At 32.4% G+C, this 72,089-nt stretch overlaps 3 protein-coding genes across 6 annotated transcripts; 1 reads left to right on the forward strand and 2 right to left on the reverse strand.

The window, feature by feature from the left end:
* Window positions 1-1,420: 1,420 nt before the first annotated feature.
* Window positions 1,421-2,807, reverse strand: LOC148303575 (uncharacterized). Its single transcript, XM_088269718.1, has one exon. It carries the CDS (start codon window positions 2,707-2,709, stop codon window positions 1,606-1,608), a length of 1,104 nt encoding a protein of 367 aa, XP_088125844.1. The 5' UTR covers window positions 2,710-2,807; the 3' UTR covers window positions 1,421-1,605.
* A 3,440-nt stretch (window positions 2,808-6,247) lies between these two features.
* HisRS (histidine--tRNA ligase) lies at window positions 6,248-27,874 on the reverse strand. 3 transcript variants are annotated; one of them, XM_088269706.1, is made up of 9 exons: window positions 27,718-27,874; window positions 26,852-27,018; window positions 24,636-24,848; window positions 21,708-21,929; window positions 18,965-19,171; window positions 17,277-17,571; window positions 10,528-10,628; window positions 8,710-8,892; window positions 6,248-8,097 (listed from the first exon to the last, which is right to left on the reverse strand). In XM_088269706.1, the coding sequence occupies exons 2-9, from the start codon at window positions 26,966-26,968 to the stop codon at window positions 7,858-7,860; spliced, it is 1,578 nt and encodes a 525-aa protein (XP_088125832.1). In that variant the 5' UTR covers window positions 26,969-27,018; window positions 27,718-27,874; the 3' UTR covers window positions 6,248-7,857. The 3 variants fall into 3 exon arrangements, with proteins under 3 accessions (XP_088125832.1, XP_088125831.1, XP_088125833.1); XM_088269705.1 differs by lacking the exon at window positions 26,852-27,018 and adding an exon at window positions 27,102-27,380; XM_088269707.1 differs by lacking the exon at window positions 26,852-27,018.
* A 1,054-nt stretch (window positions 27,875-28,928) lies between these two features.
* Window positions 28,929-42,918, forward strand: CysRS (cysteine--tRNA ligase, cytoplasmic). 2 transcript variants are annotated; one of them, XR_015838465.1, is made up of 13 exons: window positions 28,929-29,071; window positions 29,453-29,637; window positions 30,417-30,683; window positions 33,049-33,265; window positions 34,852-35,062; window positions 35,404-35,636; window positions 36,809-37,042; window positions 37,388-37,523; window positions 39,040-39,266; window positions 40,197-40,359; window positions 40,957-41,153; window positions 42,198-42,561; window positions 42,648-42,918. XR_015838465.1 is itself a non-coding variant. In XM_088269708.1 (12 exons), exons 2-12 carry the CDS (start codon window positions 29,459-29,461, stop codon window positions 42,321-42,323), a joined length of 2,190 nt encoding a protein of 729 aa, XP_088125834.1. In that variant the 5' UTR covers window positions 28,929-29,071; window positions 29,453-29,458; the 3' UTR covers window positions 42,324-42,918. The 2 variants fall into 2 exon arrangements, 1 of the variants encoding a protein (XP_088125834.1); XM_088269708.1 differs by having other exon boundaries at window positions 42,198-42,918.
* The last annotated feature ends 29,171 nt before the right edge of the window (window positions 42,919-72,089 follow it).

The raw sequence follows: 72,089 nt of genomic DNA on the forward strand, positions 1-72,089 counted from the left end.
AAGGTAAGAAAGTGGACAAATGCGCCTGTCGACATTTTATGAAGAATGTTGGGAATCATATCTTCAGAAAAAATAGAGTATATATTGTAGTTCTATCACATGCATACCTCGAAATAACATGTTTTCAGAATGCTTTTCTTTTATTTTTCTGAAATCATATATGTTGGCATTTTTTTTTAATGCTACAAATATCGTTGGATCAGGGTTAGAACTCAATACTCGAATATGGAATGTAACCTCGAAAAAAAAATAATAAAATAAAAAAAAACGTCAAATTGAGAGTTTTTTGATTCCTTAGAAACTTATATTTATAACTACGGATTAACTTCTACGGATTATATTTATTAACGATTTTTGTTTTCAAAACTAATTATTATTCGTAACATACTTATTCGTTTTTTATGTATTCTGTAATTTTTATATTCTGTAATCCTATACAATTTATTATAAAATGTGCATAATTTTAACAATTTTTGTACTACATAAAACTTTTTTCTCTTATTTTTTTAAACTTTATACTTTTTAGTAAAGTCGATCTTACGAAAAAAAATAAGTAAAAAAGTCGTTATTTAATTCGATTACCCATGACTACTATCGATACAATAGCCCTCAACACAATTAACCGCTTCCATTGCAAAACCTTAAATTTTCATCGATATTTTTAGAGTTACTTATGACACACAAAATTACTTGCGGAACCAATTGTCTATCGAACATCGAGGTACATTAGTATGGTTGTTAATAAAATACACAGCTGATTGGTGTGTCAACTACTTACTGATCACATAAAGAACAATAAATAAAATTGTCGGTAAAATGAAAGAGTGCCACAGGCAAACAAATTAATGGTGTCATGGAACGGAATTTCAATGAACCTCAGCAGTTATAAATTTGTATTATGAGTACCTACTTACTCGATGAAATGTTGGGAAATTTAAAGCCCTTTTCTAGGCCACTAAACATGTTTTGATTGCAACGTTCTTTATTCCTTCCATTGCAATAATAAATTTCATTATAATTAATAAATTTAAGCGTTTAATGTTTTTTAGTAGATACTCGTAAATTGCATTTAGAGTATTCGTGAAACTATTTTCCACAAAATATGCGGTAGGTACTGTACGAGTATATTTTTTAAAATTATTTCTGTAAAATTGTTTTTATGACGTGATAATTGATATTCAAACAATTCTGTTCATAACGCTTCTGAGATTTTGTAAATACACACAAAAATTAATAAATTGATTAAAAAACTGTGTTTATGTAAAACTCGGTCTTAATTTAATTTTTAAATAATAAAATATTTAATATTCTTTGTCTTTCTTAATGTTTTATAGTAAAATGAAATACAATAAATTGTATGAAAAATAAAAAGTGTTTTATCATAAGAGTAGACAGTAAATGAAAAATAGTATAATTATCTTTATCGTTTTTATTTAAATATTAAACAAGACAACTTTTGTATGCACAAAAAGTTCGGCAATACAGAAATTTTAATGAATAAAACTCAAAATCTTACAAAGGCATCTTTACTAAAATAAAGTAATAAATAATAAAATAAATATTATGTACCTGTAAAACACCAATACACTACCGATCGTGATAAATTCAATATCGGTTATAATTAAACACTAGAGGATTAATTTCACTTCTTCTATTGACGCCTCCCCAGTCCCGACGCGGCTCGTAGTAGCTGTCGTAGCGCTGGTAGCGCTGGGGCCCCGGGCGGACGTCCAGCCTCACGAGCCCGGCCTCCTCCCTCAGGGAGCCGCTGCCCCTGTAGGGGTCCTCTACACGAGGGTCCTCGTATATGGTGATGGTCTGATGCCGCGGGGGCTCCACGTAGTCCTGGCGCCTCGCGGGAAGAGGGATAGCGGGAAGAGGAGGTAGAGGCCTTGGCTCATCGTAGTAATCTCTACGACGCACTAAGGGATGCGGGTACTCCGGTTCGCGGTAGTACGGAGGCTCGTGATACTGAGGAGCAGCTTCCGCATGCGCGTACCCTCTGTCTCTGCCCGAAAAGCTCTGACCTTTTTGATTTTGAGCTAAATCGCGACGATCGTCTTGATAACGCTTTCTATCATAATCTCGATGCTCCGCATTCCTCGCGTCGCTGCCACCCCTTCTATCGTAGTTCCCTCGTCTCCCATTATTCTGTAAATGCTGCAATCCGTCTTCCTTCCTCGTGCTGTATCTGTTTCCAGCTTCGTTGCCGTATCTCCCGCGACCGTTTTGGTAATTGGCTTCGTCCGCTTCGTCGGAGTAATCGTCGAAGTAGCTGCTGTTGTTAGAAGTCTCGTCCTTGTGATACGAGTTATGAAACCCGGCGTTATGGTGTCCCTTTTTATGGCCCTTCTTCTGGGCTACGCCTTGCGCACGTTCTCCGGAATCCTGATGAAAGTTCTGACCGCCGTTGAATTTACTCTCGTCGAAAATCTTCTTGTTGGAATCTTGATTATTGTAATGACCGCTGTCCTTGGCGCCTATGAATTGATTACTTTTATTATCGACCAAAGTATTTTGATTTTCGTTGACTTTATCTCCGTGGTGACTCTCCTGGTTGAACGCTTGCGCCTTGATCTTATTCGCGGCATCTTTCTCCCTGAGGCTCTCCTGATGTTCCCCGATCACTGAAGGAGTGACTCCTTTCCACAGGATGGCGTACGCCAAAATTAAAACATATTTGGGGAACATATCACGAACTCGCGCCATTTTCTAAGTCATTTATTACACAATTTGGGTTCAGTCTTCGCAACATCGAGTCTCAAAACATCGTAGAGCCGGCAATCGGTACGCGCGGTCACTCGTGAAATAAACTCGTTCGTAAGATATCAAAAGAATATATAGCGGTTTATGGAGATCGATTAATTTCACAGCGTGTTACGACTACAATGATAGGATTCACACTACGTCTCGAAGAATAATGGAAACGTGATTGCAAAAATTTCAACAATCAAAAACACCGTGAACGTAGTTTTTATTAGGGCTAGCGTAGATAATCGCGGTATTTCTCGGCGTTTAGAGGTCAGAAGTACCTGCGCGCGAGACAAATAGACTACTCGGACACGAGCTTGTCGCGGGCATGTCACAAATAAAATAAATCAATGGAAGAGCTTCCACCGAAGCAGCCACTGTCAACCTTGGCTGGGGTCCAGTGAACCGTATCTCTGCTCACACAACACGAGCCTTCTCCGCGTAAGGCAGGAATCTGCCTCGCATAGAGATTGGGTACTCATCTCTGTATGCACATATCGCTCACTCCTTTCAAGAACGTCACAAATCAAAAAACTTGATTTTTCAGGAGAACGTTTTTATAGTTTAAAAATATAATCCAATGTATTAAAAATAAATATCAAGCCACTTACTGAACTTTTTACTGTGCATTCATGCATCTCCTCGTACATACCTGTCGATTATTCCTGAATACCTGACCACTTTTAAGTATTTAAAAAAAATCCATTATGCCAAGTTTTCCTCGGTCTTCCTCTGCTCCTATTTCCAACTACATCCGCCATATATTTGTCATTTGTCGCTCATTCGTTCCACTTGTAAAAACACACCTTTCTTAATTTACATTTATGGATATTTCTTTTTTTATGTATAAACAATTATTATTTAAATGTCATATATCGAAAAAAAATAATACCATGACTTTAAACTATTTTTGCTTTTCTTCTAGAAAAATCGTTTACCTATTAGTCAGCACGTTTTATGTTGGTTATAAGTGTTAGCTAAGTATTTTTTTGTTCACCGTGAATCGTGAAGTGTCTCTTCAGTAATCATTATTAGGGCATTATTTTCCCTAATAGCTGTGTTTACCACAAGTGACTGACCTACAACAATAGTCTTACAATTTACCTTGAACCTATTTAATTCGTACAACGCGTAGACAATTTTTCTAGTTTCCGTCGAGAAAATGGTGTAAAAGTCATAAGTAGGTAAGCACTGAGCAAAGAGTCAAGGACATGTGTTTTTAGATTAGTGTCAGCTATTTTGTCCTTATTGACCATTCAGCATAAACTTTCAAACAGAAACCAATGAATTCCCAATCAAATGAACATAATTTAAACAATCATACACCCATATTCACATGTAACGAAAAGTCCATACAAAAATAATTAGGCTGACCTTTACTGACTGTATCCTTTGTCATACTGTTAAAAATCACCATATTATCTAGTAAATTACCAGTGAAATATATGCAGCTTCAGTCTGTTATCATTAATGAAATTTCCAATGATAATTTACATCTGTAATAATAAAAAGAATAGTTTTGGATAATTTATGGAAAGCCATTTTCATAAAATACTACCTCAAGGGCGCTTCACTGTGATTTAATTGGGGAAAAGGAGATAATGGAAATGATTTACCATTTATAACAGATGCATTATTAGTTTTTTTCTACAGATCATCTCACTCCCACTGTTTCTAATCACTGGTGAAAGAGCATTCTATGCCATCGGTTCTCAACAGCAAAGGCACGCTCACCAAATTGAGTGCACTGGTTAGATCCCTTTGCCCAAAGCAGTTGCAGCTGATCAAAGTGTGAGATTTACAACATTTTGAGTGTGTCCAAATACTTGTTTATGTTAATAAGAGTTTCTGCTTAGTAAAAAGCTTCTTTTCATCTCACCAATAGATGTCTCTAGCCTATGAAACCCCCCACCTTTAATTAAGTTAAAAATAAAACCATGTCACTAGTTAAATGCTAAAAAAGCTTTTCTTCATACTCTATTTAAAAAATTAATGGCGGTAGTAGGAGAATAGCACCAATAGTGTTTTTATCTAAAATGTTTTCCTAACCGTTACTAATGAAATATTTTGCTAATCATCAAAAACTTCTTTGTGCACAAGCCTGCTTGTAAAATACCATTGTTTGACTGCAAAAAATATACACCATGATAAAACGGAAACCAGAACTTGGGATTTTCCATCATTAAGATGTTTCTAGAATGGACCAATAAAACCAACAACAACAAAAAAACTCAAAACAATTGAGAAGCGTTTCGGTTTTATTTTTTATGTGCATCATTATTTTATATAAAATGCTATACAATTTATTTATCATTTAGACTTGTGATGTTCATGTAAGAAAAGAGATCACAAATCTTACAGGTGCTTAAAATTTAGGTAAATTAAACGACCTAACTGTCCGCAGTCCATGGTATATTGATGATGCAGTGCTTCTAACTGATAATAAAGAAGACCTGCAGCCACCCAGACAAAGGTTTATGTGTGCTAGAAAAGTGATTTGTTGGTGACAAATCCAATGTTATGGTTTTTGATACAAAAAAGTAAATTTTAAAATTTCGTGGGCTATTTTTATTTTATTTTGTTGGTACACATGTCCCCGACAAATTTTGTTTTTTTTTTTTTAAAAATACATATTTCTGTTTTTATTATTTACAGAAATATGTATTTCAATTTCTTTCCGTGAGCTTGAGCGTCTCATTATTAGAAATAGGTATCAAATTGTGGCAGAGTGGGTTCGAACCGAGAAACTTTCACTTGAAAGTCCACGACACTAACCACGGGACCACAACCCGATATGTTAACACTATCAGCTATTTTGAATTTTTAGTTTGATTTTAACTAAATAAAGACTATATGTTTTCGGTATGCTTAGCGATTTTTTCGATATTGAAAAAAATAGATCAAAGAATCTGTATTGATTTTTTTGTGAAAAAAAGAGTCACTATTACGATACCAAAGTCCAAATATCGGAACATTTTTCTGAATCTCGAATTGTCCCCAATATCAAATCAGACAAATAAAAAGGTTTCCGCCATACTCTTAACTAAATTCATCTTACCATGAAATAACAACTTCTTTTTTTCCGCATCTGGATCAAGTGTTCTTCGTGGCACTCTGCTGCAGCATTATCTTGTTGTTAAGGGTGTGTAAATTCCAGGCCATATGTAGTATGTTATAACTATTTGAGAATTTAACCAAGAACCACATAGCTTCCTTATAACTACAGCACTACCATACCAAGTTTTTTAATGAGTATGGATTGTTCTACTCTTTTTTTTCAATTAAAAATAAAGAAATCTTCATCTCATTTCTTCGATTTCCTAGTGAAAAAATGTTTTTAAAAAATAATGAAAATCTAGTAAAAGCTCATTAATTAAAATGATTATTTAAATTTTGACACAATTTAAAAGATATTACTAAATCCTATTTTAAATTAAAGAGCTTTTACTGTAAGACTACCTGTCTTTAAAAAAAAATCTAGTACAAACAAATTAAATGTAAATTAAATCAATTTATTAAGTAAATATAAAAATTATCTGGTACATTCCTCAACATCATAACAGTAAGATATTTTTGAGTTCCATTTAATAATATTTCATATCTCATGTACATTATTTAATGGAAACTAAAACATACATTTAAATATGAAGTTTATAGCTCTTGATCGTAGGAAAAATTCCACTCCAAAATAACTTATACTAAAACTTATCTTATTACATATAAAGATAAGCTAAGGAAAATGAAGTAATATACATCAATGAAACGAAATGAATTGAAAATAAATTATTATAATTATTACACATTCATATTATTTAATTAGGAATACCCAAACATGCTTCGAAACAAGTTCAAATTCCGTCATATGATTATACTATATCGCAAGCAATTGTGCAGAAAAAAAAAATTGCGTTATCCGATAATTGTTTTTATCAAATATGTATATAAAACATTGTAACCAAGCGAGTAAAAAATATTGATTGGGTGTAGATAAAATAAAATGTGTCAAGTTTAAATAACAACATTATTTTTAACCTAATGTCTTACATTCGGATAAAAATAATCAAAACACAAAAGTAAAGCTGTACACCATGTTAATACGAAAGGAAAATGAACATCAGAGAGCTAGGGTTGTATGTACGTACATTTAGATTTTTACTGAAGTAAAAATATACATATACATATTTGCTAAAATTAACAGTTTTAGTGCTGAGATTATTCTTATATGTGTGCTAAAATTGCTACGGACTTATTTGCAAAAATGGTCCATATCAAATTTAGTTGACATTGTAAGGCAGAAAACAACAGATTGTACAAAAAGGCATTTCTATTTTTTACTGAAAATTAATTAAATTTATTTAATTGTGAATATTATTCAGAAATCGGAACTTTAGAAACGTGCACGCTGCAATACGAACATCCAGCTCAACTGCCAAATATACTAGTGTCATTATCAGTATATCAACGGCCACACTATTGGCAAATTATACCAGAGTCGATTTATCGACTATCTGCACTCGTTAAGTGTAAATGTTTTTTTTTTAGTAGAATAGGAGTTGTCACATTCCAAGTATGTATACAATTCTATTCAGACATGGTAAAAAATTCAGTCCCCTGTTCCACCATTAGGTATGGACAAGAGACAAAGAAAAAAATTAACTACAGTAAAAGCGTATTAACAAATGTAAAAAATATATATAAGAAGTGATATGCGGCGATGTTTCTAAAGCAAATTTTTAATAACAAAAGCAATAAATGACAGAAATTTATTTAAACTAATATGTTAATTTCTTTAGATTTTTTCAAATCTTTTACACATTATTTTTTGCTTATAATTTTATTTTCTAGGTTTTTTTTAGAAACATGAATAATTCAAATATTTTTAAATAATGGTTATATTCTAAATAATATCATCAAATTAATGAGCTTTTACTATAACGTGAAATGATCCTATACCAATAGAAAGGGCTTTTTTTCATTAAATCCATTTTAAATGCGCATAGATATACAAATATTACAAATATCCCTCTGATATACAAATATTGATTTGAAATTATATTCATTGTGGATTTATATTTTTAATTTCTTTAGTAAGCGTTGTTTGGGTGTTTAAGCTTCACCGTTTGTGAGTTGAATATTAGAATTAAACTGAGACAGTTTATTCCTGATGAGGTCCACCATTTCCTCCAAGGAAACTTCGACCTCTTCTCTCGTCTTGATGACTCTCAACTTGACAACTCCTCTCTCCATTTCCGACTCTCCCAAGACAATGGCGATGGGAATGCCGTTATCCTCACAGTGCTGCAGCTGTGTGAGCATCTTGGGATTCTTCTTGTACGATTGTTCCGCCTAAAACATGTTATAAGTATCTTATTTTTTGACATCTCAATATAGATGAAGAAGAATATGGAAGTCTGGGCATTTACGGGGCTTACGACCGCCATAGGCTGATTTGAGTGACAACTTTACACACGTGTAACATTCACCAATTCTACCCTTGATCGACAACCACACTACGCAAATTCTTGAAACTTCTATATATATTGTTCAAATTCGAAACATAGTGCTTGAATCACTAGAATTTCACTAGGGACATCTATGGTGAGATAAAAGAAGTTTTTTTACTAAGCAGAAATTCTTTCATTTGTATGTGATATCCAAATCCTGGATTATAATCACATACATGAGAAACGCTAAAAAATATCCTTTTCATTTTATTATCTTAGAAGATACTTATAATTTGACCGTGCTCAATACGTATCTTCATTTGTTAAGTAGTTTTTCATTGAGTTGGGAATATCGGAGTCTAGATATTTCAGGGTTTACAACTTGTCATTGCTTAGTTTAAAGTATCACTTTTATCTGATCGATCATAACAATGTCGCCAAAAACTTGTTTCAAAATAAATTTCAAGCAAAAATGAATGCAAAATTTCAGATTGGGAAAAAAGTTTATAATCACCTTAATGCCAGCATCCCACAATTGCCTACATATTTTCATTCTGTGTTCCAGGAAATTCTTCTGTGCTGAGGCAACATAGACTTCGACTTCTGCGGTGCGGACGGCCATCGCATTGGCAGCCAGTTTTGCTTCAATCACAGAAAATATTCTCTCCACACCTATACTGACGCCAACACAGGGCACCTGGAAACATCAATTATCCATTTTATTTAAAGCTTTATTTTTTTTAAAATTTAAGTCAAGTGTGTATTTTTGAATTTTTTGTATTTTATACTAACACTTTTATTCTAGTTCTACTTCTTATAATATCTATTGTATTTTTGCCAGTGCCCTTTACTATGACCTAAATTATATTGTATACCCACACACAGGCCATGCCTTTGTGGGATCTTTTTTGTATTTATATTTTATACATATATATTTTGTATTTGTAATTTATATGATGTTGTATAATGCAAAAGAATTTAAAATAAAGAAAACAAAATAGATATTGGATAGATTATAAAGTCAAAATAGTCTTGTTATTTGCACATACATTAAAAGACACACTCGAAGTTCAAAGAAAATAACGGTATCAAATAAAGTGTTATATCCGCAAAAAATATCTATAATCAACCACCCTACCTTATTAAACATATCGCTCACTCCTTTCAAGAACGTCATAAATCAAAAAGCTTGGTTTTTCAGGAGAACGTTTTTAAAGTTTAAAAATATAATATATACAATGTATTAAAAATAAATATCAAGCCACTTATTGAACTTTTTACTGTGCAACAGATCTTTTTAGGTAAAACCTGAAAGTTTTTTCTCCATTTCAAAAATATTTAGTATATTTAAAAAAATAATTAAACAATACCTTTTCTTCAAAATGCAAAAACAACACTTTCTGCCTTGTAGCGGGTAAATATTAAGTTAAACATATGCCTCTTTTGCTGGGATATAGTACATTTTCTGGGAAATGTGCAACGATATGGGAGTGAGCGATATGTAACATGCCCACAGAGTACCTGTCCAATAACACTAACCCATATTGTGTACGCGCGGTCAAAAAACAAAAATTATTATAAACAACATAGCGTACATTTCAGGTATATAAATACCCTTGGGGCAAGGAATTTGTATTACATTTGACGAGCCCAAGCACTGCTCGGGTAAATCGTATTCCGACTCATCAGTCCTGCTTTGCCCGAGTCAAATATTTACCCATTTGTTTTTATTGAATAACCCGAGCGGTGTTCGGACTATCTTGTTTCGACTTGTTGGTGACAATTTTTTAGACAGGCAAATTTTCTCGTCAAAATTCGTCAGTTAAATGGTTAAGGTTTTTTTTACATGTTACAGCGGGATACTGCCATATTGACTGTCTTTCAGTTTTACCGGCGTTTTTGCAATTTTTATTTGTTTTATCTTTATATTTAAAAAAAAACTGCTTGTTTTTTTATGTATAAATTGAGAAAAAATTTAAGATTGAGGTGGTATAGTTTAAAATGTCTGCTTTCGTAGTGTAGTGGTTAGCGCATTTAACTACCATGCCATGAGGTCTTGGGTTCGATTCCCAGGGAGGTCAAAATAAATACCGGATTGAAAAAAGTAATTTTTCACAAATATTTATTTAATAATACTTTGGACTGGTACCTAAAATACACAATTGATACACTTTGCCTTCATGTAATCAGCAATCAAGATAATACTGCTTTGACCTGATGCAGTGCCCTATGCACCATTGGGAGTGGATAAGTAGAAGAAGAAAATTGTATAATTTTGACACACGTGGAAGACATACTATAAAAAAAATACAATGAAGTTTGTTATACATACCTGCTTATTTTTCGAGTCAAACATGCCAACCAGATTATCATAACGTCCTCCGCCAGCTACTGACCCGACAGATAACTCTTCACCTTTCGCATTTGTTTCACCTTCAAATAAAAAAAATATTAAATGTATTAAATTAATTATGACCCTGCCGAATTGCATATCTCCAAATCGATATCATTCACTACGAGACACATATCACATATAAGAAGAATATAAAATGTGACCGAAATATGATTATAATATTTTTTTATTTTATTTTTTTTTTTTATTTTTTTTTATAAATCACAATTTTTAACATATATTAAAAATAAAAATAAAAAGTTATTTTGCAGAGACCCACCAAGCCACCTTGTGAGTCTTGTCGGTGGAGTTCTTTTTGCATACATTTTTTTATTGTTTTTTAACCATTTTAACCTAATATATACACACAAAAAAGGAGAAAAATTAACAATATAATCTTTTTTACAATGTTCATAAAATTAACTCTTGATCATTTACCCATTACTTTATTTTGCCTTTGTTCCATCTTTTATTTTGACCTCTAACATCCGTCGGCAACAAATTAAAAATGTTCGGAACGATATATTGCAGTGTTCGACTTCCATATTTATTGTTGATTCTTGGGACTATCAGACCTTCGTTTTGTGTAAATCGTGTATCATGGTTGTGTACTAGAAGATTTCGATATTTTTGTCTAGTTTGTTGCTCAACGATGATACTCATCCACAATATTCCACGTACCGGCAGTAATTTTAAATGTTTATATAGCAAGATTGGATTGTCCCTTTGATTATATATATGACTGGGTACAATTTTTTTGATTATGGAATATTGCAGATTTTGAACCATTTTTAAATTTGTTTTCGTCGAATGTCCCCAAGACTTAATTCCATATCTTATTAAGGATTCTACTAAAGAACAGTATATAATCTTTAAGGTTGGTTTAGGCAGGATAAAGTACAACTTATAAAACGTACTCCCTAGAGCCCGCAGACGATCACAGAGTTTTATAATATGCTTATAATATAACTTATTATCTATACATAAACCTAAATATTTAAATTCGCCCACAAATTCAATCCTATCGCAACTACAATTTTGTTGCTTTTTATTGTGCAAACAGTCAAAATTGTGTGCAATAATATTACCTATCTGTGCAAATTTGTTTGCAAAGTGAGGTGAACTAATAAACATACATTTAGTTTTCTTTGAATTGATTAAGAGTCCAAAATCATGCGCCCATTTTAAAAGCTGATTAAAATCATATTGTAATTTTTCTTTAGCTTCTAATGGATTTTCACTTTCTATGACTAAAGCTGTGTCATCGGCGAACACAAATCTATTTACATATTTAAATATTTTTTTCATCAGTGAGACATATATTATGTACAGTTTTGGTCCTAAAATCGAGCCTTGTGGAACTCCAGATAAATATTTTTTGTCTTTACTGAGAACATTTTTGATTCTGATTTTCATTTTTCTCCCCGTAAGATAATTTTTAAAGAAGTTTAGCAATTTTCCCCTTATGCCTATTGATTCTAATATACTGACCAGTTTTGCGTGACATATAGTGTCGAATGCTTTAGTAAAATCTATGAAAATAACAATAATGTGCTTTAAGTTATTTAAACTACAATTAATTTTATCGGAGAATTTTTGCAGCAGGTCATCACAACTGTTTTTCTTCTGAAATCCAAATTGATACTTGTCTATTATTTCAAATTTTTCCAAATATACGTCTAGATGAATCGATACATACTTCTCCAAAATTTTTTCAATTGACGATAGTAATGAAATTGGTCTATAATTATTTACGCATGAGTGGTCTCCTCCTTTATGTATAGGTCTTATTATACTATATTTTAGTTCGTCTGGAATTTGACCACTGTCCATTATTAAATTAACAAGGTGAGTTATAATAGGAGCTAGAAATAAATTATATTTTTTAATGTCGTACATCCTAATGTTATCTATACCTGTTGTTTTTGTGTTTTTCATTGATTTTATAATAATTGCGATTTCGGGCACCTTGGCTCTCGGCAAGTACATGGAGTGTGGTCTATGATCGAGTTCCATCTTGCTAGTTTTAATTACACATTGATGAGTTAGACTATTAACCCCCTCCTCGAAGAAATTTGCGAACTCTTCGGCTACTTCCACAGCTGACTTCGTTTTCATAAAATATTTTTCTAAGACAGTGTCACAGTCCGCTTTATTTTTTCTTCCCATCGCTACGTTTATTTCATTCCATGTAGCTTTGATGTTACTATAGCAGTTTTTAAATTTTTCATTGTAATACGCAGCTTTTGTTTTCAAAATAATCTTATTAATTTTATTTCTATACAGTTTGTATTGCTCTTGAAACCTTGTGTTTTTTGGTGAATTTTTCCATCTTCTCCATAACATATCTCTTATTTTGATTTTTTCTATTAAATCAGGATTTACCCACGCTTTTCTTCCTGTATTATTATCTTTTCTGCTCTTCAATGTTATTTTGCTATTTTCGTATACTTCATTAAAGAATATTTTAATTTTATTATAAAGAATACTTGGATCAGTTTCCGTTAATAAGAGATGCCACTGTATTTTCTTCATATTTAAATCGATATTTTTTTCCGCGAGGTATACATACTGTTCGTGTTTACTTTCTTGTTTTTTCCTGGAAGTAGAGATGGAGACGGCAGTCATGTAGTGGTCAGCAATAGCGCACTCCAGAACACAAGCTTGTAGTAGTACGCACTCCCTATCACGCACATAAATATGGTCCAAACACGAGCTAGTCGTGATCTGTTGTATGACAGCTTCCCTAGTTGTGTCATTTATGCATCTTGTCATGCCATGTGATGCCATCATATTTTCATATGTCATAACAACGGCATCCTTAGAGTCCATCAAATTTATGTTGATATCACCAATAAATATTATATCTCCTTTTTCTTTAATATTTTTCAACAGGTTATCAATTTTGTTGATGAAAATTAATTTATTCGTTTTGGGTGGCCTATAAATCGACAACAAAGTAAAAGTTTTTTTGTTTTCTAACGTTAATGTGCCCCCTACGCACTCAAACTCACTTTCGAGATCATATTTTGTTTGAGTAAATATTATATTATTTTTTATATAAGTAATAATTCCACCACCCTTTCTTTTTTTTCTGCAGTAGTAAAAAGTATTGAATCCTTGAATATTAAATAAGTTAATATCAGTTTCTTTTATGGATATTTCGCATATAGTAATAATATTAATATTATTTATACATTTATTCAAAATAACGTTTAATTCATCCCAATATTTAGCAAGCGATCTTATGTTTAATTGAATGCACGTGATACTATTTCTCTGAGTATTTTGAATCCATTTATTCAGACAAGTTGATCGTTCGTATTTCAGGTTACTTATTTCTGCCTCATCCATATAGTCATATAACCAATTGTCAATATTAGCAATATTGTATTTTTGCTCTCGCCCTTTGTTCCATCCTTTTCCTCAACGGGCATTCCGCACTGAAAGCCGTGTGCCCATTTAGACCTTGTGCACAGTTTACACATTTTGGCGATGTCGCCGCATCTTGCTTGCTTTTGCATTCCTGCGCCTTATGTTCCCCTGCACAATACGAGCACGTCAGTTTGCGCTCACAAAATCGTCTAGTATGTCCGTACATTAGGCACTGTAAACATTGCACCAGTGGCGTCTCGTCTTGTACCGTGATTCTTTGGAATCCTATGTTTACCTTTTCCGCCTGTACAAGATCTTTCCAAATAGTTGGATTAGTTTCAGCAACAACATGACATAATAGATCATTTCTAGTGCGTTTTTTGTATTTAATTTTAATGTCCGTTTCACTTATACTTTTTAACTGTTTGTTTTGTTTTATCAAATAATTTATAAAATCTTCTTCTTTGGTGTCATTTAGAACATTTTTAAAAATAAGCAACGGTTTCCTCTGACTAGCTTCTTCCACTTTGATCTTACTGTTTGTGGATTTGTTAATGGCTTGTTTAAGCGTTTTACTATCCTCTTTGCTTCCACAACTCATAATAATTTTTTTATTGGCCGTTTTCCTGAACTCTTCCACACCTACGCCTAGTTCACATACATTAATATTTGTTTTTATGACCTTGGCAATTTCGCTGCTATCGTCTTTTGGATCAGTTGATGATATTATGAGTGTGTGTCTTGGTTTACTTACATATACTTTTTTAACTGCGTCCACATAAGATAGAGAATCGCTCGGTTGGGATATCTTATTATCTTTAAATAATAATTGAATTATTTTGCTTTGTTCCAGTACTATATTTTTGAGATCTTTTATTTCCATGCTTAGTTCTGTGACTCGTTCGCTTAGCGTGGACACTATTTCTGACGTAGCTCTGGTCATTTCTACTGTATGGTATATATCGATATACTTAGCCCAGAATTGCTACAATAATATCACAGAAACCGCCGTATAATCACCTTTTCACTTTTATTATTTTATATAATATAATAAAAACACCTCACAATATACTACCAAGTACTTTATATAATTTATTGTTTACAACTTTACGATTTTATGTATTTTTAATTTAACTTTATTTTTGTGCGTCGTGCTCTTACAAAGGTCGAAACTCAACTGAACTATGTCTTTAGCATTTCTTTCAGACATTTTGAAAAAAAAATAATCATATATTCTAAAGTGTTAACATAAAAATAAAACACAAACTTTTTGCCATGAATGAAATAAATAAAAAAAATATCAATAGTGATCGATGACTGGGCCAAAAATGACAAAATATTTTTCCGTTTATAATAAAAAACATTTTCAGATTCCTTGTATACGCAACTGTAGAAAGGGTTTTTTACTATTATTAATATGGTATGTCTATATTTATGTGTAAAAAAAGCTGTACTCTGTAAAATCTTGACAAAAAAAAATTGGAAGATATTTTCTCTTGTAAAAAAAAAGGGTTTTGTGATATCGCTCACTCCTTTCAAGAACGTCATAAATCAAAAAAGGTCAATTTTCAGTTGTGCATGTTTTCGGAATGCCCAGAAAATGTACTTTATCCCAGCAAAAGAGGCATATTTTTAACTTAATATTTACCCGCTACAGAACAGAAAGTGTTGTTTTTGCATTTTGAAGAAAAGGTATTTTATTTTTTTAAACAAACTAAATATTTTTCAAATGGAGAAAAAACCTTCAGATTGTACCTAAAAAGATCTGTTGCACAGTAAAAAGTTACATAAGTGGCTTGATATTTATTTTTAATGCATTGTGTTATATTTTTAAACTCTAAAAACGTTTTCCTGAAAAATGAAGTTTTTTGATTTATGACGTTCTTGAAAGGAGTGAGCGATATGTATGATTTTTGTCCCAAAAGATTTAATTACTTTATCATTCCTTGTAACTTAATGGCATTTTTTTTTGTAAAATGCAGTTAGAGCAATGATTACAGTAGAGAATACAGAAAGTAGAGTGTACTGTCCCATATATTATTATTATCCACTCCACCCATTACTATCTTTAGTACTTTTACTATCCCAAAATGTTCCGCTAGTAACGGGATATAAGTATGTAATTTACCTCTAAAATCTACTACACACATTCCATATTAACTAATGAAATAAAAGCTTAAGATATCATTATTTTACCTTGTAGATCATCTCCAAGGATAGCATTAAATTAAATAAACTGTATTTTATAAAACAATTTTAAATAATCATAATAAAAATTGAGGAGAAATTTGAATATACATATTCATACATGTGACCTAGGCACAGGGAAACAAACGTGTTGAGTACACATTTTTTTGTATATTTAAAATTGTAAATACATATGTGTATTATGAAAAATAAATCAATGTGATAAGGACAATAGCACGTATTATCAATATTGTTTGACTCTTTGGTTTCCAAATAACCAAAACACGATAAGTAAACCACATTGTAACTGCACTATTTAAAGTCTATTTCAAATGTGATCATTCGTATCAACAACAATCACGATAATTATGATTTACAGATATTTAAAGACATTTAAATGAAAAGGATCAAGTACATTAAATAACTTTTATATCGTGGGTATACTGGTAAAAAAAACTTTAACTCTAAAATCCGTGTTTGAATAATCCCTGTTATTTAAAGCTTTTAGCCTGAATAAAATACCCGCAACTAAACATTAATGTTGAATTTACTTTTAAAACCACATAAATATGACATTTCAAACTACTCTCCATCATCCCATTAACTCCATCTGGCCGTATTTTATAGAAAAGAGAAAAACATTATAGTTTTATCATCAAACGGAATTAAGATTTCAAATATAAATTCTGGAATATTTAAATCAATTTGATCCTAACACTGGAGTGTTGCCATAGAGATGCTATGCATGGTTTGCTATATTAAAAAATTTAATTAAATTGATGGTTAAAAAATAATATATTTTAGACTTTTTTTTTAATTACTTAAAGTGACTCTGAAATCTAGCTACGGATTATGCAACACCACTTATCATGTCCCTACTCGGGCTTCAACTTTATAAGTTTCATAGCCTATGCCTACTCGTGAGTGGATTTACTATTTATGTTTAAAGTTACTATAATTTCATGTAATTCATGAGTGAAAATTCTAGGCAAAAACACTCGCTTATATCTTTACTCTCTTCATGTCCCAATGTATCATGATGAATGAAAAAACTAAAGGAGACGTGGGTATCCAAGAAGTCAGCTAAATGAAATATTTACAAAAAAGAGACCGCTTTAATTAATTACCTTTGAGAACAGCTTCATAAATAACGCCAGTGTAATAGTCCAAACCGCGAGCGAGACTAAGATCAAATAATACTTTTCCAGTGAGACCGTAGATCTCGCAATAGGTGAGGAGCAGCTTGATGGCCTCCAGCCCTTCCACTGCCGCCTTGGACTTTTTCAGTTTGTCATGAGCGAGCAATGTCTCCACAAGTTCTGCGTTCCCGTGAAGGCGCACAAACTCCCCAATACTGTCCGTAGCCTCGGGAGTGAGTCCCTTCTCATCAATCATCTCCTTGCGAACATCTTCCCAGGAAGACTGAAATGAGTGCAAGGGTCTAAATTATTTTGAAAAATACTACAAACTCTTAAGGTAGAGACTGACCGGAGCATTTCGTCGTAACATAACGTCGTAACATCACTCGCTCAAGCATCACCGAGCATCCGAAACTATGGATGGAGCGCTCCGCTCGGTGTACTGACTGCCGAAATGCTCACATCGTAACGTAACACGTTACGACGAAATGCTCCGGTCAGTCTCCACCTTTACAATAAGAAAGGCTGAGAAACTTTAAAGATTGCATTTAAAGATCTGATACTAAATCAAATGATGCAGATCTTTGAGATAAGTCTGACTCAAAACAATCATAATTTTTTTTTTAATTTCATTCGTAATACTAACCTGACACATTGTTTGTGGGAAACGCTTAAAAGCGTTTTTTACATACTATTGGTACGCGGGAAAGTGGGACACGCTTATAAGCGTTCTATTTGCTTACTTTTGGTAGAGCACAAGAGATAGCAAAAAACATTGTACAGATCGGAATTGGGTTTGCGGTTACTTGTGATTAGTATACTGAGAGTCCGGCGGCAGACTGTCTGAGTATAGTTAGGGTCGGGGTTGATGAAAAAACCACCCGACAACAATACGCTAATTAATTTATTTCGAATGTATTCTTATTTATTATTATTACTATTGACTTTGCGAAAATTGTATGTTTTGAATACATTTGTTGAAAAAAAAAATATATCAACTATTCTAGATTATTTTTGGCAATTAATTTTTAATAATAAGCTTTTTTAATAAAATGTGAAGATGTGTTTATACCGGGTTTCAATTTCAATTACATGAAGTCATCACTATACATCAGATACATTCCACTCAAGAATCCAATTCTAATTAAAAAATCCGGAGAACAGGACTGATCACCTTGCTTTTGTTTAATTAATAAAAAATTTAACACTGCGTTAAATCAATGTGGTGCTTTATGCACCATCTAGATAAAGGTAGGCATCAAGATAAAAGAAAAAAATCATATATATTTTTTCAAAATCAGAGTGATATATCGCTCATTTGTGCATGTTTTCGGAATACCCAGAAAATGTACTATATCCCAGCAAAAGCGGCACATTTTTAACTTAATATTTACCCGCTACAGGGTAGAAAGTGTTGATTTTGCATTTTGAAGAAAAGGTATTGTTTAATTATTTTTTTTAATGTACTAAATATTTTTCAAATGGAGAAAAAACATTCAGGTTTTATTACCTAAAAAGATCTGTTGCAAAGTAAAAAGTTCAATAAGTGGCTTGATATTTATTTTTAATATATTGTACTACATTTTTAAACTTAAAAACGATCTCCTGAAAAATCAAGTTTTTTGACATATGACGTTGTTGAAAGGAGTGAGCGATATGTATATAAATATACCTACTTTATCTAATTTATCAATGGAAGAACAAGCGGCTCTGAAATTTTCTGCTGGCACTCCACACGCTTCAAATATTCCATCAAGCAATCTCCTGTGGTTGATCTTAATGACGTAAGTTCCAATATCCAGAACATCCATTATCTCAGCAACAACTCGGACACATTCCGCATCCGGTATCATCGCATCATAGGATCCAGCTATGTCAAAATCCTGTAAACAAACAATATAAATTACAGATACCTGAATTTCAAATAAGAAATATTGACTAGCAATTTTAATAGTTTTTTATGATGATTTATGGATGGAAAGGAAACAAAACAGAATTAATCATGTATCTTATTAACCAATAAATAATATACATCTGGTCTGTAATAAAAACTACAAATCAAAATATCAACATTTTCAGGGGAACCAATAATTTTGTTTTTCTTTATTATTTGAATTGTAGCTTCCAATTGCAATACATATTTCAGAATATTCAATCAGGTAAATTTACAGAAGTAACATTTTATAGAGCTTTTATTACTTTACTTTAAAAAGAGAAATATTTGTGTTAGTATTTTTATATTATATTTGTATTATAAAAAAAAATACTTCATTTTCATACTATTTCTGTGAGCCTAAACATATAATTATTAGAAGTAGGTATCAATTGAGTGGGTTCGAACTGAGAAACTCTGACTCAAGAGTCCTAACCCCACATTAACCACGGGACTTCAACCAGACACTATCTTAAAAAGCATATATTACTGAAACTGGCCTGTTACTAAGAAGAATATTCAGACCGAAGTCGCAAGAATTTGAGCAATCTCTGCTAGCACATATGCATGCAAGATGAACACATTCCGTGGAAAGAATATGCCTAGCTTGTACATATGTGCTATGCACTTTGTGCTCAAGACAAAAAAATAAATCTGAGCATTGTTAGTTTTTTGCAATATGATAATATTTATTCATTCTGTTGCATTCGGACCTTAACCTGAGTAAGATTGTTTTGCATAGTAAAAGTGAGTCTATATGTGCAGTTGTGATAATATTTGTCACATGAGTTGTTTTCATTGTGTTATTGTAAGAACGAGCCCTCGCATTGAGTTATGAGTACTTAACGACACGTGGTATAAAATAATATACAATATTAATAATTTATTATACTAACAAACTAACTAACCATCACGCCACATTCCGCAGGGGTAGGCAAAGAGAATAGAATACCATACCACTCTGTCTTTGCAAACATTATTCGCCCCTTCCAAGTTCATACACCTCCTCATACATATCCGCCGATTATTTTGAGTCCTAACCTGACCGCTTTCAAGTATTTGACATACCTGATCGTGCCAAGTTTTTCTCGGTCTTCCTCTGCTCCTTGTTCCAACTACATTCGCCTCATAAATTTGTTTTAGCATTCTTTCCTCACTCATATGTTCCACATGTCTAAACCATCTCAACATACCTTTTTTAATTTTATCGATAATGCTTATCTAAGCTTTGCATTCCTTCTTTATTTCACCATTCGTAGTACTACATTATTATACAATTCAATAATTTTAATATATTCGGAATCGACGTGTTTTGATGGGTTTTTTTTTAAATTGGCAGTGAATGTGTTAAAAGATTGCTTGCAACTTGAAGGTCGGCATTTGGAAAACATCACATTTAAAAATTAAATCCACATTTGTGCACTTAAAAAAATTAGTTAATAATATGTATGTCTTTAAATTTTTCTAAAATATTGAAAAAAACCTATCTGCCACTGGACACCCTGCACCATCAATATCAATGTCCTTAGAAAGGTCAATATTTAACCTCATAGAGTACATTTTATTTGAACAGCTGATAGATATTTTTCGAATTTTGTGGGTGGCAAGCAAAATATAAAACCAGACATGAAAAACACAGAGTAGTAAAATGAAAAGTATTCATCGGTTGATTAACATATACATGCTATATTTTCCATAAAATATTTAACCTTATATGGAGCCTTTTTCTTATAATACTATCTCAAGGGCGCTATAAATACTTGAATAATGATAAGATGATGATGATAATAGATTTTTTTTAAATAAAACATTGTCTGTTGGTCTCGGGGCATTGAGTAGGCAACTAGCTATACTCGGCCATGAGACGCTATGGCTCAATCTGGTTAAATAGAAAATATTTTTTTAAAGTATGTTTGATTTCACAATGCTTGCTTGCAATGTGAAATAATAAAAATGTTAAAAATGTACACGCTATCTGCAATGAGCAATGTATAGTATTGCGTGGTTGCTGATATGTTCAATAGAAGGTGCTGCCATAAAACAATATATTTAAAAAAATGTTTTAACTCGTCACATATAAAAACATTCCCATATTCTAAAGCAATGTTGTGTCAAAAATTTCAAAGCAATCAGTAAATTAATTTAGGAGATTGAAGATTCTACTGATATTTACATTTTTTTTTATTTATTATTATTTAATTTTCACTTCATGAATACCATTTTTCCACAAAGTGACTGCCTTGTCAATTTACATATTTATTAATATGGATAGAAAAAAAATATGCACATATTCAGATGCAACGTTATGCTAAAATTTCAAAACAATCGGTGAATAACTTGAGAAGATTTAAGATTTTCAACAAATTAACATTTAGATTTTTTTTTTAAAAAGAAATGTTTGTTTTAATTATTTAAAAAAATATTCAATTTAATACTATATCTAGGAGCCTATATAGATATATCTTTATATTTATATTTGTACTTACACACTGATAGAATTCCCTATATCTTCCTCTAGTCATGGCCGGATTGTCTCTTCTATAGACTTTGGCTATGTGGTACCGTTTGATGGAGCTTACTTTATTCATAGCGAGGTAACGCGCTAGAGGCACGGTCAGGTCATATCGCAATGAGAGAATCTCACCGCCTTGATCCTTTAGGTCATAAATCAATTTGGAGTCTTCACCATATTTTCCCGTTAAGACTTCCTGCATAAACAAAACGACAATGGTAGAGTGAAAAATAGTTAAATCAAGTAAAATCAAAATAAATTCATCGTTGAACAACAAACTAGAAACAAAAATAAAAATCTTCTAGTACACAACCATTATACACGATTTACCCACAACGAACGTTTGACAGTCCCAAGAATTAACAGTAAATATGGGAGAAGAACACTTCAATATATCGTTCCAAACATTTTTAATTTGTTACCAAAGGAGGTAAGAGGTCAAAATAAAATATGAAACAAAGGCAAAATAAAGGAATGGGTAAAATATCAAGAGTTAATTCTATGAAAATCGTAAAAAAAAAATTATTAAAAAAAAATTCTTTGGTTTTTTCATATGTATATTAGGTATTACTCATTTTTATCGATTGTTGCGCGGTATGATCGATAATCCTGAAATTATCCGGAACATTGGTCTGTATGTTCCCGATAGTTACCTAAGACAGCGTTGGCATAGATTGTTTCACATTCCTATACACAGGACCAACCTGCCGATGCTTATGCCTGTAGGAAGAGCTACCGCTATATTGAGCAATATCTCATTGGATATTGATCTGTTCCATGTGTCTGAAGGAGTTTTCCGAAGCGGGATTCTTCTACACCTTTAGCAATAGTTCTTGCATATTTTCGATTTTTGTATGTATTTTAATGGATATGCTTTAAATTTTTTAGTTTGTAATGTATATGTTAATTGAAAATAAATTAATTTAAATTGAAATTGAAAATTGAAAAAATAGGTTAAAATAAATTAAATAGATAATATTTAGTTATCAAAAATAATAAGTATGTATTTAACCACTTAATGATTTGAATGAGCAGTGTTCGCGGACAATTCGAGCACTGTTCACATGTTTCAACTTGTTTGCGTTACATAAGACAAACAGTCAAACTGACCTCGTCAATTTCACCCACCTTTGGTTCTGTTTGAGTTTATTGGAAATTTAAAAACATTTTGAGTCTGTATAAATACTTGTTGAATAAATATTTGGATACTGTAAAAATGTTGTACATAAAATAAATGGTAAAATTATAAGCTGTATAAATATCAAAAATCATATTTTCAGGCGTTTCCCAGTATCCAAATAAAAGGGTCTCTGCTAAATAAAAGCTTTCCCAATCCAACCATAGATGGCTTCAGTGAACTCGCATGTACAGCGTCATAAAATTAATTATATATATGCAGGAGTTTCAAAAATTCAAGCAGTGTGGTTGTCAATCATGGGTAGAATGGTGAATTTTGCATGTGTGTAAAGTGATCATATAACCAGCCTAAGACAGGTCATAAGCCCTGTAAATACCCCGACATCCATATTCTTCTTCATCTATGTTGAGATGTCAAAAATGATGTTGGGAATTCTTCAATAAATGACCAAATTATAACTTTTTATTGTGTTATTTTATATTATATATAATTATCCTTGTTTTAATTTTTTTATACTAGGATATGTTTTTTTGTGTTTTTTATTGCTTCTGTTTTTTTTTTCTTGAACTGGACAACTTTTAAATTATGTAAGCTCTTAAAATAAATTTAAAAAAACTGGTATTTTTAGTTCTATTTTGGTGAAAAAAAAAACAAGTGAACAAGAAGGCGGGAATTTAACAGCAATTTCAAATAAATGATACTCCTTATCTATCGATGTTGATTGCAGAGGCAGTCATAAGACATAAAAACAACGTATTGTAGTGAAAGTGAGCAAAGTTTAATGGACCATAATATTACTGATAATTGCACGGTATTACATTATGCAATAGATATTGCGAATTACTGCAAACCACAGAGAAATAAATGTATTTTTTCAAACTGTAGTCATCTGGTTTATCATGTTGTATTTATTTAATCATTATTACAAATCAAAAGTTGTAAGTTAGTAACTAAAATTTAAAAAAAATACATTTGGGTGAATTTTTTTAAAAATTAGAGGAAAGAATATTTTTAAAATTTATACATTTTTACCTTGTAAATACCACTATAATATAGTGGTATTTACCAAAATTTAAATTAATAATGGTACAATTGGTAAATTGGTAAATTGAAAAATGAAAAAAAATATATTGAAAACAAAAAGTTTTTTTTTTACAAAAGCACTGTTCCCCACATCAAATTCGTTAATTCAAACTCTTTTCTAATTTGAAATAAGAAAAATTATTATTTATTTTTTTATGAACATTATTTTGAACAACATTTTCAGTGTGTCCAAATATTTGTTCACAAACCTGGGTTTCTCCACTTAGTTATTTTACATTTTTGTCATCTCAACAAAAGTGAAGAAGAATATGGAAGTCTAGGCATTTACAGGGCTTACGACCTGCCATAAGCTGTTTAAGTGATCACTTTATGCAAATGTAACATTCACCATTCTACCCATGATTGACAACCACACTACTCAATTTTTTGGAAGTGATAGATGTATTTATCCAAAGGGTAGTTATTAAAAAATTTAATAGATGTCACTGTGATGAAGGAATTATATGGGAGGGTAATATGGATGTATGAATTTGGAAAAGTCTTTGCACAGAGTGGCAAAATCCCCAAAATCTTCATATTTCTTTCCCATTCCGTTAAACAGTCTTTGTGAGACATCAATATTTGTTTTTTTCAGTTTTTTATCAAAACTAGACGGTTTGCATTTTTTTCTTCTCGAGTCCTAGTTTTAATTTTCAATAAAGACAAAATATATATTTGAACCTTCAACTCAAACACTGGAGTGTCAATAGTCTCGGCACCGTGGCGCTTGAAGACGGTGACAATCTTATCCAAGACCCCCATGCGGAGGGCCATCTGCTGAGGGGAGTAGTCCCGTGTGCCCTTTGGGGTTTTAAGGGTGAACTTTTGAATGACGGCATCTTCAGTTCCCAGGGATGCTTTCAGCTCGAGCAATTTAGCAACCTCCTCTGCGATCTATAAACAACGCATTTTTATAGACACATTGTAAAATTATCAATTAATCAATACTGAAATGAAAAATAAAACTACTGCAACTAATAACGTCAAATCAAAACAATTTATCTAGATACTTTAACACATCTTATACAGCAAATGAAAATTCTTCACACCTATTTAATGTGACAAGAATCCATCGTGGCGTGGTTGGGTAGACACTGGACTACAAAACTGGCATGGCGGGTTCGATTCCCGCCAATTGCAAAATAAATTCAAGAAAGATTTCTATTGGTGTTTGTGATGTATTATTCACATTAGCCTTCCCTATCCTTACTATTCTACCCGCAGACAAATCTCTACAAAGTAAAGGCTTTTTTGCTTAACCCCTATTAACTCGACCAAACCTTGATGCCCATAGTTATGATATAGACAAAAGATTTGCTATATGTATTAATTTTAAATCAAACACAGATTTTTTTGAGTCTACTAAGTTGTATTTTATTAACAAAAACACATAAAAAACTATATATGTGACAATTGTTTCGCCTTGTTAGGGCATTATCAAATGAATGTCGAATTGTCACAATATAATTTTTTATGTGTTTTTGTTAATAAAATACAACTTAGTAGACTCAAAAAATCTGTGTTTGATTTAAAATTAATACATAAATTAAAATGGAGTTCTACAAATTAAACGCCAAATCAATAAATAAATAAGATTTGCTTTGTTAAGATCAATATTTATATTTCCCTGTTGAAATCCACCTCCATAATATAGTGGTTAGAGTATTAAGCTACCATGCTGGAGGTCCCGGATTCCCAGGAGCATCGAAATAAATATAAGCAGATTTTCACTCTTACATTGATTTAATATTACCCATGGCTGGTACTTAAAGCGCAAAGCCAATTATTTTTTTTCGTGTATTTAATGATCAAGATAACACCGCTTCTATATGATGCAGTGCTCTGTACACCATTGAGTGCAGATAAGGGTTAGAAGAAGAATGTAAGTATATTTATTGCCACTTTTAATTGTATTTTGAAAGGCAAAAAAATATATACTGATAAGATGTGTTAATATGTTCTCAGGTTTGGTTCTAATATCACCTCTTTTATTTTACAAGAAGTTTTTTTTTATTAATTTCATATTGATTAAGATAGAAATCAAATACTAGGGCTTATGAATAATAGAAAGCAAAAATCATAAAAATACAAAAACATTCAATTGCATGAACAAATACTGTTCTATGTAAAAAAAAAAAAAAACAATTAACACAATGACTGCCAACGGTCGATTAAGTGTACTTATAAAAGTACAATGCATAGGAAGAAGAAAAAAACAATTAAGTTATTTAAGTTTTGTTATGTATTTAACTATTAGGAAATTTACGCAACCAATAGATGTATCATTATGACAACAGTGTCAACGATAGGTAAATGATATGACACTATTAATTTAATAGCTTAATTTTTTAAAGTAGATGCAAATTCTTTTAAAAACATTTGCTTATATTGTCACTAGCCCTAAAGCCACAATAGTAAGTTAGACTAACATCAAGAGTTTGAGTCGATCTGGTTTAGGTCAAATTTTGACTTTGATCCATTTGCAGTGGCGAATTTTCTCAAAACATTCCTAAAAAATCTCCCAATTAACATAAAACAATTAATGTGTTTATTTATTAACCCTGAAATGTATCTTTTGGATATTGTATAATATATAAATATTAAAAAATATCTTTGTAGTCCAAAACAAACATTTTAGATTTTTTACACAGGTAAACTGTATTAATACTAAGCAAACGATATTCAAACAACATGCGAAAAGTCATGATATAAAATAAAACAATCATTCTTATCATGAAATACGTTTAGGCTTTTTAAAATAGTTGGAAATCTGATTTACGCAATAAGGTATAATTTCTGATTCGGAAATAAGAGATACCATGACTTAACGCACATTCTCTTGCGATTGCATTAATTAATATGTGAATGTTACAAAGAAATAAAGACAAAATCATAACCTGATTGCGCAATACAGATGTTGAGAGGTGATGTCTATTAACATTGCCACTGACTAGCGATTTCTTTAAAGTTATCAGCGAGTTAAACGCCCTTAGCCCAAACAATGCCCGCGACATCGTCCAGTTGTGCGAGTCAGACGATCGTGAAAAGCGACAACTTCTCAGAACTGGATTCCCGAAAAAAACATATTGAACCGAAAAATACCAAAAAGTTAGAACTAAGGAAATGACATGCTACAAACACTCTCACCTGCTCATCCAAACTTTTATTTTTAAAAAGACTTTCAATTTCTCTGGGCAAAGAATCTGAAGGAAATTTATTTCTTTCATCAGTTGTGAAGTTGCCTATGTGATTATACCATCTCAAAATGTGGTGGTAACTATTTAAAGAATTATCTCCTTTTTCTATCGAACAGCGAATTTCGCTATCTAATTGAGTAGGGAAATATCCACAAATGTAACTGCGATGGGAAAGGTATTCATTTAGTTGTCCAAAATTATTGAATTCAACCTCGGAATTTGACTTTCTCTAAAACAATTACAATAATACCGTTACATATTTTGAAAGGTAAGTACAAACTACTCTATAATTACGTATCAAGGATCAGAATTAACTATTACTTGGAATGCAGTGACGTGAATAGCCTTGATACTTTTTTTACTCGAGTAGGTTAGGAAAATTGCACTACATTCCGCATTGGGAAGTAAAATATCAAATATGACTATGTTTAAGAGTTTCATCATCATAAGATAAGACTTTAATATTTTTTTAAATTAACATAAAGCTTTACAGGATGAAATAACGAATTATTAACAATACAGTATCAAGTGTGTATATAAATATGACAAAATATGTAAAAACGCACCTTATCTTTCGAAGACTTCGCAGATTTTAATTTACGCACAATTTCGCCTTGTGCTTTAATTTGTTCTTGTAATAAATCACTATTTTCAGTCATTTTGAAAGACAAATACTGACACAAAAGACAAGCCACATAGCCAACGCAAAATGAAATGGAAATTGAAAATTGACAAGAAATGAGAGCATGGCTTTTTGTGTTGCCAGCTAAAAACGAATAAATGAATATTTAGGAAATCAGTCTGAGCTCCTACTTTGAGCAAAAAATAAACAACGTCGGAAACTCCCCGCAAATGTGAAACGATGAAAAAAAGCTTTACATTTACTTCTTAATAACTGTTTCCGTTCACCATTTTCAAACATTTTGGGTTTCGTACATAGTTTTTGCATGGGATTCATGCATTCAGAATTCCGAATGAAAAAAAACGACCATTTGCGAGTAGGCTAAAATAGTGATGAAATAATTGAACAATTTTATTCGAGATTTAAAATTTAGCAACACTGAAAACTGAGTCCAGCACACGGGCGGTTTTTGCATTGCTCTTATGTTTTTTATTGTATTTTTTTGAATTATTACTCCAAACCAGACCGTTTTCAAGTATTTGAACTTGAGCTAACCAAATGTTTTTCGGTCTTCCTCTTATAATAAATTTGAATAAGTTATAAAGCGTAATTTTCGTAAAATACTGCCTCAAGGGCGCTTCACTGTGAATGAATTTGGGGAAAAAAATCTCTTCTCATATTTTTAGCTATATTCGCTTTATAAATTTATTAAACTGTTCTTCCCTCACTCATTCGTTCCACATGTCCCAACTATCTCAACACATTTTTCTTAAATTTAACGATAATGCCAATCCCACCCAGCCTTGCATTATTTCCTTATATCGCCATTCAAACATCTTTCATACATCGTTTTACCGCACATTCATCTGAGATATTACATTTGGACTGTATTCAGTGTAATTTCATTCTTCTTTTACTAACTCCATGGTTTACTTCTATACATTACGGTTGGTATCAAGACTCCATTATGGCATTATGGACTACTAGTTTAATATTCACTGCTGGCTTTTATTTGCTTAAACTGATTTCCTTTATTTTTTAATTTACATTTTTGATTTTTATCCCGTAAAAAATGAATAATAAACCTGAATTGTTGTATGTTTTATCATACGAATGAATATAATGAAAAACGACCGTGTGTCGGTAGCCTTTTTTACTGCCGTTTTGCGCTTGCGCACAGCGGTTCGACGTGTCAAAATTTGTTGGTTATTTTTCAATGTAATTTTTACATACTGGGTAAAAAGCGGCGAAATTTCATCATCATTAACACCCTAAATTAAGTACCAGTATTTTTGAACGTACGTGTAATATTTTTATAAATTTTCTCTATTTTACAATTCCACATTCGTACATTCACCTTTTTGAAAAATATGTATATTTTACTTTATTCTCATTTGAAATCTATCAATTGCTTGCGTCATTTAGATTTAAGTATCGAAAAACTCATTTAAATGCTCATTTTATTTAGGTTTATAGTGCGTTTCACCGCTGTAATAGAAATAACATGTAAAAGTAAATTGTCGATTTTAAAGAAACAATTTCCCATACTGATCATTTGGTTTTTATGACGAGTGCTCTCCTTACTAGAATTACTACACTATATTAATATTACCTTTAATTTGTATCTTATATTTAAGATTTGATTAGCTTTTACGATTAATTTCACGGTAATCTTTCAGTTTAAGATGGCAAAACGAACACAGCCAACATGGACAAGTCCTCCTGTTTCGGAGAAACTCGAATTGAAGCTCTACAACAGTTTGACGAGGAAGAAAGAGAAATTTGTACCTCATGACAGTAATAATGTGAATTGGTATAGCTGTGGACCCACTGTCTACGATGCATCTCACATGGGGCATGCTAGGTTTGTATTGCTCAAAATAAATTTCAATACTTTGTACGTTTAAGGTTTCTGTAAGAACGTATTGTTTGAAGGCAAAACTTATCCTTTACGTACGGGACGTTGTGAGTTTTTCCTTTAAATTGACAATATCATTATTGAATTACAGTACTGTAAATCCCCCTACAACATTGACATAGGTACCCCTTTATCTTAGAGAATTTTATAAGGCGTTAATGTTCTAAATTATATTTCTAAATTTTAACTAGCAGAAATGACTGTAATGAGTCATTTAAAATTTAAATAATTATTTTTAAACATTAACTTCCCTATTACGTCCACTCCGATAACGCGGTACCTATCTCAGCGTTGTAGGGGGGTTTGCTGTAATACCATGCGGGTAATCCGTGGGGAGACACTCTAGCTGACCATCTAAACATTCGAGTTTCAGCAGTTTCTATTTGCCTCAAGTCGGTGTTACACATCATCCAGCATTCTGAGCCATAGAGGAGTGCAGATCTGACAATTGTTTGGTAGACTTTTCCCTTTAACTTGGCTGGCACTTTTAGGTCACAAAGGACTCCCGTCATGTATCAGAACTTCATCCCCTTTCACACTAATTCTATGCAATACATCTGCTGCGCACCCTCCATCCTTATGTATTATTGACCATAGATATTTAAAGGAGTCGCTTCGGTATTGCTTCCCATTTAACTTTTTTGGGAAGATGGTAGACATATTGGAAATTATTAGACGTACAAACTACTGCAAAAGGATAAATCTTATATTTTATATTTTTTCAGATCGTATATTTCATTTGATATACTCCGGAGAGTATTATCTGATTATTTTGGATATAAAGTTCTGTACGTAATGAACATCACCGATATTGATGACAAGATTATAAGGAGGGCGAGACAGAATTATCTATTTGATAAATATGTCTCCGAACCTATGACTTTAGAGGAAATAATTAAAGATGCCAACAATGTTATGGACCTATTTCAAAACAATGCCAAGGACACAACCGACGCAGATAAGAAAACTATGCTGACTAAAATGTTAACTGAGTATGTATCTACAAAACACTAAGTATGTACCTGTTAAATTATTAATCTGTCTGGGAGTGTAGCCATACTTGGTCTTTCAGACAAAACGTTCCTCTAAGGAGTATGGGCGTACATGAACGGCCGCGCTTATAAATCCCGGTAAAATTTATTTATAAAATGGCACTGGTACTGCTATCTGTGTTTTTATTAAAACACTAAAACTACACTTGACATTTTTATTATTTAGTATAATCCTTATCCGCACCCAATGGTGCATAGGGCACTGCATCGAATTGACGTAGTGTTATCTTGATCATTTTTTACATGAAGGCAAGGTGATCACTCTTGCGCTTCAGGAACCAGTCCAGGGTAATATTAAATAAATATTACAGGGTAAAATCACTAATATTTATTTTCACACCCCCTGGGAATCGAACCCGGGACCTCCAGCACGATAGCTAAACACGCTGACCATTACACCACGGAGGTGGACAAAATTGACATTTTACTTAAAATAAAAGTTTGTTAAGTTATCGTAATGACCCATGACATAAAACATCAATAATTTTCATATAAAATATGTTTACTGGTGTAAATATGATTTTTTATCCAGGAACATATGTTGCTTATAGCATTAACTATGATTTAGAAAAAAAACTCACTCCCCTGTAGAGGTGTTCCTAGTATATCAGTCACAGGTACAAATGCTATGATATGTCAAGAAATCATTATATTATGATACTTGTATGGAGCTATAATACGTACAATATACTAGCCACTAGCCGCTAGTCAAATCTCACAAATCTGTTTCAAATGAATATAACCAACGATAACATTATCACTCATAAAACATAAAACTTTAGCTTATCAATAATTTAAGCTTATCAATGACTTGCCGGTCAGTCGTTTTGCATTGTATATTGTAAAGCTACCTTTTTCTTAGTCTATTGGATTATTAGATACAAATGATGAAAAGAGACAAATATACATGTCGATGTCAGTCATAGCGTGTTAAATATCGCTCGGCTCAGGACTCACCGGGTTCGGAAATGCGCGGAGATACGAAATATCACAGATATTCCGATAATAAATAATTTAGCGCACCGCGGCGGCGCATAGTACGAGATACGAGGAGCATGAAGCAGAGTCTGGTTAGCAGACTAGTATCTGGTAACACCTCCAGATACTAGTCTTGTAGTTTTGTCCACCTCCGTAGCGCAGTGGTCACCGCGTTTAGCTACCGTGCTGGAGGTCCCGGGTTCGATTCCCAGGAGGGTCAAAATAAATATGGCCGATTTTCACTCTCATATTTATTTAATACCACCCTGGACTGGTACAAGAAGCGCAGGGCTGATCACCTTGCCTTCGTGCAATTTACGATCAAGATAACACTCCGTCGCTACGATGCAGTGCCCTATGCACCATTGGGTGCGGATAAGGGTAAGAAGGAAGAAGATCTGGTAACAGGTAGCGTATACAAGTATCTTGACATGGTGATATCGGTAATAGCGATATCGCTAAGTAGCAGTCTAAACACACCACTACTTCCCAGATACAAATTGGTCCACAGAAACTCACTCCCGTACAAGTTAAATTAATTGTTGAAGTATGCGTTCTATCATTATATAATCCACAGTCATTCTTCAGTATTTGTAAAGACAAGGGAGTTACTTTTTTTGCTAGTGAATATCGAGATTATTCTATTACCCTTTTACAAACATAGAATGCTTGTTTTTTTGTAACAAGAACAGAATAAAAAAATATATCGCTCACTCCTTTCAAGAACATCATAAGTCAAAAATTGTCTATTTTCAGTTAGGCATGTTTTCGGAATGCCCAAAAAATGTACTATATCCCAGCAAAAGAGGCATATTTTTAACTTAATATTTACCCGCTACAGGGCAGAATGTGTTGTTTTTGCATTTTGAAGAAAAGGTTTTATTTCATTATTTTTTTTAAAAATAAAATAAATATTTTTAAATAGAGAAAAAACCTTCAGGTTTTACCTAAAAAGATCTGTAGCATAGTAAAAAGTTCAATAAGTGGGTTGTTATTTATTTTTAATACATTGTATTGTATTTTTAAACTTAAAAAATGTTCTGCTGAAAAATCTAGTTTTTTTTATTTATGACGTTCTTGAAAGGAGTGAGCGATATGGCAAAATAAGAACTCTATAAAACAGTAAGTTTTATGATGTGACTTTACCAAAATGTATTGATATTAAAAAATATATTAGTTTGAATAGGCAAATAATAATTAGGCATTTACCAAGGAGGAACCATTTCATTATATCTTTTTACCTGTTTTAAAATATTGAAATAGAATTTGCACTCTTTTTTCATAGAATTTGATGTATTGAATGCTAAAATATTTGTAATATTTACAGCATGACGTCCGCTGTTGATGCCCTGAAAGAAGCTATTGTTTCCAAGGATGAATCAAGGATACAGTCTAGCAAATCAGCATTCTTAGAAGCCGCCAAAGATCCTATCTCACAGTGGTTAGATAAAAATAACGGTTCTACAGTGAAGGACAATCGCATCTTCGAAGCCCTCCCAAGATATTGGGAAAAAGAATTTCAAAAGGATATGAAAGCACTTAATGTAAGATATATTATATATTTTGTTAAAATAATTCCAAATATTTAATCAAATTGCGATCAAAATAATTTGACAAATATTATCTTTATAAAATTACATTATTAAACATATTTTTACTAATTCTCTAATCTACATTAAAAAAATTACATTACCACATGATTTTTGTATAAAATGTCACTTGACATATCGCTCACTCCTTTCAAGAACGTCAAAAATCAAAAATCGTCAATTTTCAGTTGTGCATGTTTTCGGAATGCCCAGAAAATGTTTTATATCCCAGGAAAAGTGGCATATTTTTAACTTAATATTTACCCGCCACAGGGCAGAAAGTGTTGTTTTTGCATTTTGAAGAAAAGGTATTGTTTAATTATTATTTTAAATATACTAAATATTTTTCAAATGGAAAAAAAACCTTCAGGTTTTACCTAAAAATATCTAATGCACAGTAAAAAGTTCAATAAGTGGAAACTTTAAAAACCTTCTCCTAAAAAATCAAGTTTTTTGATTTATGACGTTCTTGAAAGGAGTGAGCGATATAGGGTCTTGAGGTACAAAGTTTATTTCTTACATCACATTGAAGGAAGCAATAACAAAAAAACGCTTTTTATGGAATTGGGATTTATTCCATGAAAAAAATTTTATCCATGTTTTTTTTTTTATTTGTAGTGAAAGTTGTTTCGCCTACGACAGATAGACGTTGCCCCCGCAAGGCGAAACAGCTGTCACTACTTTTTGAAGAAAGCTAGAAGTTCCTTTAGCTAAGCCCAGGCAGGGAAAGAATGGAGGCTAAACGTTCATTGAGTACCATGTGTCCTGAGAGAGAGCGCTCAGCACTGACCAAGACAAAAAAGAAAATCATAAGACAATGATACATATGTTAACCCTGTTAAAATGTAAAAACTATAATGTCTGGTATCAAATAGTACGCTATTTTGTATAATTGTCATGTTGATTATTTAAAAAAAAACACTTGTATAATACCATTTACATATTGGGTTTTATTTCGTTACACATGACTAGTTTCGAAAACTACAGCTGTACCATCGACGGGTGATTAGTAAAATTGTTGTTTTCGAAACTATTTGTGTGTAATGAAATAAAACTCAATAAATGGTATTTTTTATAAAAGGTCAAGTGATCTTGCATCCCTTTTGCACTGCAACCATATTAGGTCTATTTGACCTCCCTCTGTCATAGCTCACTCTCAAGACCATGTGAGTCATGTAACTTACAACCTGTCTTGGTGGTAGGAGCTTCACCCTCTCGGAGTCTAGTAGTGGTGCTCCATGGATGTTCACCCTCTCGGAGTCTAGTAGTGGTGCTCCATGGATGTGACTTCGGTTGCGAGCGAGTGCGTCACAATTATAGAGAATGTGGATGGGTGTTTCGTTATCCTCCATACAAAATCTGCAGACTGTGGAATCATGCTGTCCAATTTTTGACATGTGTCCTCAGTCTACAGTGTTCTGTCAAAGTCCTGGTTAGGATTCTTATAGGTGGTATCAAACAAGTGTTCAATATTTTTTTGCCATTCCATAAAGTTAATGCCAAATCAATAAATAATAAAATTGTCATTTTCATACTCCTAGGTTCTGCCACCGGATGTATTGACACGAGTCAGCGAATACATTCCCCAGATAATAGCGTTCATTGAGCGCATTATAAACAACGGATTAGCCTACGCTGCAAATGGCTCTGTTTACTTCAATGTCGGTGAATTTGATAAACGAGATAAACACCACTATGCCAAATTAGTTCCAGAGGCGTACGGTGATACAAACTCATTGCAAGAAGGAGAAGGTAACTATCAGTATTCTTATTTTCTTCATAACACCTATAAAGAATGTGAAAAGTATGCGATTCTGTTTTTTCCAGTAGTAAATAATAATTCGGTTACAAAATGATTATAATATAATAAAAACTATGTATACATTTTTTTTTACTTTTATTTTATTTGGTTTGATTACCAGTCTGATGATATCGGTAATGACCAAACCTGGTCACTGATAAAATAAAATAAAAGTGGAAAAAGCTATTTGTTATTTTATCATATAAAATACAATACAAAACATTTTTAAAATTTGGACTTAACGCCCTAGTTTATTAGTCGTGTTTAAAAAAAAATTATTTTTATTTTTCAGGTGACTTAACGGAAGAAACGGGTGAGAAGCGATCCCCTAATGACTTTGCCCTTTGGAAGAATTCGAAGAGTGGCGAGCCCGCCTGGGAGTCTCCGTGGGGCCTGGGCCGCCCCGGGTGGCACATTGAATGCTCCGCTATGGCCTCTGACATCTGCGGCAAGACCCTGGACATCCACACCGGCGGAGTGGACCTCAAATTCCCACATCACGATAACGAACTAGCTCAGAGTGAGGTAAATTTTCTGCTTAAAATATTATATTTATACATAGTTGTTTCATGTGGTGCGATTTCATAGTTTTTCCGTTAGTATCATTTTTCATCGCCCCTTGAGTACTAACATAATAATAATAATAATAATAAAACCCTAATCCGCACCCCAATGGTGCATAGGGCACTGCGTCATATAACGCAGTGTTATCTTGATCGTTTACACACGAAGGAAAGGTGATCAGCCCTCCACTTCAGGTACCAGTCCAGGGTAATATTGAATAAATACATATTACAGTGAAAAAATCACTTATATTTATTTGACCCCCCCCTGGGAATCGAACCCGGGACCTCCAGAACGGTAGCCGTGCGTGCTGACCATTACACTACGGAGGCAGACAACCTCAGAGTGAGGTAAATTTTCTGCTAAAAATATTATATTTATACATGGTTGTTTCATGTGGTGCGATTTCATAGTTTTTCCGTTAGTATCATTTTTCATCGCCCCTTGAGTACTAACATAAGCGTCATAACTTTGCTCACTATTTTAAAAGTGGGCAAAATGGCGTCAGATAATTTTTTGTATTATGTTCTATTAACACATTGTAGTGGGCGGTTTTTTTTTGTAGTATACCAATTATGGTTGTAGACACAAGTAATCAAAAACCCAATTCTGATCTGCACAATTTTTTTTGGCATCTCTCACGCTCTATCAAAAGTAAGAGAACGCTTAAAAGGGTCTCCCGCTCTCTTCAAACAGTATGTAAAAGATGCTTTTGAGCATTTTCCGCAAACAATATGTTAAGAGTATAATTATTCATCGGCCTTCTACTACTAATATAAACGTCATAATATTGCCTTTTTCAAGCCACAGCGGATTTAACCGCCCTCATTTTAAAAAGTAAAAAAAAAACCCTCAATTATTTTTGTAATGTTCTATGGAATATTTTTACGAATATATTTTCTATTGAATGTAATATATCAATCAGAAGAGGCAAAGAAGCTCTTTGAGAAAGGAATATTGAAGTCTAGACACTTACATGACTTACAACCTGTCATTAGCTGGTTTAAGTGATAACTAAATGCATTATGTTACATACCATTCCGCTGATAAATGAATTATTTCACCTACTAGAAAATGCTTGACTTCTCAAAATATTGTATACATATAATATTTTACGTTTTTTAATTTTTCAGGCGTATTTTGACTGTAGTAATTGGGTATCATATTTCTTACACACTGGACACCTCACGATTGCCGGATGTAAAATGTCCAAATCTCTCAAAAACTTCATAACAATACAAGATGCGCTCCAGAAGAACACATCGACGCAGCTGAGATTCGCATTTCTGTTGCACTCTTGGAAGGATACACTGGACTACTCGCCCAATACAATGGAAATGGCTGTGCAGTATGAAAAAATGCTTAATGTATGTCTTATAGTAATTATTCGCTCTTTTATAATGCAGACTAACTCAAATAATTTGCCCTGTATTATCGCTCTATTACCTCATAGTTTTTAACCTGTCCAAAATGATAAATTTGTTTTTTTTTTTTATGCTAAATTGCAATACAGTAAAACCTCAATATAACGGACCTTCACATGTTTTTTAGTGTCAAAATTATTCAACATGTACATGAGTTACCTATACCTCAGTTTATGTAGGTTTTTGGCTCAAAATATTTTTCTTCATTTCAGAAAAAATTTAGAGGAATATATCTATCTTATAGTCTTTATAATTTATTTCACTGTCATTCATTTTCTATTTTTGCAGGAATTCTTCCTTAGCATAAAGGATGCCATAAGATGCGGAACAGGGGCCGATCAAGGTGGCGTTTGGTTCGAGCCAGAATCACAACTTTTCTCTAAATTGACATACACTCAGGATAATGTGCATAAAGCTCTTTGCGGTAAGTTGAACATGTTAAGAATGACTCATCACTTGCGACAACCTCCAAACTTTCGGACACAAAATACTTTCAGCATTTAAAAATATTAATACATTATATCTCATAATATTATTTAACCTGGGAAATAAATAGATAATATTTTCTGATTAAAGAATCACAAATCGCTCACTCCTTTTAAGAACGTCATAAATCAAAAAACTTGATTTTTCAGGAGAAGGTTTTTAAAGTTTTAAAATATTATACAATGCATTAAAAATAAATGTCAAGCCAATTATTGAACTTTTTATTGTGCAACAGATCTTTTTAGGTTAAACCTTAAAGTTGTTTCTCCATTTGAAAAATATTTAGTATATTTTAAAAAAATAATTAAACAATACCTTTTCTTCAAAATGCAAAAATAACACTTTCTGCCCTGTAACGGGTAAATATTAAGTTAAAAATATGCCGCTTTTGCTGGGATAAAGTTCATTTTCTGGGCATTCCGAAAACATGCATAACTGAAAATTGACAATTTTTGATTTATGACGTTCTTGAAAGGAGTGGGCGAAATGAAGAATTACTTTTACTTGTCTTTTTTCACTCATTTTGTATGTATTTACTGAATTAGGCAGTGTTCTATAAATCATATTTTGGCATGGAAAAATCAGTCTGAATTTTTTTCGCAAGATCTTATTGATGTTGAAAAAAATATATCATTTTAACAATACATTTTTTAGTGTTGAATTGAAATACTTGTGTGTATTATTATACACACAAATATTTCAATTCAACTCTTTTTTATATAAGCCTAAGAGGCTTTTGTTTGACAATAGGATTCAAGTTGTGGGCTTCAAACCACTATTAACAAAGTTTCCTGTGCATTTACTCAATTTGATCATTATACATACTATGCTCTTTTGATTGGACGAGTATACGTAATCCACAAACTTTGGGGCGAAAGATGAATATTGAATGTGTTATTGATGATATTCGGCATGAATTTTTATCAAAAGAGTGAACAATTACCAATGTTTTGGATGCAAGCATTTGACAAATATTATATTCCATAAATAACCTCCGTTTCTTTATTCTATATTGAAATTTAAACATCTTTGAATTTCACTTGAAATATGGGAGTCTAGATGCTTACTAAATAAAGTAACACAACAGCGAGCCAAATGGGTAGGCCATAATATAAGACACCCAGGCCTATTTCTTATGATTGTGGAAGGCATGTGGGAAGACACAAACTTCACAGGTTGACCCCGCTTAACCTACATGCAGCAAATTACCTCTGACATGCGTTGTAGCGGGTACGTCGAGTTGAAGAGACGAGCGGAGGATAGATCGGGGTAGAGACTGATCATGAAAGAAGCAAACCAATCATCGCAAAGATTGTAACCCACGAAGAAGAAGTAGTCCTAAAATTAAACTCATTTTTGCAGCGGCAACATTTTTTTATTATTTTTTTAATTAAAAGACTTTTAGTTTACCAATGCATGAATAATATTTATTTATATATGTTTTTTTGTTACAGATAATGTCGATACCCGGACAGCACTTGACTGTATAAGAGAATTGGTTAGCGCTACAAATGTGTATTTAAAAATAAAAAATGGTCCACCAAATTCACCCGAAGCTCCGAGTGTACCTTTGCTCGAGAGAGTGGGACGGTTTGCAACGGATCTTTTTCATATATTTGGAGCCATACAGGGACCTCGCGGTGGAATTGGCTTCCCTATTGGCAAGGATAGCAATGCTAATGTGAGTAACGTATATCTAATAAAAGTAGATTCAGTCAGAAAAAAATTTGACTTAGCTGGTTTTTTATTACCACTTTTTTATTACTACTTTTTTAAATTACAAATATTTTTTATTGAATCCATGCATGAGTAATACATTTGAAATGTTAATTTTTTATTGTTAGAAAATTGTAATTCATATAGCAGTAATGTTCTTCACTCTAAACTCCTTCATTCACTCATGAATCCATAAAATATTTTGTACTCCTAGATCTTGAAACTGCATCTATTCCGGTCAATGTAGAATAGTCAATTTCCAATGTACAGTGGTTTATTTCCAGTAAAAACTTATCAAGTTGATCAACAATTGTTTGAATTTTCAAAATAATTTGATAATATTATGAAATTCTGATCCCTCAATTTTTTTTAAATAAAAATTTTCATCCATACTGTATACGTGAAAAAAATCAAAATTCCCAAAAATTAAAAGTAGAGTAGAAAAAATCTTTTTTTTTTTAAACGTTAACAACAAATACAGCAATTTTTTTCTTTAGAAACATTGCCACATATGTATTCATATATGCAAACTAAGTTTTAAAAAAATGGTTTCCAATCTGACTTTTTTTTAAAATTTTACCCGTTGCACTCAAATGATTTTTGGTATGTGCATACTGCCAACTCAATCAAATTCCTAGACTTTTTACTTTTTAATTGTACTCATATGATTATGGTTTGATTATATTGAAATGTAAAAAACCAATATTTTAAAAATATTCAGTACTAAGACATTATTTTGTGGCGCCATAGCCGCAGCACTCGTGTAGTATGGCAAATCATGCGTGCCGCCTTTATGGCGGCACCCCAGTGCTAAGAGTTAATTTAATAACTTTGACTGTATATGGTATGTATTCACCTACAATTTTTTATTTTTTTTTTACCTCGAAAATTTTAGTTTGAAGAAATGGTGGTGCCCTATTTGGATGTAATTGCTTCATTCCGCCAATCTGTGCGAGATACAGCCAGGACTCTTAAGGCTACAGAAATCTTGAAATTGTGTGACGCTCTCAGAGATGATGTTCTTCCCAACCTGGGAGTGAGACTGGAAGATAAAGAAGGTGAGCCATTGAAATGTTGATGCCTCATCCTGATAATAATCATGTGATAAAAGTCAATGTTTTCTTATCTGTAAATATATCCTAACCAACCATCACGCCGCTTCTCCACGGGGGTGGGCAGAGAGAATAGAACGCCACACCACTCTGTCTTTGCAAACATTCTTTGCCTCTTCCACGTTCATGCATCTCCTCATACATACCCGCCAATTATTTTCACTCCTTACACTTCAAAGTATTTCGCACACCTGATCATGCCAAGTTTTTCTCGGTCTTCCTCGGCTCCATTTTCCAACTATATTTGCCTCATAAATTTGTTTTACCGTTCTTTCCTTACTCATTAGTTCCACATGTCCAAACCATTTCAACACACCTCTATTAATTTTATCGACAATACTTATCTCAGCTTTGCATTCCTTCCTTATTTTTCCATTCGAACATGCTGCTCATCCTTCTGAGAGATCGCATTTCGACTGTCTATTTTCATCCTTCTTTTGCCAATCCCAGGCTTCAATTCCATACATTAGGGTTGGAACCAGTACTCTGTTGCGTACTGCCAGTTTAGCTATCTATTAATATTAAAGGTTTTTTTCATTTCAGATCGCAGTGTGATTAAATTAGTTTGCCAGGAACAGCTCTTAAAAGAAAAAGAAGAGAAAAGAGCGATGGAGGCTGAAAAGTTAAAAAACAAAATGGCGAACCTGGCTCTGCAACAAGCCAAGGATGAGCTGAAGAAAATTCCTCCTTCAGAGATGTTCAGAAAGGAGACGGACAAATATTCTAAATTTGACGACCAGGTAAGCGTTTCAAATCATTGAGAAAATTACCAGTACAGTGAAGGCCCACTGATTTATGATTGAATGGACCGAAATATATTTTAAATCAGTTTATTCTTAATAAAATAAATTAATGAATTTTCCATAGAAATAAACAGATAACAAAGGCAATCGAGACATTTGATTGAATTAACACACTATCTGCGGGAAGGGTAATTTGACCCTTTTACTCGCCTGGTGGTGTTGGGCGGGAAGGGCAATTTTACCTTTTCACTCAACTCATCGTAAATTGCGTTATTTTTACGCATGACTTTTGCGGCATCTTTTGATCTCATATCCATGTATACAGTGTGGTTAAATGTTATCACTTCTTTTCAAAAGATGTTTATCTCTATTATGAGCGCGAATCCGCCCGCAGATAGTGTGTTAACAATAATTATTTAGTTCACGCTGTCTACCCTTTATCTGAAATGGACAAACTCATAAAATAATTACACATTTTCTTTTAACCCTTATCTATACCCAATGGTGCATAGGGCACTGCATCGTATAGAAGCAGTGTTATATTAATTGTTAAATACACAAAGGAAAGGTGATCAGCCTTCTGCTTCAGGAACCAGTCCAGGGTCATATTAAATAATTATTAGACCGAAAGATTACTGATATTTATTTTGACCCTGTTGGGAATCGAACCCGAGATCTCCAGCGTGGTAGCCTAGCATGCTGACCATTACACCACAGAGGAGGATAAATAATTACACATCCTTTTTTTATATTATCCACTGACACTTCGTGATGGAATTGCATTTTTAATATATTATTAGATTAAAACCAATATTTTTAGCTTTTCCACTTTATTTTTATTTGACCAGCGACCGGGTTTCGTCGTTACCGACATCCTTTAGGTTACCAGTCTGATGATGTCGGTAACGACGAAACCCGGTCGCTGGTCAAATAAAAATAAAGTGGAAAAGCTAAAAATATTGGTTTTAATCTAATAATATATTAATTACACATACTATAACATTAAATATACGTATTTCAAGTCATTGTTTTTTTTTCTAGGGATTTCCAACACACGATTTCAATGGAGAGGAATTGAGCAAAGGTTTGATAAAAAAGCTTCAAAAAATTCAATCGGCCCAAGAAAAGAAATATAAAGAGTATATTTCTTCACTCAAAATTAACTAAAGTTAATATAAGATTTTCACAATTTTTATCGCCACTATGCCTTGATTGTATTTTATTATGGTTTATGCATATTTCATTCTTCGTATCTGTTCTTTAATATTCCGTTCCTTTTAATCTAGCATTTTATAACATTTATAGAAAATAATAATGATTAATTTAATGCTAGTCTAATTCTAATATGTATTATCAAAGACACCTTTGAATGTAACTTATTTTTTTAATAAAATTTTATATTTCGGTGTGCACATTACATATATATATTGATATCATATTTATTCAGAATGAGGAATGTAGATGGATGTATTAATTTTAAATCAAACACAGATTTTTTGAGTCTACTAAGTTGTATTTTATTAACAAAAACACATAAAAAATTATATTGTGACAATTGTTTCGCCTTGTTAGGGCATTATCAAACAAAAATCTGTGTTTGATTTAAAATTAATACATAAATTAAAATGGAGTTCTACAAATTAAACGCCAAATCAATAAATAAATAATGTAGATGGATGTTAAATTACCGATTTCTGTTATTTTTATTTTATTATCACAAAAATATTATGAATGCAGTATTCCTTTCAAATAAACCTATTTAAGTGCATTTTACTTTGTTTTATTATCCTCATCATTACTATAAACAAGGCCAGGCCAACCCGAATTGCATCCTGGGCCGCATCGATGACCTAAAATTTTTTGAAGGGCCGCATACAGACAGTAATAATTTAAAATATATATATTTCAACGAATTTCATACATATTGATTTTTTTGTAAGTTTTTTTGTAAGGGTACCGCGGGTTGGCCACCCTTGCTCTTAACTACTCTAAATGACATACTACTAATTGTCACCAATGGTAATGCTATTGAAATATTTCATTAACCTTTCCGTACTAATCATCCAAAAATTACACATGATCCGAAGAGGGGTACCAAATGACCCCAGGTTATATTTGTATGGAAATTGTAGTACACAGCTCCCAGCAAGTACCAACTCGCCGCCAACTGAATCATAGGGACATCACGTCCGTACCAATGCGCCGTCATGCAGCGACTGACTGCAAGTAGTGGGCACTAGAAACTCGAGTATTTAGTTGTCTCGCTCTCTTGTTATGATAGTACCACATTTATTAAAGTGAAAGAAATAATATTATTTTTTGACATCTCATCAAAGATGAAGAAGAATATGGAAGTCTGGGCATTTACGGGGCTGACGACCGTCATGGGCTGGTTTAAGTGACACACGTGTAACATTCACCAATACTACCCATTATTGACAACCACACTACTTAAATTCTTTGGTATTCACTTTTCAAATGGTCGTCAGCCCCGTAAATGCCCAGACTTCCACATTCTTCTTCATCTTTGATGAGATGTCAAAAAATAATATGAAAATAACTCCTGTAATTGGAGATAATCCAGATTTTGTGAACAAGTATTTCGACACACTCAAAATGTTGTGAAAGAAATAACATGTCGCTAGCAAACAAAAAATTATGTGCTGATATATGTAAGTATGTAGATCTTCCTGCATTGACTGATTGTGTTTTTTATCAAAAACATTATTTTGAAACCTTAAACGATTTGAAATCATGAAAATAAAAAGGCAAAATTTTCCTTAATATTATATTTAAGATAATTATAGATATGGAGTAATTCTAACTCTTATCCGCACCCAATGGTACATAAGACACTGCATCGTATTGCAAACATTGTTATCTTGATCATTACTTACATGAAGGCAAGATGATCACTCCTGCGCTTCAGGGACCAGTCCAGGGTAATATTAAATAAATAGTGATTTTACACTCTAATGGAGTAATTAGCTCTTTTAATACTAAAAATATCGAATTAAAATTCATATATGGGGGACTTCAATCTTCCTGTTAGATCCGACTAGTATATCCAATAGAGAGAAAAGGAAAATAATCATTAAAAAAATATGGAGATGAAAAGGTAGTGTTGTTTAGTGGCTGTATGTGAGCATCCACAGAGGGCACAATGTACAAATGTACTAATTGACTGAAGTCATCAAAAGGTTGCCCAAGGGTTCTAAAAAGAACCGTTGAGTCTGCCCCACAAACTGGCATGTCCTGCACTGAGTTGAAGGATTAGAACCATTTGCCAAGAGCCATTTTGTGAGTCTGATATCAAAGGAAGTCAACGAAGTCAAGGTCAGACTGCTCCAACCCTCAGTTTTTGTTTCTCCCTGTACAGAGAATTAAAATGCAGAATAGAAGTTGATCTTACTCATTAACTAACATAAAACTAATAAATTAACATAATTTTTTTCATAAAATGAGACCAAAATTTAAAGCCTGAAAAATCAAAGATTAATATTATATTATATACAGAGTGTTCCATCGGTAGATGGTCAAAAAACAGGGTGATATAAGAACTCAAAGGCTATTGGAAAAGGTTCTTATTTTATTTTAAGGAATAATCTGCAAAGGCTTTATTTAGAGGCTTGTCTGCAGGTAGGAGAGTCTGCAGGTAGGATAGGGAAGTTAAATGTGAAAACTACATCACAAACGCCCAGACCATAAATAAATATTTTTTGAATATACTGGCAGGAATCGAACCCGCGACGCCAGTTTTGCAGTCGAACGTCTACCTAACTACGCCATGATGCCTATCAGCAATCGTCAATATTTGAAGATTTGAAGTTATATCATTTTTAATTACAAAGGTCAACTTGTAATAGTTTTGAAATGATATTTTTGTATTTTTTTTCCTTGTGTACTAATATTTTATTATGAAATATAAAATAAACAATATTAAATTAATACACTGAGATGGGCTAGTAAGAAAAAGAGAGGCAGGCTTCCGGGAGTGGTTGATGAGGAGATCCAACCTCAATAAACTGCTTATGGAGTACATATTGCTGCTGGACATGTAGCAGAATTGGAGCGCAGCGGCGTATTTACAATATTTTTAGTTTTTTTTAAAATTATTTTTAAATTATTTTATTTTAAATGTTTTTTAGATTTAAACTAAACAATTGACCCGACTGCTTCGAGCTCCTAGCAGATGACTAGATCATTTTCCGGCCTAAGACTCTTTGAAAATCCAAAAAAGATAAATTGAAAACTTCAATTCTCAAAATGAAAATAATATAAAATTGGAATTTTAAGAATAATTACTTTTTAGATGTTCGGGTTATAATTTAAACATCAAAAACAACAAAAAACTTACATTAAAAATCGATAACTCAAAAAAAAAACATTCATACACAAAATTTAAAATTTCTGAATTGAAATTTTTCATTAAAATATCGAATTATTATCAATTTGTTAGAAAATCGATATATTTAAAATCGCATGCAATAGTTAACATTTTGTAAAGGAAAATAAATAAAATTTAAAAACAGTTCAAAGAACTGAAACAGCGATGTTTCTAACCACACTACTCAAATTTCGGAAGTTTATTTATGTTTTAATTAAAAAGATGGACTGAATATTATTTTGTTGGCAACATCTACGGTTGAAATTAGTTGATGTTTTATATTATGAGCTGAAATCTTCATGAAATATATCAAGGATTCTTACATACATACTTCATCTGTGATGTGATATCAAAAAAAATATATTGGTATAAAAAACTCCTACATTGAACAAATCCAGAAGTTGTGAATAAAGAATTGGACACACTCAAAATATTGATAATAAAAAAAAACTGATGTAAGGAATAATCTTAATAAAAATTTTAAATGAGATAAACAGGCGTCTCCTAGTATGTAAAATAATTTGGATAAGCCCAATGCCCAGACGTCCATTTTCTTCATCATCTATGTTGCTATCAGCTATTTGTCAAATGATCTTATCAGCTCGCAATCACCGTTTTAAATTTGGCGAGCGTGCCTTTGCTGTTGCGGACCGATGGCGTGGAACGCTCTTCCACTAATAGTGAAAATGAGATGATTTTTAGAAGGAAAAAAAAACTAAAAAATGCATTTGTTTGCTAAATCATATCCACAATTTCCTTTTCCTCAATGAAATCACAGTGAAGCAGTATTGAGGCAGTATTTTACGAAAATGGCGTTACCCAAAATTTTACTTAATATTACTTTTTTCCAGGGTTTTTTTCCATGAAAAGCGGCGGAACGGCATTCCGGCACCTTTTTTCACAGATAAATATATATATTTTGTAATTTTCAAAATGAATTACACTAAACAATGTTTGCGCTTACGTAATTACTATCTTTATTTATATAATTCGTCAAAATGATAAAATATGGTATTGTAATGAATATTCTATGGATATTTGAATTTTTTTTTTAGTAAAAAGCCTGACATGAAGTGTGTTCCGGGACCTTTTTTATTTAAAAAAAAGCCCTGCGTATTATCAATACAAATTATTGATCCGCATATTCCCTGTTAGAGAGAGAGGGCAAGCAACATCGATATAATAATGAATGAGTAATGAATGATATTTGAATAAAAAAAATAGTAAAAAGCCTAACATGAAGTGAGTTCCGGGACCTTTTTTTTTTTAAAAAAAGCCCCGCTTATATTATCAATAAAAATTATTAATCTGCATATTCACTGTTAGAGAGAGGGCAAGCAACATCGATATAATAATGAATGAGTAATGAATGATATTTGATTTTTTTTTTTAGTAAAAAGCCTGGCATGAAGTGAGTTCCGGGACCTTTTTTTTGTTTAAAAAAAGCCCTGCGTATTGTCAATAAAAAATATTTATCCGCATATTCCCTGTTGGAGAGAGAGCAAGCAACATCGATCTTTTAAAAGTTCATAAAGAAATTCGTCACTCTTTTAATGAGAGTATATGTACCAATATATACCAGTATATCTGCCGCTGAAATGACATTTTAATATTTAGATATCGTTTGTAAAAAAATCCCTGGAAAATCATCAAACGAGAAAGTTTGGCGAGCAATCTGTCTTAAAGACACGCTGGGACCTTCTCATAACAAGTTTAAAATATATTTTACATGGAGCAGAGTAATTACTTACAAAATTTATATAAGCCGGTTTATATTTTGATATCAGGGGCAGAAAAAATCCAATCTCGCTTTTCCATTAATTATTTAAATCTCATTAAACTCCGGCAAACTTGCGGGTACTGCCAGGCCCGTCAAAGCAACTTTTTTTTATTTTAATGGGACACATGCCAGGGACGGATGGGAACATTAATATGTTATTTCCATTAAAGAACCGCTTTCGTTTAATTTATTTGGTAGTTTAATTTATTTTTGCTCATATATACATAATACATACTTTTATTTCTTCCCTACTTATAGCCCAATTCACAAATTGGTATTAATGACTGATTTTCAACATTAAAAAATCTTTTAAAAGTATCCATGACCTGTCATTCCATAGTAAAAATGGTAATCGAATTAAAAAACTACATCACTCGGTCTTTGGATTCGATCATTTATCATCAAGATAATTGTGCCTATCAGTGCACATATAAGCTTTGTCGATCGAATCCAAAAATCGAAAAAAGTAACGACTTCTTTGCAGGAATCCGAGAACCGAAGAAAATAACGACTTCTTTGGAGAAAACCGAGAACCGGAATAAGTAACGACTTCTTTGCAAGAATCCAAGAACCGAAATAAGTAACGACTTCTTTGGAGAAATCCGTGAACCGAAATAAGTAACGACTTCTTTGCAGGAATCCAATAACCGAAATAAGTAACGACTTTTTTGCAGGAATCCTTGAACCGAAATAAGTAATGACTTCTTTGCAGGAATCCGAGAACCGAATAAAGTTAGGGCTTCTTTGCAGAAATCCGAGAAACAATTAAAGTAACGATGAAATCTATTTTCTTCTATTAGAAGACCGAGGAAAACTTTGCGTTTCAAGTAATGTGGTCAGGTCAAGTGTTGCAATAATCGACGGGTGAGTATGAGGAGATGCATGAATGCGTAAGAGGCAAAGAATATTTGAAAGACAAGAGTAGTGTGGTGTTCTATTATCTCTGTCTATCCCTGCGGAGAAGCGGGGTGATTGGTTAGTTAGTGTATAATTAATAAAATATAATCATTATTATATTACAACATTTTGAGTGTGTCCAAATACTCGTTCACAAAATCTGGATTATCTCCAATTACATGAGTTATTTTCATATTATTTATTGGTTGTCAATAATGGGTAGAATTGATGAATGTTACACGTGTTTAAAGTGATCACTTATATATATATATATATACATATATATATATATATATATATATATATATATATATATATATATATATATATATATATATATATATATATATATATATATATATATATATATATATATATATATATATATATATATATATATATATATATATATATATATATATATATATATACATATTATATAAGTTCATTTATCTTGCATTTAGCACTGAGCATTTTTTTAACACTTGAGGTAGCTAGTTAAGGCCCAATATAGGTTTATTTTGCAATTTAATTTTCTTTGAACCCAGGTAACATTTGACATAAATAATTTTTTTCTTAAAACGCCATTTTTATGTTGAAAAAATACGTTTTTTTTTCGAAGTACATACAACGGTTTTGTAAAGAAAAGAGTAATTGAAAGGTAGAGTTAAAAAAAAGATATTATTTAAAAAAAAGTCTAATTCCAATATACGTATATTTAAAAAAAAAATGAGTGCGTAGATACGTATAGCCCTCAGCGCGGTCGAACGCGTTCTAATTTGAACTTAGATCTCGGCTTAAAATTGAGTGTTGGCAATATATTGTAATTTCGTTTGAAAAAGTTTATTATTGAAGGATATTTGTCGATTCGGCCCTGCAGCTCTCACACGCGCTCCATCTCGCGGATTTTGCCCACAAGGGCGCTCCGCTAATCGCAAAGTTTTTAATCGCTTCAAACTTAGGCCAAATTCTGTAAACAATATGCCCAACACAAAGCCTCCCAACAATGGGGGAGGCAGGGGCAATTGGAACACTTCGGTAAGTGATATTCCCGAACGGTATCGCGGAGAGAGTGAGGCGATGACTTAACGTTTATACGTAACTCCACATTCAATAGCATCGTAGGCTTCGAGTCGTAGGAGGCTACGACGCCTCTCCTCACTCTTACTTATTTATTTTTAATTTAAGTTTTACTTGGTAAATACCAATATTTCTTAAAATCTATTGTGATATATGTTTCTATGCATTCATATATACTATACATCATTTTCAAGCACCATATTTCATGTCACATTAGATTTGAAAAAATGTGGTATTAATCAAGTAAAACTTAAATTAAAAATAAATAGATATTACCACAAAGGGACATAAGAATCAAATTATTTATTTTAAATTTGATTTCACTTGGTAAATACCACTATTTCTTAAAATCAGTATCATTTTCAGTGTTTGAAAATTATGCGGAATGCATTGAAACACGTGACAATTGATTTTATAAAAAAAGTGGTAACTACCAAGTACAATTTAAATAAAAATGGAAAGAAAATATCACAAAGTGATTGCCAAATTAATTGATGATAATAATTATTTATATATCAATTTCAGTTATAATACGGATTCTAAATACTGATTTTTTTTTAAAATTACAATTATCATTTTTGATTTCCAAAAATATAATGAAAAGCTAAATATTTATATAACAATAACTCTTATTGACAATGTGACAAAATATGTTTGACGTAATTAAATATAGAAACGTCTATTTAAAATATACTTAAACATCTCATACCTTTCATACATTTATCTCCCTCATTAAGCGTTTAAAATTAATTCAAACAATCAGCTCGTTCCGGTTTCATTCGTCAGTTTACAACTCAATTTTTGAGTGGAATTAAGCTGCGTAAAAGGTAGATATAGATATAGATACTCACCACCTACAATGAGAGATAGATCGCCCCTCAAGGTGGCCATAATTATTTCACTGCAAGACGATATCCCCGACGATCGTCGAAGAATTGGGAAAACTCATTACGAATTTCCCTACCGTACAAAATAAACGTATAATTGCGAAACCGATCGTCTTACATTCCCGGTATTTCCCCCCTCGCTTTCCACTGTTTCCCGCTTTTCCCAGTCGGCGGGGGGGATGGGGGGTGGCGGTGGCGCCTGGGGGAAAGGAAGAAAGGGGGTGGCTGCCTAAGTAATTTCGCTTAAGAACTCTAAACGTAATTAGTCCGGGGCGGGCGATGGGAAGGGCTTGAAAGTTTGAGAGGGTTGTATTCGCGCTCAGTATATTTACCAACCTATTACTGGGCGCGTTGTTAAGGGAGCGGTGTTTGCGTCTGGCCTGGCAACAGGGCCCACGCCTCCTCCGTCTCTGGACAAGTTCAACTTTCTTCGCAACAGTGGGTGGGTTTTATTACGCGCTTCCAAAGTGAAGCGCTACAGGTTTAATATTTTAATGTAAACCGTAACAAGGTATAAGGGCGCATGTACCCGAATTTTTAGTGTAAATCTATGTTTTCATTAAAATTCTCTTCTCCCCTTCTTTATTCATTATTTTGACGTTGTTCGCAATCAAGAAATACATAAATTTAAATATAAATTTGGGTTTTAATTCTTTTAGTATTTTATTTTGTATTATAAGGATAGCAATGTTAAATCGTATCGTTTATAAAGCGTGATTTTTACGCAATTTAAAAATGTTTTTTAGACTAGAAGATAACTCTCACTAATCTATGAAATTAAAGTTTTCGGGGAGGTATTCTTGAACAATAAGATGATGGACGATTTTCCTCTTTGTGGCCATTAATGAAATCTTCTCGGTGCACTAATTTGTCACCGGAGAAACAAAGAAATGCTCTTCTTGATTTCTCACCTTTATGAAGGGTGAAGTAAACGAGAGTGAAGATGCCGCTTTTTTTTCGTTAGGGGACGGGGACGCTCTACCCCACTCTCCCCTCCCAAACAAGTACTTTGTGAAAAAAAGCTTCCTTGTATTACTCCCAGAGCTTTTAAGGATTTATTCCTAATGTCACGACGCTTTTAAAATTCATAATGAACGTTAAGTGATAAAAAAATTCGTCACTTTGTAATGCTTTTATTTAAATAAATCGAGAATAATGTCTTCATTTACGGTTGTATAAGAACTAACTCGGTGGTGATTTTTTGGTTTTTTTTTTATACTCGAATCCTTATAGACACCCAGTGGTGCATAGGGCAATGCATTTTTTTGAAAATTGATCGTGAATTTCATGAAGAAACGATAATCAGTCTTGCCCTTCAGGTACCAGTCCAGGTTAGTATTGAATAATCATTCCTGTGAAAATCAGGTATATCTATATGACTTATTTTGATCCCACTGGGAATCGAACCCGCCTGTGGTGTTTGCTACTATAGTACGGTGGCAAACTGTCTATTTATTTAATAAAAAATATATTGCAATAGAAAAGTTGTTTTAGGTTGATGAGTAGGTACCTACACAATATATTAATTATAGGGTGCAGTCTGATTGCACCCCAAAACTAGATATTTTATACCGTACGCGGAAGGACCGATGCGCGTAATGATACGCGACCTCCCTCGCCTAGAATGTTGAATACGTACCCCGAAGTCTTGCAGCGAGACCGCTGTGCGTATCAACCAAAGGACGTGCGCCAAAATTAGAGAAAGGGGGCATATTCCTCCCAGCGACTTAGCCCACCCCGAGCCTATTGTTTGCCACCGCCTCAAAGAATTTCCTCGTACAATATAACGGGGTGTTCTACCCTTCCCGGTCTTTCCCACCCCGACGCCGAGGCATAAAGGAAAAGGAACCTTGCCACCCATAAAACTCTTTTCATTTCTTAATAATGAATAGCGGTTTTCCTATATGCCTACCTAATGGGCGTCTAAGTATTTAGGCATCAGTTATACGAAAGGAATTCAAACGAAGAGCGCCTCTCTCCAATTTTTAGCCTCTGTTTTATATTGGTGTGGGTTGATTTTCACACTCTGCGTGTATACCCAGTGATTCTAAAAACACTTACGGGTCTATTCAAAGTTGCCTTGTGATGAAATTTTTTTTAAATGGCTGGTTCTTAGCCCCTTCATTCTTCATATTTTCTAGTAAATTGCCATCCATTTAAAATGATCATATCGTAGTCATACAGGAAAAAGTGACCAAGTGCATATTTTTACAAAACCGAGATCATTAACTATTTGATATCTTACTAGCTTAATATTGCCCTGAAAAAATCGGAAGCAATTTTAAACTTGGAAGTATAATATATTGATTTGTTAAAAATGACTGACTGCATTGATGTTTATTTTCTTGCGAAGCAAAAGTGACTTAAATGGGGCCTCCTAAACATTTTACGATTTGGTAGTTGGTCACTTTGTCCTGTACGACTACGATATAACTAACTTACTAACTAATTAACCATCGCGCTGCCTCCTCGCTGGGGTAGGCAGAGAGAATAGAACGTCACACCAATCTGTATTTGTACACAATCTTCATCTACTCTACATTCATACATCTACTTATACAAACACGCTTTTCCGACTCCTGTCCTGACCAGGCCCAAGTATTTGAAATACTTGATCATGCCAAGTTTTCAAAGATCATATTCTCTAGTTAACCGCCGGTGCTCAGTACCCTTGTGTCAAAAATCGATAATAAACGCAGTCGACATCTTTTAAGTTTAACGAGATTTCCAATGATATTTTTTATTGGTGTGTGTTTATAACATTTAATTGATTACTTTTTTAATCTACTTTTTTTTTTACAAAAAGTGTCACTATAGATAAACTTTATTTAAGTTTATATATTGTGACACGTGTTTCGTTGCATTCCGCGTCATTTTTAAATGATTCGGAGTGCATCGAAACGCATCTCACAATAGATTTTAAGTAATAGTTATCTTAACCAAGAAAAGTTATTTTAAAATGGATACATATTATCAAAAAATGACAGCTGAATCAGTAAATGAAAAATTTATACCTTACCTGAAAGCGTAAAATCCCTGAATTTCGGCACTTATTAAATAAAATTCGCGTTACATGCGAAGTGATTCTCAGATAGTCCTTGTTCAAAGCCACTGTCGATCCTGATAAATCGAAATAAATTAAGAAGAGATTAAAAAATATTTAAAATAATGAAAAAGAAAACTCGAATACGTCGTATTTTATCCGTATTTATATCATCGGCTGTCAATGACAGGAATGCGAGTGGCAGAGATAGGGGGGGGGGGTGAAGTATTGACAGCAATAATATATTTTGGGCATTCGTCTTATTTTTTTAATCTATTGCATTACCAACATTAAAATAAGTGATGAATTTTATTGCCAACTTACGAAACTACCTTTTGTGAAAAATAATTTTGCAAATCAAAATAATGAAACTTCATTGACTGTTATAGATTTTCAATTTAAATTGGACATTATATAAATCACATTGGACGCCTTAAAGAACATTTTGGACGTTTGACAAATCAAACTGGACGTTTTACAAAACAAATTGGTTATTTTATTGTATTTTATAAAATAAGTTTTTTTTAAATATATCAAAGTACATAGTATAGGAAATCTTGTCTGAAAACTTAATTACGAATCGCGCGCACAGACTATGACAACGTGCCGTGCAGGCTTGCCAACTTGACGACTAACGCACTAGCTAGTCTTAAGAATAAAAGTTGTGGGCAGGCATTTACAGGATATGGCAGTATTTATTCTTAAAAATATCAACTATTATAAAATACACTTAAAAACACATAAAATACAATATAACGTACAATATGTTTTGTAAAACATCCAATTTGATTTGTACGGTGTCCTATTTGGTTTTAATAATTTCCAATTTGAAGTGAAAAATCTATATAAACTCAAAAAGAGTCATAAAATATTTTTTTTTTCAAAGAGGAATATTTGTGTTTTTATTATTTACACACATATTTCATACTATTTCTGTGAGCCTAAGCGGCTCATTATTATAAATAGGTGTCAAATTGTGGTAGAGTGGGTTTGAACCGAGAAACTCTGACTCAACCGAGAAACTCTGACTTGACACCAACCACGGGACCACAACCCGACACATTTAGATTTATATGTAGAGTAAATTAAATTCTTCCAGACTATTACATACCCTATTATATGAAATAATAAAAATTGTAATAATGTTTTCTGATCTGAGAATAGAATTTATTTAACTAACTAAAAACTAACTTACCATCACGCCGCTTCCCCACAGGGGTAGGCAGAGAGAAGTATCCTATATCGCTCACTCCTTTAACAACGTCATATATTTAAAAAAAAACGTGACTTTTCAGAAGACCGTTTTTAAAGTTTAAAAATATAATAAAATGTTTTACAAATAAATATCAAGCCACTTATTGAACTTTTTACTGTGCAACAGATCTTTTTAGGTAAAACCTGAAGGTTTTTTCTTCATATGAAAAATATTTAGTATACTTAAAAAACATATTGAACAATACATTTTCTTCAAAATGCAAAAACAACACTTTCTGCCCTGTAGCGGGTAAATATTAAGTTAAAAATATGCCGCTTTTGCTAGGATATAGTACATTTTCTGGGCATTTTGAAAACATGCACAATTGAAAATTGACAAATTTGGATTTTTGATGTCGTTGAAAGGAGTGAGCGATATGTTAGTTTACATGTTTTATGTACGTTAAAAAAAATATGCGTGGTATGGACTGTCTCAATTTATTTTTTTTAAATTTAATTTTCTGATGGAATTCCACAAATGGAAATAACCTGTGTTGAAGATATGGCCTTTCAAGCGATGAAATGTCACCTATAAATTTGGTCATAATAAATCTTTCCGACTCTTTATAACTGTAATTTTAATCAATTTTACAATTATTAATTGAAGACCAAGGAAAACTTGGCATGATCAAGTATGTCTTTATTTATTGTTTCGGCATTAACTTTGTGGTAAGACATGTTACAATGATTTTAAAACTAATCAAAACTTATTATACAGACCTGAATGATGGAAGTTTAACTTCTGAAACATGTAGTCTATAATAAAACTCAAGTGGTAAAAAACGAAGTGTTTTCTTTAATCATTGTAACAAGTATGTCAATGAGGGGGTAGGAGATGTTTCTTTTGTGTATTTTTTTTACCATAATTTTTGTAGGGAATCACTTAAAAATTAAGTGTTTTATCAGTGGAATGTTCTGGATTTGTCAGATTTGCATTTAGTTTAAAAGCTAGGGAGGTTTTCTAACCGAGGTAGGTATTTGTCTCCTCATTTTACTTGAGGGAGAATTTTATGATAAGGATTATGCACACACAAGTTGACAGAACAACGGACATGTAACGCTTCAGTGAAATTAAAGTCTATGTATTTTTTTTTGCATTGTACAAAGAAAATAGCTTAAAACGGTGAAAATTTTATATTTAAATGTTAATGTTACCACTAGTGTTAATCGGCCATTCTCTGTATCTGGTAAGGATTTTACAGACCCATAATAATATATGTAGGTACAATATATATCGTATTTTATACTTATAAGTTTTGAGGGTGTCTGTTTCAAGCATCGAGGGTGATCCAAATAATAATATGAGAATACCATATAAGTGGATTATGTACTATATGAAAACGATGTATGATAGATGTTCATATGGTGAAATAAGGAAAGAATGCAAGGCTAAGATAAGCATTATCGATAAAATTAGAAATGTCATGATTATAATGTTAAGTGTGTTAACATAGTTTAGGCGTATGGAACGAGCGAGTGCAGAAAGAACAGTAAAATAAATGTATGAGGAGACTGTAGTTGGAAATAAAAGCAGAGGAAGACCGAGGAAAACTTCATTATGGGAAAGAAGAGGGGTTACTGGAAATGATCAAGAAATCACTGGAAAATATGGTCAAGTATTTCAAATATGAGAGTCGGAATAATCGTCGGATATTTATGAAGAGAAGCATGAATTCATGAATGAATGAAGAAGACAAAGATTGTTTGCAGAGATAGATTGGTCCGGCGTTCTATTCTCTCTTATGCCTTTACCTCCAGGGAAGCAGATTTTTGGACAACCTTATATTGTATATATGGTTTTACATTGGTGTGAAAATAACCCAATACTTGTTCACAAATCTGGATTATCTCCAATTAGGAGTTATTTTATTACATTATTTTTTTACATCTCAACATGGATTAAGAAGAATATGGAAGTCTGAGCATTTACGGGGCTTACGACCGTCACAGGCTAGTTTAAGTGATCACTTTACACACGTGTAACATTCACCAATTCTATCCACAATTGACAACCAAACACAATGTTTCGAGTTTAATCGGTATATCTTAAAGTTCCAAAAATTTAAGTAGTGGTTGTCTATCATAGGTAGAATTGGTGAATGTTACACGTGTGTAAATTGATCACTTAAACCAGCCTATGACGGTCGCAAGCCCCATAAATGCTCAGATTTTCATATTCTTCTTCATCTATGTTGAGATGTCAAAAAATAATGTAAAGAAGATTATTTTGACATCCTAGTAATCAAACCCGGGAATTCCTAGATGGTGGTTAAACGCGCTCACCTTGTGTAGTACATGTCGCTCACTCCTTTCAACAACGTCATATATAAAAAATCTTCAATTCTCAGATGTGCATGTTTTCAAAATGCCCAGAAAATGTACTATATCCTAGCAAAAGCGGCATATTTTTAACTTAATATTTACCCGCTACAGGGCAGAAAGTGTTGTTTTTGCATTTTGAAGAAAATGTATTGTTCAATTATGTTTTTTAAATATACTAAATATTTTTCAAATGAAGAAAAAACCGTCTGGTTTTACCTAAAAAGATCTGTTGGACAGTAAAAAGTTCAATAAGTGGCTTGTTATTTTTTTTATACATTTTATTATTTTCTTAAACTTTAAAAACGATCTCCTGAAAAATCTATTTTTTTTACATATGACGTTATTGAAAGGAGTGAGCGATGTGTACACTACGGAGGTGGAAATTTTTAATATAATATTATCAGTCGCGGATAATCAAACGCATTGGAGGGCACGCATTCGATACGTTTAACACGGGTATAGAAAATACCGAAAACACGAGTCAGGAGACCGTTGGGAGCGATTCGCAGTACCCGCAGTATTTAGGAGGACTTACGCCGGCCTTCCAAAGTCGGGCGGAGGAAAACGAAGAAAAGATACCCAGGACGCTCGATTTAACATAGCCCATTCATATTGGAATTTTTAGTAATAACACAAAGCGATACCTTTGAAAACTTAATGCTCGGAAGGGATTGCGATGTGAGAATAATATCCGAGGCTTAGGGCTGAAGGAGAGCTCGCGGCGCCGAGGGCGGAGGTCCACCCGTCATGTGTCGCAGTATCTCGGTATCTGCCACTAATTCCATCCCTTCGACTTCAAAGGAATCCACACGACCCCACGACAATCGCCCACCTAGGTAATCCGAAGCGGTGACCCCAGAGGATAAACACATATAGATACCTAATATTTTATATTCTTCTATAGTAAAAAAATAAACAAATCCCTGATCTATTTTTTGTATAATAATAACAACATTTGAAGAATTTTCTTTTATGTTTGTCCGCATCCGTAGCGTAATAGTAAGAACGTTCGATAACCGTACTAGAATTCTCAGGGGAATGTAAGTGATTTTTCAATCCAGTATTTACCTGAAGCGGAGAGCTGATCACCCTTCCTTTATGTATTAACGATCAACATAACACTGCGATTATATGATGCAGTGTTCTATGCACCATTGGATGCGGATAAGGGTTTAAAAATATTTTTTTAAAGATTGATCACAAGTTCTCAGTTGATTCAAGCTACGTCTTCTTTTTCTTCATTCTTATTGTAGATTCCAGGATTTGTCTATTCCGTTATCCGTCTCTTGTGACGTAGAATGCCAGCTTTCATCCCATCGCTTTGGAGGCCTTCTTCTTCGTCTTCTTCCATCTGGGTTCTCTTGAAGAGCAATTCGGACTAGTCTATTTTCTTACATTATTAAAATCTATTTTGATACGGGTTTCGATGCATTCTGCGTCATTATACGGTGTTTGATAATGATACGAAATGATAATGATGTCACATTATCACGGTTTCAAGAAATAGTGTTATTTACCAAGTGAAATGAGAATAGATATTACCACAGTCAATTAATTAATGAAAATATTGTTTATATAAGAGATGTTATGTTATGCCTTTGAGCTTTCCATTTCTAATTAACGTTTTCTTAGAAACTTAACAAAGCATCAGTTCTTATTGCCGTGATTACAAAATATATTATTTAATAGAAAAAAGCGTTTTGTTTGTTGGTACTTGCGTCTTCAATTCGAAAGTTAATCTTAATTTGAGGCACGTACTCGTAATATCTTTTGTAGATTTACAAAGAGTCGCCTTTCCGAAGTCAAAATTGAATTATTCTTATTATTTAAACTTGAGATGTAATAATCGAAAAGAAAAATAGGATATTTATCATAAATGGGAATTTTCGGCACTCTTTGTTAGCTCGAATTTCCTTAAGCCGACGTAATTAATCTCGATCTTAGAATTAATTACGAGTTCTGAAAAGCTTTCTTTCGCTCTTAGCGATTCATAAAAATCAACGAGCGCTTTAAATTATCAAAGACAAATTGGATTCACGAATTACTTGATACTGTAAAGCTATACCATTTAATTGTACACAAAGATGGGCAGGACACAAAAGTCAAATGTGAATGGGAGACGTTCGCGCGATCCTAAAGGAAAGCGACGACGACAAAGGATACCCTCCTCTCCTCCTTCGCATTGTGGCGTGGGTGGACTCGGAAAATATAAATTAATATAATTTACAAAATCTTCGTGTAATAATTTTCCTGCGAAATTTAGTCCTAATACCATCGCGAAACGCCTTTTAAAGCGGGATTCTCTTTCCCTTCCTTCTTCGGCGTCGGTCTTGCGTCATTTATAATCTCTCGTCGGTATTTCCGTGTACATTTTAAATCACCTATTACGGCTTTAATGGCGGCTTTTCTTGCTCACTTATAATTAGGGAAAGATCTTGTTCTATCGGAGCGAAAGAAGAGTGAAAGTTGATAGCCGGGAAAATATGATATCTCATACCCGGGACATGCTATACATACATACAAATATCCACCTATAGCTTGTGGGAGATCTCCGAAACAGCGTGATATCTCCCATACTCCTGTGGGATGCCAAAATAGCAGACATATTTGTGTCCTATCATGAAAATTTCAACATTAGTCAAGCAATTCATTTGCCGTAATAATTCAGTCATATAATAAATGCAGTATTGTATAATATAATACTTACATTGCGGATTTTTCATCTGAAATATTACAACAAAAGAAGAAGTTAATAGTTTTTTTCACCTTTATTGTATTTGACCAGTAGCCGGGTTTCATCATACTGGTGAAGTAGTAACGACGAAACCCGGTCATTTAGTCAAATAAAATAAATGTGGAAAAAGCTAACTAGTTGTTATAATATCAAATAAAATCCAGTTCTACCAAGAAATCTCAGTACAAAACCAACATATAAAATTATTTTGGTTAATTGTCATTAAAACGAAGAAATAGTAACATACATATAAAAATAACTACCAAAATATATTTAAAAAAAACGTTTCGTCTTCCAAACACATTTTTAATTCCTTAAACAATGATGAAACGCCTGGTGGCGTTTCATCATCAAAACTATCCTTTTCAAATTAAACCTTTACTTTATAAATAACACTGAACGAGTTTTGATGCATACTTCACTATTAAACTTGATAATGATGTTTGTTAAATCGAAGCACGTGTCAATCATATTTTAATAAATTTTTACCAAAGGAAAGTGTTTTTTTAAACATACACAAAAAGGTATTTTGTTTGTTCGAACTCGATCATTGATATGGTTATAATAAATATGGTATACCTATAAAATGTTTAAAATATAAATATTATTTGTTTTGAAACAGTTAGATCACCTTTATCATATATTGTTTGCATTATACGTACTTTACGTTTAATATGCCTTCGTGGTGGTATAGCTAGCGCGTTCAAAAGAAAAGTTCCGCTTCTATTCCCGATCGAATCATTGATATGTTTTCCCTTACCGGCGTCTGAACAGGAAACCAAAGCAGTGTTGCTAGAGAAAAAATCGTAATCAAGTAACTTTCCTTTCAATTGCCAAGATTATTCTTGTATTATAAGGTAACAAAGCTTCGCCTATTACTGGCGGCCGAGGAAAAGAGAGAAACTACCGCCATTGTTAGAGTATTTGCATATTTTCCTGCTCAATGATTACGCGGAGTCGCTCCAGAGAGCCTAATAAATCAGTATTATGATTGCCAAATGGCTTAAACACAAACATCTCATTTGGTGGGACACAATACTGAATATAAAGGGGGGATGGCGAATTTAAATAATTTTAACTCGCCGATTTAAAACAAAAATTCTGCGCGTTTTGTTTTTCTCGACGCAATTTTTCCTGAGAAGATTATTCATTTTCTAACATAATTGTCTTTTTTAGCCATTAAATAAAAACGGTTTAAGTATTTCATACATATACACCTCATAATAATTGCTTTATTGCAAAATTCATTTAAGAAAGGTGGGACAGTGATTTCAATTAATTTTAACTCGATGGTTTAAAACAAAAATCTGCGCGTTTTGTTTTTCCCGGCGCAATTTTTCCTGAGATGATTTTTTTTTTCTTTCTTAATTTTCTTTTTTTGGTATAAAATAAATAAAATAGGCTTATTTTTTCATACACATAAGCCAATAATAATTATTTTATTCTTAATTTCCTAGTTGTAGTTGATGGTGCAGATGTGAAAATTGAGCTTTATTGTTTTTTCTGTTAGTGTGGGATACGTACATATATAAAGCTTTTTTACAATTTTACAAGCTGTACTTGGCCACGCCTTGCTTAGACTAGTTAAATTGAAAAAAAAACACAAATTTCAACCATGAATAATTCACACTTTATTAACTTAGATTTTATCTTGCCTTGCCTTAGATTGTTTCCCTGTTGCAGGATTTATAAATATTTTTTTAAAATCATTTTACTTTCGAATAAATTCATATAGACCTTTCCACACTAAAGTATTATATGGAGACCACTTTACAGATTTTTTTTTTTAAATTTATTTTTTAATTGATTTTTTTGTTATTATTATAACCACATACCTCGATAATCCAACAGAATAGTTTTATTTCTCAAATATTTTTGTTGTATTATCATTTCTAATTTTATATTTTTCATTGTTTTATACACATTTTTTAATATGTTTTATTGGTAAGTTTTCGTCAAATTTCAGATTTTAATTTTCAAAAACGTTTTAGGTTGTTTTTACAACGATTTTTTAAAAATATTTTTTAAGGTTGTAAACTTAACATAAAAAATCTTATGTTTATGCTTAAGTTCTAAAATCACTCGTAAACGAGTGGAGGCTTAAAAAGGTTAAGTTTTTTTAGTGAGTGAGACCTTTAATATTGTATGTATTGAACAAGATATGTTAGAACGATATCAAATTACAACTGATTGAGAAGGAAAAAATCATAGTATTTTTAGAAAATAAATAAGTCCTAAAGCTCTTTTATTAAAGTAAACATGATCAAATTGATCAGATATTTCTTTTATTTTTATTTTGATATCTTCTTTTTATTTCTCAAGTATCTTGACATAGAATCTAGTATTAATTTTACAGACAGTTAAAAATAACTTTTTACCACTTTTAAAATCATAATAATAACTAAAGAAGTGCATAGGGCACTGCATCTAACGGACGCACGTGTAGTATAATATTAGGTACTATAGGAGAGGAAATGAAGAATAGCAACAATGAGAAGGGCACTCGAGGTTTCTTACCTGTACTCGTACTGGCTTGTAAGTTGTAGATTACATATATGAACGAGTCTAACTTTTATTTTTGTTTTAAGTAAATACGTAGTAATAAAGTAAATACGAAAACTTAAGATGTTTTCATCTACAGTTTTTGTGATCACTTAACCAACAGATAAAAACATCTGTAGTTTTCGTAACTAGTCGTGTAAAATTAAATAAAATTCAATTTGTGGTCTAATACAAGTCTTTAATTTTTAATAATAGTATTATTTATTTTTAATGGATATCACAAGACACAAATACGGATATTATTGATATTTTAATTAAAATTTAATAAACACAATTACATTAAACATATTTTGGATTTTTAAACGGGAATAGAAGAATGAAAGCTCCTGAAGTATAAAAAATTCGGTGAATTTATCTTTTAAGTATTAGAACAGATATTCATTTCATTTTAAAAAGCTAGTTTTTATATGGTCCTCTAGTATTTATTATAAATTTTCATAAGAGAATAGTTTTCAAAATTAAAGTCTTAGCAATCCGAAATAATTTTTCCTTCTCTCAAGTCTACCCCTAAAAATGTATCCTGCATACATTTGCCCGCGTACAAATAAGTACGCTCGGCGCTACATTATTTTTTGTTCTATGCAATTTAATTATTACGGAGAGCGCCGCTTCACCCTTTTATAACATCACCCCAACACGAAAAAAAACCCTCTCCCTAAGAGCGAGAAGAAGAGAAAAAAGAGCGTATGCAAATTCAGGATAAAATATAGCCCGTAAATGCCACCGTCTCTAAAAGAATATTAGAGACGTTTTTCAGTGGGTAGCTCGCCAACCGGGTTTACATTGTATCTTTTTAAAAACACGTACTTACAGGGTGTTTCATAATCATTCTTGAGACTTGCGACATGTTCGCGTATTTGAATCTAGCCAAATTAAGATTATTTATATATTTTTCTCAATATTATTAATATTTAAAGATGACGGGTAAGTCTCGAAACCAGTAGACATAAAAATCAGAGTGAGTGCTTATATCCTAATATTTATTTTTATTTATTTATAGATTTGGCATTTAATTAGTAGAAAACTCCGTTTTTATTTATTTATTAAATGTTAAAATCAAACACTGATTTTTAGAGTCTACTAAATTTTATTTATTTATTGTTAAAAACACATTAGTTTAAAAATGCTTTAACAACACGAAACAAAATACAATTTAGTAGACTCTAAATATCAGTGTTTGATGAACATTTATACATTTAAAATACAAATTAAGATTATTTTATTGAAAACCTTTTTATTTTTTATTTATTTTAATTATATTTTGTAATTTTTTTTAATATTCTGTTGGTTTTCCAATAAATAAGTAAATACATAAGAGCAATTGGATAACACCAATCTCAACAGTGCTAGAAACTATTAACAGGTTTCTTTTTTAAATGTTATATTTTTTATACAAAATGCTTCACGTCCTGAATATTATTATTAGCTATTTATGTTTTTGTAGATATGTGAGAAGTCATTGGCAATTTCATTTTATATATATTTTGTTGTTTGGTCCAATATAATATATAATATGATTTATTAGGTGGTAATTATCATAAAACATTCATTTTTAATTTTCCTCGTAATTAGAAAAATAATGACTTCATATTTCAATCATTTTATATTAATTTAGGTACTAAGTAGCTTTGAAAGTAATTATTACGAATTACAAAGTATATTTCACTGTGTTATTTTTTAGATTTGCAGGAATAAAGGAAATTTTGAATAATTAATCAGCCGTTTATCGAAGGCACAAATTCAGCTAAATAAGTTAAAAATGTTAACATAGGAGAAAAAAACGTTTAATCTCGGTTCTAACTGTAGGAAGAGGCGCCGCGCTTTTGTGTTCGCTAAGGAAGATAAATTAAAAAATATAATTACAATGCGTATCCCATAATTCTCGCGAGAGGGCCCCGAGGGGTGGGCTGCAGGGGCGAGGGCGGGGGGTGGGGGCCCCGTGGGGTAAGGGCTCGGGGGTGGGTTGCCAGGGGAGGCTTCACCCCACGGATGCGGCGCTCCCAAGAATCGAAGGGGTCTAAAAGCTATGCTCCAAATTAAAAATTACTAACTGCCGAAAGTATCGGGTTCTGCCCAACTCGCGTGACTAATGTTAGGATTTAGATTTGATTATGTATGATCAAAGTAATATTCTAATTGTAATAAATTCCTAAACCTTACCCACGGAAATACTTGGGAAATAAACACGTTCTTTCTTCCAACTGACTTACATACCTGATGAAATTCATCATTTTTATTTTTATTGACCATTATTGAAATTTTTATATTAAATATTAAAATGAACCACCGATTTTTAAAATCTACAAAAACGTATTTTATTTTTAAAAACACATATAATAAAATTTATGACAATTGGTCAGATAAGTAGTCAGTAGCGTGAAAATGCGTTTGATTTTAGTATTTAATTTATGAATAAAAGTGTAGTTTTACAAATTAAACGGTATATCACAATAAAGAAGAATGTAGAAATGTGAGTATTTACAGGGCTTACGGCCTGTCATAGGCTGTTAATAATAATATTGATAAATTTGGATAATTTATATTTAATTTTCGTAAAATACTACTTCAAGGGCGCTTCACTGTGAATAAATTGGAGAAAAGAAGGTAGTGGAAACGATTTAGCAAAGAAATGTGTCTTTAGTTTTTTTTTCTAAAGACCATCCCATTTTCATTATTTCTAACTATTAGTGGAAGAGCACTCCGCACCATCGTTAAGTGATCACTTAACACACGTGCAACATTCACCAATCTACTCATGATTGACAACCAATTTTGGAAGTCATACAAACATATATTGTAGTCGTACATGAGAAAGTGACCAACTGACAAAACGTAAAATGTTCAGGAAAGCCATGTAAGTCACTTTTGCTTGGCAAGAAAATAAACATCAATGCAGTTATTTTTAACAAGTCAATATATTATACTTCCGAGTTTAAAATACTTTTTTTTCAGGGCAATATTAAGCTAGTAAGATATCAAATGATGTTTTTTGTTAAAAAATGCACTTGGTCACTTTCTCCTGTATGACTATTTATATGTGTATGATCAATTTCATTATATTTCACGATTGAGTTCAAAACAGCCATCTATGATTGGAAGCTTTTATTTAGCAGAGACCTTTTTATTTGTATGCAAGATCCGAACCTAGATCATTCTACATACTGGAATATTTTACCCGGGTTATTTTACATACATTATTTTAATATATTTTTTTAAATATACATGGTACAAATAATCATGAAAATGAGGTTACAATTACAATTATTTATTTATGGCGCATTAAGCCTTGGATTCTGTGAAAGCGAAATAAATATACACACATAGATCAGAGAAGAAAACAAATTATTTGACGTAAGCCTTTCTCTTGGAAGTAACAAGTATCGATTACTCGGGGAAACAACATGAATATGATTCAAGATTTTAGCTTCACGATCCAAATAAAAGTATTTTATGTACTGAATTTATTTTTTTATTACTTAATCACATATTACATAGAAATCAACATATGAAAAGGTTGGTTGGATTACAGCTCAGTAGTACTTTTGCCATTTTTGAATTACGCTGGTATGAAAAAGCTGATTTGCAGGTTGAAAGATTTGTTTTAACAAAATTCGGTATAGTAAAATCATGTTTTATACAGAAATTTCTCTATCGCATAGGTCGTCAACGAGTGGTTCGTGAGGCGTGTGTAGCTCGTTGACCCTTTAGTGTGGCTTAAGCTCAAACGGGAAAGCCCTTCTACTCTACGTATTCACGCGAACGATCTTTTTCAAACATGAATCATATTAAAAGCAAACTGAAAAATCGTCTTGTTGATGAAAACCTCGTAAGGTGCTAAAAATAACGACATGATAACTTGATCAAACTTCCAAAGGAGATGCAATATTACACGCAATAAGTGGCTTATGGATAAATTACTTTTTTTTATCAATTAATAAAATCCCTATTAAATGTGAAATTAAGTTTTATTAAGTCTACCCGTAATTTTATAAAAGTCTATCATTAAAATGATTGTTAACTAGAATTGCATGCAGATTTGGCTCTCAATAATTTTTACATATTTGTTTTATACACTTTATAAATTATTTTAAAACATAACAAACAACTTTTTGAATTAATTCCCTTAAATTTAAGACAATGAACCAACAAAATTTGATAAACATATTTGTTTTATATTGAATGTCTGGAAAATTTAGTTGATAAATGTAGAATTTTTTTCCGTTGAGTTATTTATATCAAGATTGGGTAGAGTGGTGAATATTATAAGTGATCACTGAAACCAGCCAATGGTGAGTCGTAAGCCCCTTGTGTTCCAATCTCAATAGACATCTCATCTGTGTTGAAATATCCATAAAAGTCGAGATAGAAAATATACTTTAAAAATGCATTTACACACATTCCTATTTCGCTTTCTAAACATAAGAACTGGCCTCTTTTTAAACATACCTATTGTAAAACTCTGTAAAAAAACGTAGATTATTTATGTTATCTGTATTACAAAGTGAGTTGTCAAAACTTTAAACTGCCCCTTATATACATATTTATTACAATTTCCCCTATATTGGCAAATACCATGATCAGCTAAGAAAGAGTCAAGACAATGCAGTTCCTCTCACTATTGAAATTAGAAAGTTATTCGAAGGGTGTTGTAGCGCGCACGCGCCAACTTTTACCATTCCAGTATTCCATTCAAACATTGGGCTACGTCATGTGAGTCGCATACACCGAACGTAGATGCGCACAATATAGTATGCTCGTGTGTATGTATATTCATACGTTCACGTCGTAGCAACAAGTGTTCGACGCGGTCTGTGATAAACTCGAGAGTACCTACTCTAAACGTACGGTCTACGGTCTACGGGCTACGTCATACAGTACTAACGTCTCAGTCTACAAGTCTACATGATTCCCGGGACAATTCGAGACACCTCATCGGATGTATAAAAAGTTCCCGTAGGACGATAATACAATTTCAACCATTATTTTATTTTATAGGTGTGTCAACTAGATATGATTAAACTTTAGTTGTTTTTATGTAAAATAATATAAAAGTCCGCTTTAGCCATCCAAATCCCAGGGCATTTGGCTGGCTAAAGCGACACTGGCGCACTTTATACACTAGACTAACTTTCACCATTCTGTCGATTATTGAACATCAATAATGCATTATTTTTTTAAACTTGTACATATGCAATGGTGGTTTTTAATAGATTTGGAAGTGAAGGCTGATTATGGCGCCACAGGTTGAGAAATTTGCGAAGTATTTATAATATTTAGCTTGCCCCGTTAGAACATATGTCCTTTTCGAATAATTTTTTAGATATTTTCACACATAATATTTAAGATAATTTTATTTTGACTTGTCGATTACTTACAATATTATTATTATTTATTGTATCATGCACTGGATAATTAACCCTACCCATGATATGTTTATGTCATAGTTAAAAAGTTTATCGTTTTTTTTATACGAAAGAAGATGTAAGTATGAGCAGTACTTAATAATATTGATATTATTTTATTATACAATTCATCGAGACTCTTTCATAATATTAGACAAAATTAAAAAATCATCGTGCATCTAAAAAAATTCATCTATTACATTTTTACATATACTTACCTGCTTTCAAGAAATCCGTTTTAAACAATGTATTCCTGTTTTATAGTTATTTTATCCTGAATGTAGTGTTCTTGATTAAGTAATAAATTTGAACAAAACCTGCTTCTTCTCATTACAAATGCAGCACTAAATCTTGATTGCGTGCTTAATAGCCGAGGAATTAGTGCGATCCGCTGATAAACAAAAAAACAGAGAAATGGCAACAGTCGCCATGTTCGTCTTCCTCTCACGATTTGTGGAGGAAGGCTAAGAGCGCCTAATGAATATTAAAAAAAAAAAACAATCCAATTCTTCCCTAGTTATCAAAATAAAGAAGCCACCCCGCGCTGGCTCGTAGGGTGGGCGAAATGAACCCCCTTTAAACTCGTATAAAAAGAGGAACATAAAAATGCATGAGGATAGCTCGCGAATACAACACCGTAGAGAAAGGGTGAAAGTAAAAATCTCCTTCGGGAGGAAGTCGAAAGGAGAAGGAGGAAAAATTCACGGCATTTTTCATATCCGAGTGAAAGGGATGCCAAACGGAGACGCCAAAGGGATGAGGGATTGTAAAAACTCTTAAGTTTTGGCCCTCCGAAGCTTTTCTTCGTTTTCATAATTTCCTTTGTCGTAATTATTCATCCGGCGTTTTTTAGCCGCAAAATGTGGATAGAGCGGGCCCGTTGATTTTTACGGATAATTTGTTGAATGATTTGCAATTTTATATCGCCCATCCAGCAACTAAAGCAGTTGTTTTTATATTGAATAAGTATATATTCGCATTACAATTTTATCTTTCACAGTATTTTTCAATCTCTGGTATACTTCTTTTACTCTGGTAGTATTTTTGAGTGGATACGTGATAGAATATCATTTTCTTAGATTTTTAAAGCATAAGTCAATACATTTTTGTGATATTCAAGGTGTTTCATCTTAATTAATAGCTTCCATGAACACACAAAAACAAATAAATTGTCTTCTAAATATTTGTCATATTATAGAGAATTTGGAAATAATTAAATATTTTTGGAAATTTGATTTCTATGTCATTTATGTAATGTTTTACATTCATTAATCGGGTTATGATCCCGTGATCAGCGTTGGTACTCTGAGTTAGAGTTACGGGTTTGAAACCACTCTACCATAACTTGATATCTGTTTTTTTAAAAAGGGCCCCTTAGGCCTGCAAAAAATGTATGAAATTGAAATATTTATTATGTTTATAATAATAAAATGAGTATTCCTCTTTTTAAAAACAAAAAAAGTTACAAATCATTTAAATCTTATAAACGCACATCCGCGTCTTGTTTAGATTTACATTTTCGCTATTTATTTACATTTTCGCGTATTTAAAAAAAAAACTTAACGACAGGGTATATAAAACACATACGTTATTATATAACGTTAAGAATACTCGGGTATATTGTATTTATACAGATACTGTTTTGGTTAGTTAAAATAAGAAAACATGACGATTAATTTGAGTTGTTACTAAAGCAGCCATCACTTATGTTTCCAGATATATAAATTGATTAACGATACGTTGCTTTAATATTTTTAAAAAAAGTTTGTAATATTAGTATATTTAGTTTATAATATTAGCACTTATTACAATGCAATTAAGTTGTACAACTTGCTTCCATTATTTATTTAGTAATTAAAAATATTAATTAAAAATAAAAGTCTGTGAAACAGGTGTCGGGTGTTCGATTCTCGCCAATCGCTAAATAAATTCAAGAAATATTTATTTTCAATTGGTCTGGGTGTTTGTGATGAGTTTTTAACATTTACCTTCCCTGTCCTTGCTATCTTACTTGCATACAAGCTTCCAAAAGTAGAGAGTATGCGGGTAATTCCGTTAAAATGTGTCGGGTTGTGGTCCCGTGGTTAGTATCGTGGACTTCTCAGTCAGAATTTCTCGGTTCGAACCCACTCTACCACAATTTGATACCTATTTCTTATAATTCCACTTAGGCTCACAGAAAAAGTGTGAAATTGAAACATTTGTTTAAATAATAAAAACACAAGTTTCTCTTTCAAAATTAATAAAAAAAACATTAGTGGGTATGGAAATGGGCAGATATAAAAAAGGGCGCATCATTCGGCCATGACTTACATATTTGAGTGCATAAAAAATTTTCTTACAATACAATTTTATAAATTAATTTTGTAAAATATGCCCTATGTATGGAAAAACTCCGTGAGGGTACATTATTGAATTTTTTTCATTTGTAATTATGTATATAATGAAATAAAATAAATCTGTGTAAAAAATATATTTTATTTTTAAAAATACAGTCTAAATATAAGTATATACTTATATATTAATTTTAAATCAAACATGGATTTTTTGAGTCTACTGAGTTGTATTTTATTAACAAAAATACATTAAAAAAATATATATTTATACCCTAACAAGGCGAAACAATTGTCACAATATTTTTTTTTTATATCACAATATTATGTCACAAAATTATTTATTTTTGTTAATAAAATACAACTTAGCAGACTCAAAAAATCTGTGTTTGATTTGAAATTAATATATAAATTAAAATGGAGTTCTACAAATTAAACGCCAAATCAATAAATAAATATAAGTATTAGTTTTAACTATTAACATTTTGTTCCCTCTCGGGTTTTTGACCACCCAAAGAAGCTTTAAGTGTTTTAATATAAATTATGACGGGATTTTTATTATGTAATACGACATAGGACTCTCTCAAGAAAAGCCTAGAGCCTTGTTCACGCAACTGCAACTTGTGGCCTATAAATATTGAAATGGATTTTATTTGTGCGGTCCATTAGAGAGCGATGAGAGTGTTGCCATTATCACTTTGCCCGTAATCCGCCCAACAGATAGCTTTCGATTCACTGTGAACTCTCCTTAAGGAGGTGGTGCGCGAATTTTAAAATTTAAAACGAGTAATCCCCACCGCGAACGAGTGGGAAGGGTAAACAATTATTCACTCGTTAGAGAGGGACGCACTGTGATGGGCGGTGTTTTTACGGAGCGATGTACTCGCACGTAAAAAAATGAATGGAGGCAATTTTTTGAAACGACTTCCATTAGTGCGACGCGCGGCATTGTTTAGCGGGGCCCGGCCAAATTAATTTAGCGTCTTCCCGCCGAGAGCCAGGGTTGCCAGTCGTCTTCCTGCGAACAACCTGAAACTACGACTGCTCTAAAAAAAAAACACTCAACTATATATATATAACGTGGTAATATTCTTCTTTGTAAATCAGTGAGTGTATAATAAAAACAAACAATGTGTTGCTTTGTAATTAAAGAAACGACAATAAAAGTTTATTCTTAATTAATCTTTTATAAATTACATATAATATGACAGTTCACAATATTTTTCTATCTCTCTGATTCTCTTGTTTTTTCAAGAGACTGTCACAATATTGAAAGTCGGTACTATAAGTAGGTACTTAATAAAATCCATAGGTAGGTACCTAGGTATTTTATTACATATATATATTTATATTTTCTCATTAGTTTATTTCAAATATGCTTCTTACCTTATGTTTTTCTCATTTATTTATTTTAAATATGCTTGTGCCTATTTATTTTACCTGTTTATTGTTTTTATATTTTTCCATGTATTAGTTTTGGTTATTTAAAAAAAAAATCTTTATTATTTGTGTTCCAGTCTTGTTAACCTTAATCCCATGTCCCAAAATGAGAAATAGAAATTACTTATCAGGAATATTATGTATATATGACTTATGTATGTAATATGTTTTGAAATAAATAAATAAAATAAACTCCACTCAACTTCTTCTTCGAACCCTTATCCGCACCCCAATGGTGCATAGGGCAGTTCATCATATAAACGCAGTGTTATCTTGATCGTTAACACATGAAGGAAAGGTGATCAGCCCTTGGCTTCAAATACCAATCCAGGGTAATATTCAACAAATATTAGAGTGAAAAAATTACTTATATTTATTTGACCCCCCTTGGGAATAGAACTCGGGACCTCCAGAACGGTAGCCGAGTGTTCTGACCATTACACTACAGAGGCTGACCTTTACTAGGGCAAAAAAGGTAAAATCTTATAATATAATAAAGTCAGACCAAAAGAAAAAAAGAAAGAGATGAACTTTAAAAAAGAAATAAGCTCGTATATAAAATAAAAATACCTGACAATTTCTGAGTGTGTATTAGTTCATATTATTTTTTGACATCTCATCAAAGATGAAGAAACATATGGATGTCTGGGCATTTACGGGGCTGACGATGACGGCATCATAGGCTGGTTTAAGTGATCACTTTACACACGTGTAACATTCACCAATTCTACCCATTATTGACAACCACACTACTCAAATTCCTGGAAGTTCTATATACTTATATGAACCAATTTAGAAACCTTGTTCTTGAA

This window comes from Brachycentrus maculatus, unplaced genomic scaffold, assembly GCF_059751285.1.
Source record: "Brachycentrus maculatus isolate JH-2025_06_01 unplaced genomic scaffold, ASM5975128v1 h1tg000361l, whole genome shotgun sequence".
Classification (NCBI taxonomy): domain Eukaryota; kingdom Metazoa; phylum Arthropoda; class Insecta; order Trichoptera; family Brachycentridae; genus Brachycentrus; species Brachycentrus maculatus.

Bases quoted from the DNA above. Each gene is read 5' to 3' on its own strand.
- CysRS (XM_088269708.1), top strand. From the start codon at position 29,459: ATGGCAAAACGAACACAGCCAACATGGACAAGTCCTCCTGTTTCGGAG. The intron at 35,637-36,808 runs GTAAATTTTCTG...TTAATTTTTCAG, and splicing joins ACGAACTAGCTCAGAGTGAG to GCGTATTTTGACTGTAGTAA. The intron at 41,154-42,197 runs GTAAGCGTTTCA...TTTTTTTTCTAG, and splicing joins ATTCTAAATTTGACGACCAG to GGATTTCCAACACACGATTT.
- LOC148303575 (XM_088269718.1), bottom strand. From the start codon at position 2,709: ATGGCGCGAGTTCGTGATATGTTCCCCAAATATGTTTTAATTTTGGCG.
- HisRS (XM_088269705.1), bottom strand. From the start codon at position 27,810: ATGACTGAAAATAGTGATTTATTACAAGAACAAATTAAAGCACAAGGC. The intron at 10,629-17,276 runs GTAATTAATTAA...TTTTATTTGAAG, and splicing joins TTATGAAGCTGTTCTCAAAG to GTGAAACAAATGCGAAAGGT. The intron at 8,893-10,527 runs GTATGTATAACA...TGATGTTTCCAG, and splicing joins TTGACTCGAAAAATAAGCAG to GTGCCCTGTGTTGGCGTCAG.